Source organism: Sturnira hondurensis, unplaced genomic scaffold (assembly GCF_014824575.4).
Source record: "Sturnira hondurensis isolate 20B ecotype Veracruz unplaced genomic scaffold, ASM1482457v3 Scaffold0000780, whole genome shotgun sequence".
Lineage (NCBI taxonomy): Eukaryota > Metazoa > Chordata > Mammalia > Chiroptera > Phyllostomidae > Sturnira > Sturnira hondurensis.
This window is the reverse complement of record NW_028073411.1, coordinates 4,395,194-4,456,141: the sequence shown is the minus strand read 5'-3', so window position 1 is coordinate 4,456,141 and position 60,948 is coordinate 4,395,194. Positions and strand designations below refer to the sequence as shown.

The window sequence follows — 60,948 nt, the reverse complement described above, 5'->3', positions numbered from 1 at the left end:
TTGGCGGCAAATTATAAACACCTAGTTTTAATAAATACTGGGTGCCATCCTGTATTCTCTTTTAATGCTCTGGGGTACTGCTTGGGCGGTGGGGGGAGGTGGGGGAAAGGATAAAACTGTCTCCAGATGTTACTGAGCAACCCGGACTGAGAACACCAGTTCAGAAACTGCAGGAGCCGTCAGCTGATTAGGTCCTAAAGTTTGCGTTCCTTTTCGTCTCCCTTCGTCCTTAAGGCCTCAACCAGTGAGTGTCCATTCACCGAGAACAAGGAATTGCCTCAAAAAAAAAAAAAAAAGGCCTAAACCTACGGGCGCACACAGGCGTATATAGCCCTTACCCATAAACGGGCAACGCGCCCCAGCCCTGGTGCCCCGCATCCAGGTCCAGCCCCCACCGCGCGTCCCCGGGGCTCCCATTGCCGGTGCGCCCCGCCCGCCGCGCTCCGGGTCCGCGGCTTGCGGAGCACCCGGCGCGGCCCCCGCGCCGGGTCCCGCGCCCACGCCGCCCTCTTCCTCTCGCGAGGACGTCCGGGCGCCGGAAGTGCCCTGAGCGCGCGGTGGCGGGGCCGAGCAGAGGCCCGGGCGCGCACCGGAGGGGAGCTGCAGAGGCCACCCGGGCCGCCTGGGCCACCGAGGGCTCCCGGCAGGTACCGCCACGCGCCGGGCTCTCCGGCGTGGGCCGGAGGAGGGGGCGGCGCGGGCGCGGGGTCTCCTGCGTGCCTCCGACCGAGCTGTCGTGGCAGAGTCGCCCCCATGTTGCGTTTTCCGACCTGTTTCCCATCCTTCCGGGTGGTGGGAGAGAAGCAGCTGCCGCAGGAGATCATTTTCTTCGTCTGGTCGCCCAAGCGGGATCTCATTGCTTTGGCCAACACCGCGGGCGAGGTGAGTGAGCGAATCGACGGCGAGTTACAGACTGCCCGGCCTCAGTTTCCCCTTCTCCGGACTGGGCGGGCCACCGGTCTACCCTGCCCCTCCCTCCCTGGCGGTCTCTGAACTTCACGAGAAAGTATAAAGGACCACGTATAGGAAAGATAATTATATGCCCATTTTACGTATTTTCTGGCGAAAACAAGTTTTCACACAACCACAAATCCTGCATCCCCGTCTCTTTTAGTCATTTATTTGTTAAATGGGCTTTTTAGAAGTTCATCATGTGTCAGTCCTGAGCTAGATGTCGTAGTAGGTCCTCAGGCTCTGCCCGAAGTTTGCTTGCAGTTTAGTAGCAGGTGAAAGATGAGTTATTGTCCAACTTCAGCTGCAAATATTCATGCGTGTACCTGCCACAGGGGATGTGTTCAAGCATCTATATCATGTTGTCCAAGTTTCGTATTTTGTGTTGGATGCCACCACCCATGATAAATGCCTTTAAAACTAAGGATTGATGTTTCGCTGGATTCCTGATGGGATGTGCCTGAGTGTTGACAGTGAGCATTTTTAGTTTGCAGTGTATTAGGAGCTTCATCCTGATTGTAGCAAACTTTTTGCGGGAGCAAACTATTGCCTGGCAGCCATTTTGTAAGGAGACCTTCATCTGTGCACGTGCCCTCCTTTGGCCTGTTTGCAGGCTTCCTGATCGCCACCTGGCCAGCTTGGACACTGGGTGGTAAGGCTGTTTTGTGGTGTTGCCTGGGCTGCCCTCATTGCCAGGGTACTGATGTCTGCTTTCTCAAGGACCTCCATGAAAGCTAGTCTCCCTCCTCTCCCAGGATGCTTTGGAACTTTGTCCTTGCTCTAGAGAGGAGTGCAGATAGTACAGCCTCAGAAGTAGGGGGGAAGGTAGATTTTAGGGGTGCAGGTGCTATCAGATGGGTAGATGTAATAGTGGGCACTTGTTTCGCCCATTGTCTCGATGAGAAGGAAGGGCACTGTCGGGAGTGAGGGTGGAGAAGAAAACATTGGATGTCTGAGCAGTATGGAAAAGCTGGCAAGGCAAGTAGACTAGGGGAACCTAATGGGATCGCTGGTCATTGTTGAAAGCTGCACGAGATTAATGGTCTCGCAGTTTGAGGGAAAGCAGTGAGCATGGTTGCATGTCTCTGCTGTTCTTTTTGACTAGGTGGGTGCAGACATGGTTGGATTTAACCAGGATTGTTTTGCAAGTCTGACAAGAGAGATGCAAGGGAGTCGAAGTATATGCAAGAGGAGTGATTGTAGTGATGAACCTTGGGTTCTAATGAGTAAGTAGGGAAGGGAGGGCATGTGTGGGGTGAGGGACAACGAATAGATGATAGAATCAATGGGTTGTATGTGTTGGTGAGGCTGAAGAATCAAAGTTGTGTCGAAGTAGAGATAAGCTGGAACGATAGAGGCCATGATGGAAAGTGTCAGGTTTGAAACTGAAATTGTGGCAACATTTGTAGTTGTTGGAAATGACAAGGTCAAGGGGGTGGCCCTGGGAGTGACTGAGGTGAGGGAGAGGGTATGATCATGGGACCACAGGTTGTGGAGAACTGTGAAGCTCTTGGAGTTACTAAGAATGACGGTGAGCAGTGTTGGAAAGCACGCGTGAGCCAGGCAGGAGTCTGCACTTTCCAGGAAAGAGGGGAATGGCCTTAGGGTCTTTAGAGGACTACAGTTAGAGGAGGGACAGCGTATGACGTGGTCTGATTGCATAAGGTTCAGAGTCAGAGGATTTTAGAGGGGACAAGAAGAATCGTCCAGAAATGGCATCAAACATTGAGGACAAAACCTGCCTCATCCCGTAGCCCAGTAATAGTCCAGGGGATGTGAGGTGCCAAACGGCTGCCGCCTGAGCATCCTGCAGGGAAGCAGTGTCCTCGGGTGAGAAGTACATTTCAGAGAAGAGAAGGCAGATGTAGGGGATCATTATGTACCTGACCGTGAATTCTAGAGGGCGCAGAGGAAGGGGTTCAGACGTAAGGAGTGGCAAAGATGGGCTCAGAAAAGAGCATGGAGTCTGGGGGAGTTCTTGGGAGTCCTGGCTGCCCGTGGGGACCGATGTAACTAAGGCCGAAGGGCGCCGTTGGCTAAGGCAGGGAGTGGTGAGGCTGCGAGTGTGGGGTGCCGAGGAGGTGTGGCGGGGGTCTGGGAACAGTTCCACCTTTTCTTCCTCATTTTCAGTGGGTGTTTGTTGGCATAGAGAATGGAACAGGGACAGTCTTTACTTTTGAAGTATAAGAAACTTTAGGACATCATCTTGACCCCCTAAGGTAGGAATTTCCTTGTGTGGAAATAGAAATTTAGCATGGCTCAGTGACTTGTCCAAGATCCAAGGCCAGGGGCTGAAGTTAGATCCACATGGTCTGATTCCAAGTTTGCTGTCACTTGGTCTGTCACCCTCCCTGTCCAGTGCTGTTCGTGTTCTTCCTTTGCTTTTTGGCCAGTGTGTTTGGACAGCCTTATTTCTTTTTGAAATGTAAGTTTTCTGTTGACAGAAAAAATAGGAAAACGTATAGAGTACAGGGTTAGAGTAGACCTGTTTCACTTATTTTGAAAATACTAAAGTTTACCCTTTGAAAATACCTTAAGTTCATTCAGACACTGTTGTCTTCTCATTTCTTCTGATAGCTAAATATTATAACGGAGATAGTTTAAAATTTTTTGTAGCGGGGATCTAGGTTTACTTTATTTTTGGAAACTGCCATTATGTCTGTTTTGTCCTAGGTTTTACTTCATCGACTTGCAAGTTTTCATCGAGTCTGGAGTTTTCCACCAAATGAAAATACAGGAAAGGAAGTAACCTGTCTGGCTTGGAGACCAGATGGCAAACGTAATGATTTTTATTATTCACAAAGAGTATTCTTGAAAGAAAGCTTATTTCCAGAATTTATTGTTCTCATTATATACTAGAATTTTAAATACCAGTTTGGGAATTTTGTTTTTTAGAATGCTTTAAAGCGTTTTCACAGAATTTGGATTAACTCTGCCATTATCTCGTTTCTGGGCAGAGGTATCTCCAAAATAAAACCTGACTTCTGGGCCAAGATAACTGTGAAATGAAATCTGGTGGGATTCACAAAATACTTTGGTTTTGCTCCTTTCGCTGTCTTGTCCTGCACAACTTGGCCCAAACTTCACCTGCCACTCCCTAGTTAGTTCAGTACCAGTGTCACTCTTTTATCCCAAAAATGTATCTAGGCATTAAATGTATGAATTAGGGCCCCAGCCAGGGTTGTTCAGTCACTTGGGCGTCACCCTGTGAGCTGAAAGGTCACAGGTTTCATTCCTGGTCAGGGCACATGCCTGGATTGTGGGTTCGGCCCCCAGTCGGGGTGTCTGCAGAAGGCAGCCAGCTGATGTTTCTCTCTCACATCCATGTTTCTCTCCTCCACCTCCCTCCCTTGCCCTCTCTCTCTTAAAAAAAAAATGTATGGCTGATAAATAAGCTCTCTGCGCACATGCTTGCCTCACCTGAAGGACTATCAGCTCTGACCTCATTTCTTCCATTTCTGTATGATTTTTCTGCCGGTGCTCTTTATTTTGTAGCTTGTTATGTTGTAGCAGGTTATGGCCCTTCTGACTGAACTCTCTCTCCTCTTCCGTGTGTTGCTTTTACATTGACAGTGTTATTTGAACTATTGTACACACACAACCAGTACAGTAAAATGCTATAAACTGGAGCTTAAAGTTCATCTCTATCACTGATGCTTTAAGAAACTAAGTCGTTCTTGTAAAATGTTATGTACCCTTCATTGCTTAATTTTTTCCTAGGCAAATATAAGTATGTAAAAATGTCCTGAAAACCTATTACTTACAGATAACTATTTTTATCTGTACTTATTCAGCTCATCTCTTATGTCATCTCTTATATTTTTCTAAAATGTACATGTAAAATTAGAGAACTTTTGTAAGTAACATCTTGTTATCTTGCAGTATTCATCCAAAAATATCAGTGCCTCAAAAATAAATCGTGAAAGTTAGTATGTTAAAATGTATTTAAGTAGATGATATTTTTATCATTAAAAATGTCTTGTGTTTGAGACACTAAAAAGGATTTTGTTAGATATTGGGTTTTTTTTCAAGACTGCTTTAAATTGTTCTGAAGAGGAGGAAGACTGGACTACCTCACATCTCGAGAAGCTGTGTCTATTTATAATTAGTACACAATGAAATGTGTAGCCCACTATTTAGAAATTCTTACATCTGATCTGCTGGGGAGATGTTCACGACTGAGACAGAGAAATTGTACTTGACACTGATTCACAGTGGCGGCCTTCTTTTCCATTAGGGGTTAGAAAGAAAAGAGAGGAATAGAAAACTTCCTAAGAACCGAGCAGATGGAATTGCTTCTTGCCTTTTAAGCATGTTTATGGGACCAATATGTCTGGGTGACTCAGTTATTATTGTTAGTCTGTGGAGACCTGGCTTTGTTTTCTGCCTGGCACCTGGGTTCCAGTCTAGAGGCTCTGATGTGTGAGATGTTAAGTATAGTGCGCTGGAGGGTAGCGGATTACTCATGAAAGTTTGGGCGTTTTAAAGGAAGCTTAGATAACAGCATGGGTATGTGCAGAGATATCTTTTAGGTTTTAAAATGCTATTTAACGGAAGGATTTTTAGGTTTCATGATTTCTGTGATCACAGTGTATTTAAACTAGTAAAACTGAACAAGAAGTGAAATGCCCATTGATTTTTCTCGAATGTACACTAATTTATTCCGATGGTATGTTCTTGTTTTAGTTTTGGCCTTTGCTCTTGCTGACACCAAGAAGATTGTTTTGTGCGATGTGGAGAAGCCCGAAAGCTTGCACTCCTTCTGCGTGGAGGCCCCGGTGTCCTGCATGCATTGGATGGAGGTGACTGCGGAGAGCAGGTAGAGCAATACACAGGCCCCGCCGGTCACAAAGGGCCACGCTCCCGAAACCCTCATTTTGTAAAATGGGCACTTCGGTATCTCTACGTTGAATATGTGTGCATTGCATTTAACTCTTGTTCTTAAGCTTATCAAGATAAAGATTTTTTATCTTTGTTTAGAGTATTTTTTCTTCTGAAAAAAAAAAATCTGTCTCTTTAATGGAACAGTGATATGTGAGTGGCCAGGGTTTTTCTTTGTAGTTACTTTGTAGTTTATGTCATTGGTTTATGCTTTCAGGGAATTAATCAAAGTTATTGGTTCGCAAATTGAGGTTCTATTTTTCTTTTCACCGTGTATTTTGTCAAAAGCTTTGATTTTTTTTTGGCGCCTTAGTAAATATGCTTAGCATACGAAAAGTGCTAAATGGAGCATTCTCTTTTGATGCTACAAAGGTTATTTTTTGTGTCCGTGGTCTCGGTAGTTTCCTATTTTATGAAAATAATTTTGCCTCAGTCTTTGTAGTTAAGTAATGTACCAGGTTTGCAGTAAAGATGGCCTGAAGGATCCATGGACTAGGTAATACTGAAAGTAAAAGTGTCTTTTTTGAGTAAATGTGATCATTTCCTTTCCACTAGCTTTTCCTTTCTAATTAAGTTTTAAATGAATGTCAGATGAATTTGTCAAATCTGAATATTAATTGACAGCTCTCCTGGGGGGCAGTGCTGCATAGGATTGGATAACAAGGATCTAGCCTGGGGTTCGAAATTCACTGTACATGGAACAGTGATTAACCAGTCCATCATCAATTAATCAAGAGTTGCAGATGGTCGTGTGGGTTTGTAGAAGGTTAAAGGAGCAGAGTGTATTATGTGATTTCTGTCCCTGTCGAGTTTGCTGCTAAGTGTATTTCTAACACACTTTTTACATGTAGTTTGGGAACGTTTTGTGGAGATTCCAGGGTCTCTTGGGACACCTAGTTTGTGTTAAAGTAGGGAAAAAATGCTTCCCAGGTCATCACTTTTTTGCCTTCTCTCTCATTTATTTCCAACCTTATTTGGAGGTAGAATTCAGAGGAAATGGGGGGTAAATAAGACTATTTCAAAATGCATTGTCTCATCTTATATACCTGCTGGGTTGGCAGATCTCCAAATGTGTGTAGGCCACAGAACTCATAATTCAATGATAAAATAATTGCATTGTTCTTTAAAATTACTCTCGTGCTCAGGTTTAGTGACAAGTCTTTGATGAGAGTTAAGAAATCAAATTCTCAGTATCTAATACTGAATATGTGCAAGTATATTTCATATGCTGAGATCATTGTTTTCTGCTATTTGTTTCACTAAATGTAAAGTGGGCAGGCCGGGTTTTTACAGAAATAAACTCTTATAAATGAAAAATTTCCTATAAATTTTCTACTCTTCTCTTTCTTGATTGTGGGTGTTACAACTATTACGTGGTAAAATACGTGTGGCACCTGTTTACTTGGCAAGATCCAATGTATAAAACCCGGCATTTTAAAAGTAGCATTTTATTTAAATGGAAAGAGAGGGTTTTATAATGCTCATATTTTTTTTCTTTTTAGTGTTCTGACATCCTTTTATAATGCTGAAGATGAATCAAATCTTCTCTTACCTAAACTACCTACATTACCAAAAAAGTAAGTGTCAGCGTTTAATTTCATTGGAATTAATCTTGCAGATTTCTGTTTACTTTTAACACTGTGGCAATTTTCTCATTTGTTTTAAAAAATATGTTTCTGTTGAGTACATTTTACCCCAATTTCTGTTTTTTCTAGTTATAGCAACACCTCAAAAATATTTAGGTAAGATGTGCCTTTTTTGTCTTCCAGTAAGATAATCTTTTATTATCTGAAGTGTATAGTTGAAAAATAACCCAATTTGCTTTTATATTTTAGTGAAGAAAATTCAGATGAAATTATTAAGCTTCTGGGAGATGTCAGGTAAATTTTGCACACATCTTAAATAACAAGTCTAATTTATGAAAGTTAATATTTGGTATTTGAGGCAGTTTTCAGAGTTTCAAGGGCAGTTCCTTTATTTGTCATATTATTTTATTGCTAACAAATACCTCTGAACAATATACAGACATTAATGTCTGGTATTTACTTACTTTTGTTATATGGTATTTGATTGTATCAAGCTTAGTATTATAATGTACCTTTGTTTATTTTGATAAGAAGTAAAGGGGAATGGAAGTACTAAAAGTTTCTAAAATTTAAATTGAAATATTCAAGGTCTCTAAGCTCATTTAATACACTTAGCATCAGAGTCATGATAAAGCTGATGGTGCTTTGTATTAGTTGGGAAAGGGATTGTTTGTCATTGAGAGTATATAAATGCAGTCGTTAAAATAATGTATCCTCACTTTACTGTAAGCTGATGTTTCTTAGGCCAGAGAAAATCGATGTTGTTCTTTTGAGAAGATGGAATAAGGCTGATGTGATTGAGTGCAGAGGGTTCGTGGGCTGTTTGGTGCCTCCTCGCTGCAGGGGAGCTTCCGGGGGCAGGTTGTGGGAGAGCGGGGTGGGGCGGTCCGTATCTCGGTTAAAGAGCACCGTCTCCACTGGTGTCCTCAGCTTGTTGCATTGTTTTTAATTAGGCTTAATATTCTCGTCCTCGGAGGCAGCTCTGGTTTTATTGAACTTTATGCTTATGGAATGTTCAAAATTGCTCGAGTCACAGGGGTAAGTTTTCCTTTAATACTTTCTACATTGTTTATCTTAGAATATAGCAACTGACTTGTAAAAGAAGACTAAAATACTTTTCCCCCCTCAGTTTCAGTTATTAGAATTACTTGTTCTGAAATGTTAAGAAGATCATTTTCTTGCTAATATAAAAGAGGGTTAGGATGTGTGTGAAGATCTGGAACTATTCATAGACTTAGCTGAGTTTTTCTTTTTAACAAAAAGGTTGATAGGATACACTTGATTATGGTTTAGTTCTCGCTTTGTGGCCGGGAGGGCTGCAGTTCGTGGTAGGAGTGTGAGGAGAGTCATGCCCAGTACTGGGTCTCCCATGCCCAGTACTGGGTCTCCCATGGGAGGATATCGGAGCTATCCTCTGCCCAGTACTGGGTCTCCCATGGGAGGATATCGGAGCTATCCTCTGCCCAGTACTGGGTCTCCCATGGTTGCCGTGGTTGCCCGGTCTCTGTCTTCTCTGTGGCTTTTTTCCCCTTCATAGCTTAGTCATCTTATTTTTCCCTAGACGGTAGAAAATACTATAGACACTGTGGAATATGTTTGTTCTCCCACACGTGACTCAGGACCCTTGATATGGGTCTGTGTGTGCCTGTGCGTCCGCGAGTCCATGCGCTTCCTTGTCCTTGCAGCTAGGAGAAGGCATACCTTATTGGCTGGCTGCAGGTGTGTGGCAGGACCCAGGTGACGAGTGTCTGCTTTTTAGCCCTCTGTGAACCTTTGCGTCCTGCATTGTAAGTAGATGCAGTGTAGCAGTAATACTAAATACGCTGGGGGGGTGGCTGTCTTACAGATTGTTGGTACTTGTCTCGCATTGTGTTTATCAAGTGATTTGAAATCGTTATCCGTGGTCACAGAAGTGTCTGCCTCTGGTGCTGCCGAAGTTTCATACTTTCAGGTGAGTATTGAAACCTGATAGTAAAGAGTAAATATATTTTTAAAGGCTTTTTTCAATCTATATCATCCTAGTGGTTATTACAGCAAGAAGCAAGACATTGGCTTGGGGCTTTTAAATCTTAACCTGTGGAATCTTATTAGTGAATGCTTTATTCTTATTCCCAGGGCCCAGTATAGTTTTCACAAAAACAGGGTTTTGATGGTCAGTTAAGGGCCTTACTAACTGGTTGCTGTGCCAGTTCATCTTTGTACCATGTCTTCTTAGGGCTCTGCCCCTAATAATACAGTGAAAGCTAATATTTGCCAGGTACTGAGGGGTTCACTGTAATTCATTCGAATCCTCATGGCAACCTAATAGGTAGGTACTGCTATCATCCCCGTTTTATAGGTGAGTGAGTGGGCGCGCAGAGAGACTGGGCCATCTGCATGGTGTTGCAGAATTGGAAGGGGTGCTGGGCAGTCTGGCTCTGGAGTCGCTGCTCGCTGACCGACATGTTGCCTCTCATGGTGTGCACTGTGGAAGCCAACTAGGGCTGGAGGAGGATTTTGATTATAGCCTTGCTTTCAAGAAAATCTCGCCCAGATTTTCATCTCAGATAGCCCAGCCACTTAGCTTACGTACACATTACCCCTCAAACAGAAGTAGGACGAGAGAGGCTGTGTGTGGTGGGTGTGAGCCTCTCAGCACGCCTTGTATTCAGAGCATCAGAAAACTCCCGGCAACGGTTGTTAAAATTTGCTCTTCCCTTTAAGGTTCTGTGAAAGTAGGGTTTGCATTTGGTGCTCTACCAAAATGATTCACTATTTCTTTGAAGTTTGTAGTAAAAATTTTTAATAACAGCTTTATTGAGATATAATTTACGTAAGATTCAGTTTGTATTTATCAATAGCCTCTAATTTCTTTAAAATTTTGTAGGTATATTTATGATGATTTTTTAAGTTCCTCATAGTAGTGTTACAGAACAGATTATTACAGTTATTCCAGCTACATAGAAGGGGTTGCTAACTTAAGGAGGGTGAACACAGAGGATTAGAAAATCCTGAAGTTTCATTCTGTTAGTCTCAGAAGGAGAGATGTGGTGTTTCCGATGACGCAGAGTTAGACCTCGGCTCTTTTTGAACTGGTAGGGACGGCTCTGTTCATTTTCAAAAAGCTTTTCAGTCGAGGTGTAATTGGCCTGTAACTTTAGTTTCAGGAGCACATCGTAATTATGCGACGTCCGTGCACACTGCAGAATGATCACACTGTCACCGACTGTGCTCACTGTGCTGTGCACAAGCCCCCGTGCTTTTTTAATTTTATAACTGCACATTTGCACCAGGGAGGGACTGATTAAAAGAACTAATTGTAAAAAAGGTAGAGGGACTAAGAAGTGCAAATCAGCCATTAAAAAATAGTTACGAGGCTGTACAGTGCAGTGTAGTGAGTGTGTGTGATGTCAGTGGTACTCAGCTTATTGGGGTGGGCACTTCTGCATTACATAAATGATGTCTAATTATGCTGTACACCTGAAACTGATGTGATACTGAATGTCAGCTGAAATTAGAAATTTTTTAAAAATTGAAGTGTGTCTGATTGTGACTCACTTTATTGATTTTACAGCTTGAAACCAACCTGTTGTACTCTTTCTTACCTGAAGTAACTCGGATGGCCAGGAAGTTTACTCACATTTCAGCTCTTTTACAGGTATTTATTTATAGCTTGTTTTATGTGAATATATACTAGGTTTCTAATGTTCTAGAAATAAAAAACCTGACAGTTTTATTTTGTAAAGCTAACTCTCTGTGGCAAAGGTGTATAATCTGATAGATGATCATATAATGCCCATTAAAGCAAGAAAAAGAAATGTAATTGATAACCTCCCACTCATCTCTGTTTCTCTGCCCCAAAAAAGAAAAGAAAAATTAATTTAAATCTTTTAAAATATTCCCACAAATAATATCTTGGAATTTTAGAAGTTTTGTAAGAACGTATTATGGAAAACAGCCATCTTATCAGTTAGCTTTTGTCCTTAATAAACCCATCTCCAATTAGCTCCCGATTCTGTAGGTTGGTGTCTCAGTGGACTGTTTGGGCCAGGCTCAGAGGGAAGGTTCTGTCAATCAGAACCAGGTTCAGCTCATCTCAGCGGGCTTGGTCGTGCATAAGGAGTCAGCTGACTGATCTGATGTCCCTTTGCTGTGATGCTCTGTCCAGGCCCCACATCCTCGTCTCCCTGTGGGCTAACCCAGGCTTGTTCATGAAGGGGAGGCGGAGGCAGGGGTGTCCAGGGTGCGTGTGGAGGCTCACAAAGCCATTCAGGGCCTTGCACTCACTGTCTCCCATCTGCTTTGTGCTGGTCGCACAAGGCACAAGTCAAGCCCAGATTAAGGACTAATCCTCTCTGTGTCTGGTCAGAAGAGCTACCTGGAATGGTGGCCTTTCCCCCATCTACCACAGTTACTAATTTACTTGATGGCAAAGCCTCTGGAGACCAGAATCTCTTTAATGGTCCTGATTGAAAATTGAGTGACTGACCAAACCAGCATTTTGACAGTTTGTGTACGTAAAACATATCTGTAAAAAGCTGGAGGATAAAGTATTTACTGGATAAAAACTTAATTTAGGGATGTTTGATAGTTAAGTAATTATCAGGTGTTAGCCATGGTTTTTTTTCCCTTGGGTGTAACTAAGTTAAAAGTGGTTGAAAGTAAATTCTGGATTTCTTTGAGACGATTCACAGGAGGAAGCACATAATTTTTTTTTAGTTAGTGTATTGCTTTAAAGATTTTTTACCATATTAATATTTTCTTCTTGTTAATAGTATATAAATTTGTCACTAACATGTATGTGCGAAGCCTGGGAAGAAATACTGATGCAGATGGATTCTCGGCTCACCAAGTTTGTGCAGGTAATATCCCTGAAGACTTCACTGCACATTAAAGAACTTACTTTATGAGAAAAATCTGTCTGATTGGGAAAGGCTAAGATCGGGATTTCTTTTAAATGCTTGGGTTTGACCTCAGGCTATTTTCTCTGAGAAAGAGGTCTCTGTTCCCCTTGGTCCAGCATGGGTGGGGCCAGGAGGTGAGGTGAGCAGTGGGCTGGGGCGGGGTAGGGCAGGTGTTGGAAGAGCTGCCAGGCTGTTTCCTAGTAACTGATTTAAATGTGGATCTGAGGGGAGCTTAAGGAAAAGAAAGGGGGTCATGCTTCTGCAATTTTGGATAAATATGCTTATAATATAAATCATACACATAATTTTCTCCATTGTGTTTAGGAGAAGAACACGACCACATCGGTGCAAGACGAGTTCATGCACTTGCTGCTGTGGGGGAAAGCGAGGTAACCCGCCTGCGCCGGGAGCTTTAATTTGTATTTCAAAAGTTACTCATTGTAAAAAAAAATCGTAAATCCTGGTACACAAGGACAAAAAAAACCCATATATATCTTTCTAGGCATTTCTGTGCACATGTTTGTTTATGTAATTGTGATAATTTTTGTGTATGTAATATATATGTTTTAAATGTATAAAAATTAAAAAATTTTCATATAGCCAGATTAATCATTTTCTTTTATAGTACCTGCCTTAGCATTATTCTTAGTGTTATTCTTTAAAAGACCTTTCCTATCTTAAGATAGTCAAAGATCGATCTGTATTATCTTCTGATGTGTGTGTTTTATTGGTTTATTTTTATTCCATTTACATGCTCAGATGTGACTTATGCGGTTATACGCTGTGGAAGACTTAGCTTTCCCCCTAAAAGTTTAGGTCACTGCCCAGTACACTTCCCGAGCGTCACGCTTGCCCCTCACTGCTGCAAAAGGCCGTTCCAGCCTGCAGTGCGTCCCGTGTGCACTCCGGTCTGTCTGGGCTTTGTTCCCTGTGTGAGCTCCACAGACTCTTAATTTCTGTCGGGCTATTGCTTTTTCTTTGTTTTGTTTAAAAATCTTGTTTGAATTTGACATTTAAAAGTTTTAAGTGATTTGTTCAGATTTTGACTAGAGAAGACTAAAAATGCTCTCTTTGTCATTGTAGTGCTGAACTGCAGACCCTCTTAATGAACCAGTTAACAGTAAAGGTGTGTGTGGTTAACGAGTCGGTTTCAATAGCCGCGAACACAGTCTTAATGTTTTTCGAATAGCATAGACTATCCTGACTTGCGTATTGAGTATGTTTTCTTCTCTTGATAAGGGCTTAAAGAAGCTTGGCCAGTCGATAGAGTCATCATATTCCAGCATACAGAAACTGGTTATAAGTCACTTACAGAGGTATGAAGGTGACGTGCAGTTTTTGCTATTGCATCTACGCGTGCTGGGCGCTGGTCTTCTCTCTGCAGCCTTCTCTCCACTATCTGCCGTTCTCTTTCTGGGCCTTTTCTCACTACAATTACTGCACTGGTATTTGAGGAGAATCTTGGAGGACCCAAGATAAAAGGAATCGATCTTATAATTCCACTTTATGAACTTGTTTTCTCACCCACCCATGAAGTATATTTTGAATGGGGCATGTGCCCTTTTTTGAGCAGTGAATTTAAGTGTATTTGTGTACCATTTGTAAGTTTACAACGGGTGTTTTGTACTTCTGCATTTAATGCCTTGGAAAGGTGTTCGTTATGATGACCCTCATTTTACGTAAGAAGGACCTGAAGCTCCGAACGGTCATGTGACTGGCCCAGAGTTAGAGTGTCAGAGCCAGGACCTTCTCCCCCATCTTCAAGTCTCCTGCTGTTTCCCTCCCAGCTGTCCCAGTGAAGCGGTTGGCCCGTGAACACACTCAGTGTTTGACTTAAATTTTTGACAAAGCCATTTATGCTAAGCCCCCGAGTCCTTTATCACCTTTTCCTTGGATTCATGCAGCACCCTTTGGACCAGTCTCCCCCCATCCACCCTGTAGCCCTCAGATGCATTCTCCATGGCGGCTCTGATCACGTTCCTTTTGCTTAAAAACTTCCAGTGCCTTCTCATCCCCAAGGCCTTCCCGGGGCCTTTAGCACACCTGCCTCTCTGCTTCACTTACACTGGTGGCCTTCTCAGACTTGATGTTTTTTTCTACCTAATGCCTCTGTGCATCCCACCCACCCTCTGGAGCCCTCCAGCCCTGCTCTTCACTTGCGCTCCTCAGCTCTCAGCTCAAATATCACTTGTTCAGAGAGACCTTCCCTAATCCCCAGAGTAGGTTAGGTTCCTCTGTTATACCTGCATGCTGTGCCTTCCCTTGAAGGCACTTGTAGTGGTTGGGGTTGGAATGGCTCAGTGTCTCTGTGTTATGACAGTCTTCCCTGTTTGACTGTCAGTGCCGCGAGGACCCTTCCAGTTTGTTCGCTGCTGTGCACCCAACATCCAGCACCTCAGTGCCTGACCTAGAGTCAGAGCTCACAGATGTTTGTTGAACGTCACATACGTAGCTCTTGGGAGAGCAAGATGAGCATGCGACGGTCTTAGAAGTGCCAGGACCAACTCTGGAACGTCATTTGATTCTTACAAAATTTAACCATGTGGTCATGTACTCCTCTCAGTAGTTGATGACCAAGTGATTCTGCTAGAGTTTTTAGAGATAATCTTGAAATAATTATTTCTCATAGGGAAAAATTAAAGTTGCTTTCCGTTATTATTGCTGAAAATTGAGGAACGTTCAGGCAAGGTAGTAGCTGCCTGCCAGCTTGCTGATGGTGACGGTGCTAATTCGTTTCTGCTCCGTTTCGACAGCGGCTCCGAGTCTTTGTTGTACCACTTGAGTGAACTGAAAGGGATGGCTTCGTGGAAGCAAAAATACGAACCTCTGGGACTGGATGCTGCGGGGATTGAAGGTAACAATCCCATTTCTTCAGCCGAGTACACTCGCACACTTTCCTTACTTGACAGTTGACGTTCATTGATTTATTTTTAGATGCTATCACTGCTGTGGGCTCGTTCATCCTCAAGGCAAACGAACTTCTTCAGTGAGTATTTGGGACACATGGAATCACTGACCTGAGAACATGTCCCTTTTCACTTACAAATAAGAGCCTGGTAATTGTCTGTCATGATTTTCCTAAAACAAATTTTAAAGTTTGCATCAAAGCCATACCTTTACATGATGAAAACCAGCTAATAGCACAGTGGTTTCGTAACAAAAACCAGCCTTTTCCTGTCCCTATCCTCACCCCAAGTACTGCCTCTTAACATTTTAACTCTTGTAACTGTTTCTATTTTTAGTGCTGTAATATTCCCAAATTGTATGACTAATACACTTTTACTCACCAATTTTTAGAAATTCTTCTTTTCTCTGTTTTTGTTCATTTTTCCTAGACTCTGTTTGCTTTTTTTTTTTTTTTACACTGTCTGTCTTTATCACATTCCTAGGTTCTTTCCCTGTCTTAAGGGCAGTGTCATCTCCCTGGGACCCCTCTATCCCTGATGCCTCCTCCTTCAGCTGCCCGGCCCCGGCCCCGGCCCCAGCCTGGACGCTGCGTTCCAGCCCCCCTGCCAGCCACCCCATGGGCATTTTCTTTGTTGCTTTCGGGTTAGATCCGAGCTTCCAGGGTTTGCTGTGTTTCTTGGTTCATTTAATCCTTCTTGCTGGACAGCATCCTCCATTACTCACTCAGAAAGTGCATACGTGAGGGTAAACCTTCCGTGTCCCTTTGTGTCTGTTCTGCTGCCTTCACAGATGACTGACGGGCTCCGCTGAGTACAGGGTTTTGAAGGGGAAGTCATTTTTTCATAAAACCTTGAAAGCATTGCTCCACTGTATTCCAGGCTTTTTGTCACTAATGAAGGTCTGGCACTTCTGACTGTCATTCCTTTGTAGGGCATTTTTCTCCTCATCTCTAAATTCTTGAAATTTCACAATAGCACTTTTAGATGTGGATCTTTTCATTCATTGTGCTGATAGAAAAAAATCCATTAAAATCCATTTTAACCTGGATTCTATTTTAATATTTTGATAATCTCCTCTCTTTTTTCTTTTGCTAGATGTTTGTTCTAGAAATCTAATTAGTCAGATATAGACTTCATGGATTCATCTTCTATGGAAAAACAAGTAAACATTTCTTCTCTTGTATTTTTCATGTGTTTGTCTTTTCTGTTTTTTGAGAAATTTTCTTGACAGTTATAAAACACAATCATTTATCAGTAAACATTTGCTGAGCACTTAACTATGTTACAAATACTGTGCTAGATGCTGAGGATATAGCAGTGAGCAAACTGATGAAAATTCTTGCCTTCATAAATCTTAAGTTCTAGTATGATGAGACAGACAGTAAAGAAATGAATAATTAAAATACCTAGTGTGGGGGATAGCATTGGGTAGTGGTAAGAAAAACCGAGCAGGGAAAAGACCTCGGGCGTGCTAGGGATTGGGTGCTGCTTTACACAGGTGGTCAGAGGAGGCCTCACTGGAAAGGTGACGTTGGGAGAGATGGGGGGGTGGAGGGGTTGAGCCTTGCTGATATTTGGGGGCTAAAGAGACAGCGAATGTGGAGGCCCTGAGACAGAGTGTGCCTGGAGTGTTCGAGAGCCATTGGGAGACACCGCAGTTAATGCGAACTGAATGACAGCATGTGGGCTGGGCGAGGTCTCGGAGGACGAGCCAGGCTGTGCAGAGCCGTGGGCAGCTGTGAGGGCTCTGGCTTTCCCTCTGGGCGTAATGAGAGGCCCTTAGGGAGTTGCCAGCAGTGGAGTGACAGGATGAGTTACATTTTGAAAAGGTCCCTCTTGCTTTTTACTTAGTGTTGTGAATAGATTCTAGGAGGGAGAATGGGGGTCGGAACTCAAAGTGGCCAGAACTGGGTGTATTTTAAAAGCAGAAAGAACAAGATTCGAGGTATGATGAAGGAGGAGTGGCCATTGTGTGTGGAGTCGTGGGAAACCACGAGTTTAGGCCCCGAACACTGAGCGGAGTGGAGTCGACATCTGCTGAAGTGGGGAAGGCTTGGGGAGGATATGTAAACATGTATGTGTATTTTGTATTCCTTGGTGTGGGTTATCTGATGCTTTTTTCATGATTATATTCAGGTTATACATCCCCGGCCAGAGTGCTACATAGTTGGTGGGGTCTCCCCCTCGAGTGACAGATCCAGAGACAAACGGTACCTGTCTGCCACTCCTTAGTGGTGTCAGTTTTGATCGCCCAGTCAGTGTGTTGAGTACATTAAACTGAAAGTGTCTGTTAGCTGCGCCAGTAGAGCTATCGAGTGTGTGGTGACGGTAGGAGACTGGCATTCAAGGGAGGGGTCTGGGCTGGAAACCTAAGTTTGCAAGCCGGCAGCACATTGGTGTTATTTCAGCCGTGAGCCTGGATGAAGTAGGGAGTGTGCTTAGAGGAAAGGGGAGAGCTGAAGCTGGGTGGTGGGCATCCCAGCATACGGAGATGGGGTGAACGGGGAGCTGGCAAAGGAAACGGGAGGTGGAAAGACCAGGCTAGCGATGTCCTCCTCAGATCTCTTCGAGGGCATTGATGAAGATTTTGCCGCTCCCTGAGTTATCTTCATTCATTTCCTGGGTCACTTAGTTTGTCTTGGTCTCTTATTGCAAGCTTCCTTCCAGTGCCTGATGCCCAGTGGTTTACTCATATTTATTCACAAGGCAATTGGAAGTTGCGTGGAGTCTCTGGGTTCTGGGCGGCCCAACACCAGCATGAGAGCCCAAGTGTGCAGGGCTCTGCTGAGTGCAGGCAGCACCCACATGGGTCTGCCTCGGCTCCTGGTTCTGCTTCTTCGGAGAACCCTGTGTTTGTTCTCTGTCTGCAAGGTAAACCCCTAGGCTTTGGGGGAAAGAACATACTGCCCACTCTGTTTTACCTTGTCCTGCTGTGTCCTTCCCCACATGTCATTCTGATGACTTCTGTTGAACCTGATATTCCTGAGGACCCGAGCGGCGGGGGCTTCTGCAGGGCACATGGCTCCTTGCTCCCCTGTCTGTATTGTCTGGCACGTGGCTGCCTCTGTTGAGCTTCAGCTGTTACCAGTCCCCCGTCAGCTTTAGACATTTCTGAAACGTAATTATTTCTGGCCGCCCTCTTTTTCCATGAGTTCGTAACACATACGTTCCTTCCCTCACCAGCTCACCACCATTTGAATGGGATTTGAGAAGGTAGAGGTTGTGGACGTGAGTGCTCAGACACGTGAAGGGAAAAGCGACACGGCTTTAAGCTTTCTGTGGTTAAGCTTTTCGTATGAATGAAAGGTGGTTTAACTTCTTTCCTCTTTGCAATAATTATAAGCATTATTTTGCGTTATAAATGGAGAAACTGAGGCAGTGAGAATTTCAATGTTAGCCAGAGGTTACCTGGGATTAGAGTGAGAGTGTTGATTGGGAAAGATACAAAGGAACTTTTTTTCCCTTTTTGCTGCAAGAGAGTCTTGATCATATTGCTTAGTGACATAAGAGATGTGAGTCTTAAGGATTTTAATGGGTACAGAGAGGTTAATGACAATGAACCCGCCTCTCTAATAGTGTAATGAGATCTAATGTTTGGAAGGGGCTTCGAGGTTTAGTAATGAAAAGTGTAGGTGTAATTTAGGCTGAAAGATTTTTTTAAAAATGATATTCAGAAACAGTTTCATCAACATGAACAAGACTTCCAGTTTTAATAGTTAATTTTGGGGCTACATTTGTTTTAAGCGCAGGAAATTTAATTCTTGTGATCCATTATTGTAAAGGCAAAAAGTTAACTTCCAAAAGTAATGTTCAGTGATACCAGAGGTGTTGCCATGATACAAATGTACAGTTCTGATTTTCTGTTGGGGCTGATGTTTTCTGACTGACCAGTGAATATTTTTTTAAGCAGAGACTAATGATGAAAACTGTTTTTTTCTAGTTTCTTTTACTTGCAAAGTTAGAAAAGGATTTCATACTTTTACTGAATGTTAGGAAAGACTAGTATAGTTTGTGGCAAGGCTGTTACAACCAGTCAAAATTTGAGTTACTTGCGTTATTTTTTAAAAGAATCAGGATTTGCTCTTTTGAAAGTTTATTTTTAGATGTGTGTTTGATTTGTAACATCTATTCTAAAGGCTTCGATGTCATCCAGATAGGATATAGCAGAACAGTGAAAATTACTGTATTCCACAATTGAAAAGTGTTACATTGAACCCTATGTAATAATTTTATTTTTGATTTATTTTTGTCTTTCTAGAGTTATAGACAGTAGTATGAAAAACTTCAAAGCATTTTTTCGGTGGCTATATGTGGGTAAGTTAAACAAAGCATTCTTGTTATTGTAACATTTTTTAAAAAATTGTAGCAGTATCAATTTAGAATATTTCACTTACTCTAGTAAATTTCAATACCCATAAAAGCAGCGAGAATAGTATAAATGAACCTCCTTCTACCCTTCATCGTCACCTGTTTTCAGAACACGGCAAGCCGTATTTCTCCTGTACCCTCGTCCCCCCGTCCCCGCAGATGTAACCCGCAGCAGTGGCTGTCTCTGTCACTCACCGATGTACCCTCGTCCCCCCGTCCCCGCAGATGTAACCCGCAGCAGTGGCTGTCTCTGTCACTCACCGATGATGAACCTCCTTACCTTGTACCATCTCCTTAGGCTGCAGTGACAGCTTGGAATCCCCACTCTCTATTAGGCATCATTAGGGTTAGAATTAATAGAGAGAGAAGACAAAACAAGACACAGCCCTGCCCCCGAGCCACTCAGCTCCTGTTTTTACACTTGAGTCTTCTGTCCCTAGATTTGTGCAGGCTGTTTGGACAGCCTTGGGCCACAAGGGGCTACTTAAATTAATTGAAATGATACACAGTTAGATACCCAGTTCCTTCGTCACACTGGCCCTGATTGAAGTGCTCGGTCGAACGCGTGTGGTCACCTTGGACAGCCCGGAACTAGAGCGTTTCCATCACCACTTCTGTTGGGCAGCGATGCTGTGGTGAAGTGGAGTGCAGACTACCTGTGCCTTTTTGGTATTACCACAGGATCTTTGCATTTGTAGGTAATTAACAGATGTTTGTTAACTTGATATTAAATATTTAAAAAATATTTTACTTGTATTTAGAGAGAGGGAAAGGGAGGGAAAGAGAGGGAGAGAAGCATCAGTGTGAGAGAGACATTGATCAGCTGCCTCTTGCACACGCCCCGCCCGGGGACCAAACCTGCAAATGCAGGCATGTGCCCTGACCAGGTGTCGAACTGACAGCCTTTTGCTTTGTGGGATGATGCCCAGCCAAGTGAGCCACACCAGTCAGGGATCGATATGAAATATTTTGACACTCACTTTACAGTATATGCGTATTTTATTTAGGCACATTTGTACTGTTATTTTTGTGACCTCTCTTAAAATCTTTGAAATAATTCAGCATACATTTCCCTCCAGCGTATGCATAATTTAGTTGTAAATGGAATTTATCCCATATTTGTTAAAATGCTAAGGAGTAAAATAGAAACTAAATTACCTGTAATGTGCTAGCATCCTTTAAACAAATGTCCAGATTTTCTGTTCTGGTATTTTAAAAACAATTCATACTTGTCAGCCTAATATAATCACTTTTAGTAAAATAATGAATCCCATTTCATAATTAGATTTTTCTCAAAACCATACCAACACCAGCCAGAGTGGGGAGCCAGAGAGTTTCTGAGGCCAGCCTGTTTAATTGATCAGAGATGCTAATTAGAATGAATTACAGAACACTAGAAATAATTTTCTTTTACAGAAGTAGTGGTTTGGTTTTACTTGTAGTTAGTGGGGTAATGTAGGCAGTCTACATTCTTACTGCACGTCCTGACCAATAGGAAGCGGGTTAGCAGAGCGGTGAGTGACTGCCCGGTCCTCATCACTAGAGTGGGCGTGGCAGGAAGCACTCCGGCCGGGCACCAGAGATCCGGGTCCTACTCTGGCTCTGCCGCTCGTTAGCTCTCCCCCCTCGGTTTGCTCTTCCGTGAGATGTCGTCCTGATGAAGGCAGGGACTTCTGTACTGCTGCGTCCCTCGCACCCTGCTATGCTCAGTAATTTCTAGATGGATAAATGAATGAGTGGAAATAGAGTATGGCTGGTTTTACTGATAATTTAGAAGTTAAAGCCAATCTGAATTTACAGAAGCACGTCCAACATGCCTTTTCTTGACCAAACACAGGGAGCACATTGCAACACTGTGCAAAGGCACACACAGCGCCCTTCATGACTTACATGGATGTAACACAGAAACACGGTATTGGTGAGCACAGCCCTGTGGGAGGACCAAGAGTCAGCCACAGATGCTGGATCGGGGTCCCCAACCCCTGGGCCATGCCTGATAGGAACCAGGCCACAACCAGGCAGGAGGGGAGCTTGAACGTAATGTGCTGGAATCATCTAGAAACCATCCCCCACCACCCTTTCCATGGAAGGATTGTCTTCCACGAAACCAGTCCCTGGTGCCAAAAAGGTTGGGGACCGCTGTGCTAGATTAAAGACTATATAAATATATGTAAGTGCATGTATACCCACATAAATTTTAGCGTAAATATCTCCATGTAGCAAAAAAGCCCAGGGGAAGGAAACACAGCTGTTTGGTATTCTAAGGCTTTTGCAGGGAAGAACTACTTGCAGATTTTAAGAAACATCACCGGGTTGGAGAGTAGAATCCCAGCAAATGTTGTCCTAGCACAAGGCAGCAGTTACATCTGTTTGTCCGGGGTAGTGTTGGGTTGGAGAAAATGAAAAATAGTTTAAATTTGTGACCCTTTGGATTTAAAAAAAACTTTATTAAACTTACTGCAGTGGCATTGACTAATGAGACCATGTGAGTTTCAAACATACCGTTCTGTAACACATAATCTGTATATTGTGCGTTTGCTGCCCAAAGCCAAGTCTCCTTCCGTAACCATATCTGACCCCTTCACTCTCCCTTCAGTTTTTAGAAGAAAGTAAGTTTTCCTTGATGAAAAGAAGCTGTTGAAAATTGAAAATTTGGTCCAATGAAACACATTTAGTCTTGGAAAAGCATTTATAATTAACATAACGTTTGCAGTGTCCCTTTAAAAGCAGTTTTCAAATTTATATTTTCAGCAATGTTGAGAATGACAGAAGACCACGTACTTCCTGAGCTGAATAAGGTAGTATATATATAATAGTGTGTTTTCCTAACGTGCCAACTGTGGCCTGACGGGGCTCAGCTTTGCCGAGCGTCTTGGTGCTCTTGTTAACCGTTATTATCAGTTAGTAGGTTGTCAGGCTACACAGGACACAGGTCTTAGTAAGCCGTCTGTTTTTTATGGCCCAGAGCACCTTTATTATGGCCCCTAATTTTATAAGACTTAACTTTCTTAAATCTTAAGCGCATTTTTATTTTCCCTAGAGATCTAGTACTTGGACATTCCCACCTACGTTGATATCTGTGAGCCCCGTTTCTCGCTGACTGTAAGGATTATCGCAGATGGCCACGCAGTCTGTTTCCAGCAGAGCTCACAGAACAGGGCAGAGTTCCCACTTGGTTCCCGGGTGCACTCGTCTGCCCCGCCCACACTGACTCAGGCAGTTTAGGTAATTGTGAGCCTGCAAAAACGGAGAGCAGCAAAATTGGCCTTGGTGGAGTAGATGAGCAAGGGACTGCGTCTCAGCACAGAGTAGGTTTGTGTGCTGTGGGCGACGGGGCTTGGAAACCAGGCAGGTGCACCTTAGCGGTTCTTTGACATCACTCCTGCCGTTATTTGGGGAGATGAAAGATGTTAATCCTTGGGTGGGACCTAAATGTGTACTTCTCTAAGGGCTGAAGAACTAAGGTGAGGGGAAGGGACGGTCATTGCCAGAAGCAGAGGCCAGTGCTGAAGCAAGCAAAGCTGCAGAGAGCAGCCCTTCACTCAGGTTGAGGTTACTTCTCTGGGCTGACAGTCCCCACCCCCGGGGGAGGGGCTCTGCAAGCGTCTTAGCACAGGTGTGGCATAATGAGCCCCTCTGCCGTGAGCAGCGCTGTGGCCGTTGGACTCCCAGAGTGGGAAGTGGGCTCGGATCTTGAGTCACATGCTTCCAGAACCCCAGCATTTCACGTGTTCAGAGCCACACCTTCTGGGCTCCTGTTGATACGTCCGTGAAGGAACTTTGCTTAATTGGCCTGAGGCTTTTGGCAAGGAATATGAGAGTCACATTTATTATTACATCATATTGCTATTTTGGGAAGCTCCCTTTTACCTTGATTTGTTTCCTTTTTGTTCCTTTTTTGTTTTTAATAGATGACTCAAAAAGATATCACATTTGTTGCTGAATTTCTTACTGAACATTTCAATGAGGTAGGAAATGGGTATTTCTGTAATGCTGTTTCTTCTTAATAATTGCCATATACCTGAGTAATGGTAGAAGTAGTCAGATTTAATGCTGTGTCAGTGGAGTCCTTACAGTTACGCTTTCTAAACTGTTGAACTAATTGAACTAACTGACGGCAGTGCTTGTTCATGACACAAAGCCCCAAAGTCGGACTTTTGTTTGTGTGTGTGTCTTACAGTCCACAACAGAAAAGAGTAACTGCCACTAACAGCTCTCTTAATAATACATTTTTGGTTTCAGCATAAGGTTTGTGTGTGTGTGTGTGAGCTGACTTATGAATTGAACTGTATTTACCCTTTCTAGGCTCCAGACCTTTATAATCGGAAAGGAAAATACTTCAATGTTGAAAGAGTTGGTCAGGTATGGGCTTTGGATTGAACTCAGTTAATTTTTTTAATTAAAAAATAATAATTGTAAAACATAGCAGTGTTCGTCTTTATCACCCCAGAGTTCATGGACAGTAACGTAAGGCCAGTTATACTCGTCTAGGAGCCCCGCCCTTTTAGTGAATTAGCTAAATGTAGCAGGTCTCTGAACTCTTTTACATTCTTAAAATTATTGAGGACCCTAAAGAGCTTTAATGTGGGTTGTAGCTATAATGGTAAATAGTATTATGTATTAGACATTAAACAGGTTAGAATATTTCTGAAGTAACTTAAAATAGTACTATTTTAAGTAGCTATTGTTTTAAAAAATAACAGTTCTAGTACATGCTAATATGAATAATTTCAATGAAAGATAATTCTGTTTCAGAAAATAAAAGTTAGTGGAGAGTGGTGTTATTTTATAATTTTGAAAGTCTTATGTCTGGCTCAACTGAAGACAGCTAGATTCTCATATCTTCTGCATTTAATCTGTCATGATACGTTGTTTTGGTTAAGGTATGTAAAGAAAGTCTGGCCTCATCCAGGTGTGTGGTTGGCGAGGGAGAAGTGTTTTAGTAGTGTTGTAGATAACCATGGGTGTCCCCGACACCGTGCTGAGTCCTGACAGGTGGTAGCATCTTAAAGGCTAGTTTCAGTGCAGACTCTAAATTGCATCAGTGGGCTTTTCATACTCTGACGTGTTGACGTCCACTCACCGACCTGGCACCTGGAAGGGCCCGTTACCCGGGCCTGGCCCTGTAATGCCACGGACTGGCCACTGGAAAATGCGGGCTCACTGAGTGCTGCAGACCTTGCGTGTGCTGCTGACACCTTCCTCCGGAAGGGTCCAGAAGTCAGAGTCCACTCCTGCCGTTGCCAGTCCCATCAGCCCTTTGGTACCGCAGAGCTGTCAAGCACTCGTGGCAGATACAGGTTTTCCAGAATTTTAATTTGTGTATACATGTTTAAATCTTATCATTGGCAACCAATGCTGGCGGTTGTTTTGCTTAAAGTGGCAGACTTACCTTTTTTGTTTTCAAGAAGTTACCTGCCAATACCCAATAACGAATAATCACGGTTTTTCTGCCAGTCACTCTTTCATGTAAAAATGGGATTCCGTGATCCGCAACACTGCCTGGCTTGAGTCACAACTGCGTTTTCATAGATGCTTCCCCCCGTGACAGCCATGCACTTTGGTGTGCTGAGTGCTTATGTGTACTGCCGGTCTCATCGCACAGAGTGTTAAGGATACTTGGACTCAGCGGCTAAGCTCCAGTAAAACGGGTCATTTCAGCAGCATCACCAGAGAGCAGTGAGACTGGGAGTGTGGCAGGAGGAGGACAGCAGCTGCTAGTGAGTTTTGGTGCCACTACTGTGACCCGCATCACGGTGCCAGACATTTTCCCACCCGTGCCTTTGACCATCAGTGCAGGTGTCATCACGGTGCAGAGGGCAGTTACTGAGAAAGTAGTGTTGGCCTCAGGAACCCCGAAACCGTTGGGGGACCCCCAGGGGCCCATGGACTACGTGTCGAGAATTGCTGCCATGGAGGGGATGGGCAGTTGGTTCTGTTCAGACTAATTTATGGATGTACATGCACAAGCTTAAACACGCTTCCTGAAAATGATACTCAAAATTCAAATTCCACTTATGGTCTCTGTATTTACAGCATTCTAATCTTTTAGTGGTTAGCAGTTTCTTCAGTTGCTTGGCACTTAGCAAATTTTGGTCACCTCACTTAGAGTAACAGCAATGTGCTTTCCGAGAGGGATTGGCAATAAAACTAACTTATTCGATAGAATAATGATAAATATAAACAGTTTTTGAAGCCTGACGTCTTTTGTATCCTGCATTTACATTTTCGATCCTGTATTTCTAGTACTTGAAAGATGAAGATGACGACCTTGTGTCACCCCCTAACACAGAAGGAAACCAGTGGTATGACTTCCTTCAGAACAGCAGTCACCTTAAAGGTATTTCCCAGACCAAGTGGATTTTGGCCAGTACTCTTATCTGTCTGAGACCCATACAGAATCTAACAGTTTTGCTAAACGCTTGCTGAATACTTTTCCAAGTGCTTTAGATTTATCTTCTGTGTCCATTTCATTTGATTAAAGAAACAGCAAAATAGCGAGTAGTATGTCATGTTACTGGGATCAAAAACACTGTGATATTAACTGCAGTATGGAAAGATTGCTTACTCTTAAGTATTACATTGTTTGTTTTTCACCTTATTAAAAAAATAGGATATTGCGAAGAAAACTGAAGAGGCTACCACTCAGAAAAGCTTGTTTGCCAGTTCCAATTTGTTAACTCCTAAAAGCATAGTGATGGTTTTAGGAGTTAACCGTCTCTGTATAACCATAGTGATGCATCGGTGTATTCTCCTAAGGTGGTAGCTCTTTTGTTTGCCCATCATGCCTTTCATTTTCTAGGATCGTAAAATGTTGAAGTGGTACAACTCTAACTGTCCAGCATTGTCAGAGATGCAACACAAAATCGCAATCATTGAGTGTGTCAGAACTTCGCCGCTTTGGATGAGAGTATTGTCAAAGTATTTGTTTGCTTTCTTAAAGAGTTATCTGGCCATAGTTTAGCTATTTCTTAGGATCCTTAGGGTAAGAGCCACGCATGTGTATTATCTCCTTCAGTCCTCACAAGAACCTGTGGGAAGGTACTTCCCATCCTTGTTTTAGTAATGAGGAAACCAAAGGCTAGAGAGGACGCAGCTCACACAGTTCACAGCGAGAGATGCAGCCAGGGTTCTGCTGAGCATGGAGACTCAGCTTCCTTTTCCACTGGGCTCTCTGGTAGTGTCTGCCACCGTGACCTGGGGTTGGTTATCCACACGCCACCATGACCTGGTGGCGGTTATCCACACGCCACTGTGATCTGGGGTTGGTTATCCACACACCACTGCGATGTGGGGTTGGTTATCCACATGCCCGAGGGTGGGAGGGAAGGGAAGGAATTTTTAGGCCCAGAACTTTGCTTATTGCTCTTTCATTTTAACCCTGCAAGTCCACATTGATTTTTAGGGCAGCATGTACAGGGTGGGACAAAAGTAGTTCACAGTTGTTCACAGGGAAAATAACACAATAATTAATAAATAATACAAAAATAAAGTCTGTTTCGCATGCTCATAACTGTAAACCTACTTTTCCCCCACCCTGTATTCTGTATTGTTTGAGAGTCTTAAGATCAGCAGAGAGGTGTGTTACGTGAGTTACCTGTTGAGTGGAGGGAGAATAAAAGCTGCCTCAGCGCAGGTTCTGTACTTACTCGGGATGCTCATGGAGTAAGGAAGGTGCCTGAGGAAGGCGATGGCTGTCTGCTAGGAGTGGCGGCCGGGGACTGTGTCACTATAGTGTCTAATAGCTATCCTGGGAACTTTGTTGGGCTAAAAAGAGAAAGAGATCCTGTACCCCTGCTCCCCCACGTCTTCTGTGGCTGAATAGAAACGCCTAATCTTAGCCACAGGCCTCAAGTTGGTCAAAGATGCACTTCAGATCTCTTACATGCTTAAGGTTTTGCTAGCATGTGAGTTCAGACAAGCTCACTAATCTCCCAGCTTCTTAAGTCTAGGATGAAGTAATACCAACTGTCATAATGGAAACTAGTAAGAAAACTTTAGCCCTGGCTGGTGTGGCTCAGTGGGTTGAGCACCGTCTTGCAAACCAAATGGTCACTGGTTCCATTCCCAGTCGGGGCACATTGCTGGGTTGCAAGTTAGGTCCCCAGTGTGGGGGGCGTGTGAGAGGCAATCACACATTGATGCTTCTCTCCCTCTCTTCCTCCCCTCTCCCAAAATAAACAAACAAACAAACAAATAAATAAATAAAACCTTTAAAAAAAAGAACTTCAAACTTCTAACACTTTGTAAAAGTCAGGGGCTAAATACTTCACGTGTGCACTTTGTTAGGATACATAGGAGAGTCCGTATTGTGTGAGGGGTCCAAGTCGGCGCTCTGGAAGCCCACTCTGCTGCTTTGTGGGAGTGGCTGAGAGCCTCACCCCTCCGGGCCCCAGTTTTCTCATCTGAAAAGGAGGATGGTAATAGCGCCCCCCTCGAACAGCTGTTGTAAAGACTGAATAATCTGGTTAAAGTACTTAGAATAGTGCCTGGCACATGGCATGTAAGCAGTCATTGTACTGCCAGTTCTGACACCAAGTCGGTGTCCTGAGAATTAGTTTAATTCTCACACTAACTACTTGAGTTAGCACCAGCTCCACAGGCCTAACGGCTCAGTCGCACAAGACTGCACCCTCTTCAGACCGTACTTGCAAGTGTACTTGCCCAGGTTACCCCCATTTCTGCCCCACAACTCCCCCACTTCAGCTTTCATAATTTGCTCAAATGGCTCGCAAAATTCAAACATACCCTTAGGGTTACTGGTTTATTATAAAGGATACCACTAAGGAACAGCCCAGTGGAGATGATGCATAGGGCCCAGCATGGGGGAGGGGTGTGGGCCCCTCCCCACTGCACCCCCTCTGAGAGCCTCAGGGTGCTCACCTGGACCAGGCCCTCTGCGCCCTGCTGTTCAGGGAATGCTGTGGGGTTTTCATTATGTAGGCGTGATCGAGTGAGCCATTGACCATTGGTGATTGAACTTAACTCCAGCTCCTCACCTTCCCCGATGCTGGGGGATGGGGCTGAAAGTTCCAAGCTTCTAATCCGGGCTTGGACTTTATGGGGCCCAGCCCCATACTGACACTAGCTAGAGGATGGCAGGTGGGCCCCCTCGGAACAACAGATGCTCCTGTCACCCCTGCCACTCAGGAAATCCCGGGGTTTTAGGAGCTCTGTGTGGATGGAGAAGGCAGAGGCCCCAGGCATTGTGGTTGTTGGTGAGACGATGTGAGGGTCCGATGTGAGGGTCCCGTGAAGTGGCCAGGGAGAGTTCCACTGTCAATCAGATAAGCTGGCTGGGCGGGAGGCCTCTTGTAAGGAGAACGTTTTCTTCTAATCAGCTGGTTGACAGCAGCTTGTTTGTCCTGTTTTTTGTTTGAACCAGAAAGTCCTTTGCTGTTTCCTTATTATCCCCGAAAGTCATTGCATTTCGTGAAAAGGCGGATGGAGAGCATCATTGACCAGTGTTTACAGAAGCCCGCGGTGAGTTCGAATGCGTCCCTCTGTGCGGGAGCAGCAGCCTCTGCGGTGCGCGGCCCCTTCACGCGCCCGGTCCCAGTCATTCAGATGAACCGTGTGAACATGCTGGCATCCGACCATTTTCGACCAGCACAACTGACAGTTTTATACGGTTCACCCTCATATGTCCTCTTACTACATAAACTAAAAAATAAAAAGATTATTGAAAGTTTTGGCATCTTTAGTATTTGTTCCAAGAACAAACTTACTGAAATGTTCTTAGTCACAGAGCTAGCGTATCTCTTACTTGCTACTAAGGAAGGATGACGGGTGCTCTGAGACCAGAGGAGGTGGTTCTTACCATGCCGTGTGCTTGTCTCCAAGGTCCTTCTCAGCTTAGAGCTGTCTTCTCTCTTTTCCTTGCTGTTAGAGCTGTCATTCAAGGTTCTTGTGTGAGCCCTGGCCAGTGTGGCTCATTTGGTTGGAACATTGTCCTGTAACCGAAAGGTTGTGGGTTCGATTCCTGGTTAGACACGTATCTAGGTTGCAGGTTCCATCCCTGGTCTGGGTGCATGAATCCCCAACATGAGCGCGTATAGGCAGCCAGTGGATGCCTCTCTCTCGCGTCAGGGTTTCTCTTTCTTTCTTCCCTTCTCTCTAAAAACAACGGAAAAACATCCTCAGGTGAGGGTTAAAAACAAAAAACAAGCTTCTGTGTGAACGGTTTGATGATCTAGATGATTTTTTACTAGACTTAACCAGGAATGGTGACTTACTTTCTGTAGAATATTCATCTGTGTATATGTAAGCGCTGTAATAATATTTTTAATCTTACTTTATTTAATAGGATGTAATTGGAAAATCAATGAATCAAGCAATCTGTATTCCATTATATAAAGATTCGAGAAGGTAATTCTGTTTGCCTTTTGGGTGGTATAATTCAGCCTCCAATTTGAAGTTTTCTCAAATTTTTCTATTTTGTTTCAGTGAGGACTCTGCGCGTAGACTGTATAAGTTCCCTTTCCTGTAAGTGGGTTCCTTCCCTAGCGTGTGTAACAGTACAGCTTGGTTCTCTTTGTTCTGTGCGTCGACAGCTGCGCGTCATGTTTGACTTTAATTTTTTTTCCTTAGGTGGAATAATAAGACTTCAAATCTACATTATCTTCTTTTTACTATTTTAGAAGATTCACTTTACAAAATGTGCATCTTGAGGAGACATACTGATATTTCCCAGTAAGTGTTAGTCCGAAATGTGAGTCAGAAGGGATAAGATTTACTTTTAATAATACGACATACAGCTTCTCTTCCCTACTTCTCAGGTTTTGGTTAAACTACCTTATGACTTTAAGCTTGTCACTGAACTGTTCTTGGTCTTAGTTTTCATGTTGTTAAGATAATGGTGCCAAATTAGGAAGCCATATGATATCTTCTGATTCGAAGACTGTCTAATGTACTGGTATATAGCAGTCACACGCAGGATTTTTTTAGGCGTAGGAAAAATCAAGAGTGGGAACTCAGGATTGCATGTCATGAGTTTGTGGAAGTTCAAAACCGCATTTTGGGTTCCTTGTAGAAAGAACTTTCACTGCAGGTTAAGTGTGTCTGTCTTTAACAAGGGGCCTCACCTGTGTAAACTTCGTTTGGGGGATCCAAAGTAAAAGTTCTGAAAGAAAAGTCATACTCAGAATGCCATCAGTATCTTAAATGGTTTTAAATCTGAATTTCAAGGACATTTTCAAAGCCAAGATACAGCCAAAGCAAAATAATTTGGTTGTTCCAGCCGCCCTTAATTTATAAGGTGTCTGGTTACTTCAATGACTGTAAGACTTTGAACTGAGTTGTAATTTCAGCGTTAGGCTTATCTGTCCAGGTGTTTAATCAGTGACCGGTGTCCGGGGTGAGCGTCACGGTGTTCTGGGCTGGGAGTGGCTGGTGCGTAGACGTCCTAGCACTGGTGGTCGTGTTTTCGAGCATCCGGATCATTGGCCACCGGGCTGGTCCACAGAGTGTCTCTTTTCTCTTTCTTCAAGATCTGTGAGTAATGGGCTGGTTGCTGTTAAATTTGGGAGCTTCACATATGCCACAACTGAGAAAGTGAGGAGAAGGTAATCCTTGAGTTTTGTTTGGAGTGTATGTATATGTGTGTGTGTATGTGTACGTATATGTGTGTGCATGACAATACAAATTATGGGAACACGGCTGGACTCAGTGCTAGGTACCCATAAGGCCTTCCACTTGCAACATAGCGGGCGGGAGTGGTCACACACTGTGCACTTACAAAATGAGTTGAACAGAACCTTACCACCCAGCAGCAGGAGTTTATGTAGCGAGGTTTCCCAGAATGGCCTCTGAGTTCTCAGCGTGTTAAGAAAGTGAGTGGTCCCAGGGGCGGAGGGCTGAGGGTCTTGTGAGCAACAGCCCTGGGAGGCGGTGGCGCTGCTGGTGTGGTGGGGTTTTCTCAGGGTGCGAAAGGGCAGTGGCACCCACGTTGTCCCTGAGCCTTTGCGGAGGACAGAAGTGACACCACCGTGGGCTGCTCTTTTTCTCCTTTACATAAAAGTATTTTGTAGTAACGTCTTCGAAGTTGTTGTGTCTTTGTATGTAAATCTTACTGTTACTCTCAGTTTTGTTAACTCAAAATTACACACATACGGTGTCATTCATGGAATTTCCGTGGGCTTAAGGCCTGACACTGACACTGTGAGCCAGCCTTACAGATGTTTTTTTTTCTCATGTTTGCCTATTTTTAGGGCCTAGTTATATTTGGGAATAATCAGAACATTAGGTCACTGATTTTAATAACTATAGGAATGATCCCTGAAAATACAGTTTTTCAGGTACCTGATTTTAGTGCAGACTAACGATATTTTTTAAATGTTATTGCATAGAATGTCACTTGATTTTCTTTGTCAGTTTTTTTCTGCTTGGTACAAGTCTGTTACGCGTACAGTCTCATCTCCGCAATTACGCCCGTCCTTCACGTAACAAAGCCTGTTCCGATTGCAGCACCTACAGTTGCCTGGACGCACAGTTCTACGATGACGAAACGGTGACGGTGGTCCTTCGGGACACTGTGGGGCGTGAAGGGAGGGATCGGCTCCTGGTGCAGTTGCCGCTGTCCTCAGTGTACGACCGGGAGGACTGTGAAGAGTACCAGTTCGCGGGGACATACTCTGCAAGGTGACCAGCTTGCCAGTTCATCTTTCTGGTGTATTAGCTAAAATGTTTTTTAACATATGCTATACACTCTAGTTCTTTAGGTATGCTAACTAATAGTTAGGGATAATTGCAAAGTCACTTGAGCAGAAATACTATTTTTTATTCCCAAAACTACTGGCTTCAACAGCTCTTTTGGTCCTTTGCGTTACAGGTAAATCAGTATTTGCTGGAACAGGGCTGGGAATTACTTGGAGTGGAGCATGGGACTCCATTAGCTCTTTTTCCATGAGTAGAGTTAAGCCCAGTTTGTAGCAGGGTTAGCTGTTTTAGGTCGCCATTAGTGTTGCCCTCCATAACTAGGGCCTCATTAGCCGAGAGGAGGGCGTGTGGCCGTCGCTGAGAGAGGGGAGGGCTTCAGTTGACTGAGGTTTAGTGAGCAGGTCCCTTCTCTGATTTAAAAATGTGTCTGCTCTCTTTGAAAGGGAGTTAGAAAACCTTACTAAGATGATATTCTGCCTATTTATGATTGTAGTATTTTCATGGAATATGGTACAACAGCTTTTTTATATAGTGGCTGGTAGAATTATAGTGGAAGTGGGAATATTGCTAAAAATTGAACCCGTGGTTGACTGGTACCACCCCTAGTAAACCAGGGAGGAAAATCCCCCTTTCATTCCTGGACCGGCTTTCCCTCCTCTCCAGGCTGGATGAGCAGCGTGCCGCCATCCCCACGCGAACCATGCATTTGGAGAAGCACTGGAGATTACTGGAAAGTATGAAAGCCCAGTACGTGGCTGGGAATGGCTTTCGCAAAGTGTCCTGTGTGGTAAGCATCCCCTCGCTGTTTGCTGAGAGTCGCAGGGGAAGTGGCTGTGTCTCTGTAAGGTCTTTGCAGTGTGAACGTTTTGTGATGAGTTGCTTTTATTGATTATGAGCTTGTCCATCACCTTAGCTGTTTAGTTCTCTTGTTCTGAGAAAGCTTCCTAAGTAGTTAACAACAGTTTTAGACTTTGATGATGAAATTTGTATTTCTCCAGCGTTGTGTGTGGAGATCCTTTCTGCAAAGAGAAGGCTTCAGTTTAGTGATTTTGTTGTGAATTCATGGGAAAATAGTTTTCCTATAAAACCATTCTTTGTTTGAACTTCTGATTTCTAATTACTTACATGTACTGTATTAGCTAAATCATTAAAGTGAAAAATTCCGTATCTGCCCTTTTTCTCCTTTAGTTAAGCTCAAACCTCCGTCACGTGCGAGTGTTTGAGATGGACATAGATGACGAGTGGGAGCTGGACGAGTCCTCCGACGAGGACGAGGGGGCGGCTGCCGAGCCTGTGAAGGTAAAGGGGGAGGTCCTCTCCGAGTCGGAGGCCGAGACCCCACACGCTGGCGCCGCCGACCTGGCCCCGGGGATGGTCGTCAAAGTGGAGAAGCTGGACCCCGAGCTGGACTCCTAGTCTGGGTGTCACTGTGTTGTGTGTCCTCATTTTGTTGGAGAGGACACAGGTGATAGCTGAAACCATTTTTAAATGTCCTGAACCATTTTTAATTCCTTCTTTGTAACAAAGAAATAAAGAGTAAATTTTGTTCTCATTCTGCTTTATCTTCCCCTTACTAGAATAGTCACTGTGATAGACTTTCTTTTTGCTGAAATTCCTTTGTACGTATTACTGTGTGCAGCACTCGTGTTTAAAGTTGTGAAGAAAAAGGTAGGTGTGAGGAATCCTTTCTATGTCAGGAAAAAATTATGTTTAAATAGTCATTCTCATTGCCCTGGCTGGTGTAGCTCAGTGGATTGAGCGCAGGCCTGCGAACCACACAATCATGGTTCGATTCCCAGTCAGGGCACATGCCTCGGTTGCAGGCCAGTTACCAGCAGGGGACGCACGAGAGGTAACTATACACTGATGTTTCTCTCCCTCTCTCCCCACTTCCCCTCTAAAGATAAATAAATAAAATCTTTAAAAAATTAAATAGTCATTCACTGGACATTCTGATGAACCTGGTGGTTTCGAAACGTAGACAGCATTTGTTCCTGTTTTCCATCTTCCTCTTTTAGTTTACTTCAGGTCTCAGAACGCTTTCAAGATGTTGTTTCCAAAATACACTGATTTACTGTGATGCCAGATAAGCCAAAGATGGACACTGCCTCTCCGATCTGAACAGTGGCAACACTGCTCGGCAGCTGCAGGAGCATCACGTTGCACTGTATCAGCGCTCCGAATTCTTGGAATCAGCAGGTGTCTGCATGTCGTTTTCCTCTGTTCAGAATCGGTCAAGGACGCTCGGGAAGGTGGGCGGCGTGGGTCACAGAAACGTAGCTCGGCATTCAGTGCAGAACAGCTGCTCTTAGTTTCCTGGTGCTGGTTCCAGAAGCGGAGTGTTCTCGCGTGACTTCCGAAGAGTTTCTGTTTTCCATGTGAATCCTAGCACCACTTCACTGGTGAACGAGGGACTTCCTTTGGGAGCTCGGGGTGTCTCTGGGCAGGAAGGTCTGCTGTGACCAGGCCCACGGGTAGCCATGGGACTGCCGCCTTGTCTGTCTGTCCCATCAGTTGGCAGCCGCTGCACGGGGACTGTAGGCATGCCACTGCGCACGCTCCAGGCGCCTCAGCTGGTCTGATCTTCATTGGTTTTGAAGGTAAAGGTGGTGAGAAGCCACTGTTCTGTGCGTGAACTTGGAGTTTAGACCTGTGACCTGCAGGAGACTGACTATGCTGAACTGCAGCCTTGCCTATGACAGGCCTTACACACAACTAACGTGATTTTCGGAACTGTTTTTGGGTCAGTGTTTATGGCATAGTGCAGAATGTCTTAAATTAGCTTTTGGGAGTGAGGAAGGTGAACTGTCAGATGACGTCACGGAGAAATTGCAGGTTGTAGGTACGCGGAGGATTGTAGAGTGCGTTGTAAAAGTTTACAACGTAAATAACTTCGATGGATCTGGGGGACAGGTAACTATAGCTTCTTATAATGAGTTCCAATTTCACAATAATTAACTAGTTCCTTATTAGATAGCAATCTACCCGTGTGACTTCAGCATTAAATGCATAGAAGTTTCCTGGTATGTGCACGTTTGCAGTACGCAGTTCCAGCTTGGGGGTGATTAAGAAACGAGCCCCCCAGGTTCTGCCGTTGTCCTGGGCTGGGGGTCGGAAACAGTGCTGCCTATGTACCCAGCTGATGCCCAGCTTCCTTCCAACATTGAGGTTGAAATTAATAATGTGAGGGAACCGTTCCTAATTATAGGAGGATAGTTTTCTCACTAATGATTTTAATGTATGTGATACATCAACTACTTAGGAACTGGGTTTGTAGTATAGCAAGGTGCTAAAGTGTAAATTGATATCAGAATCTCTAAGTTTTAATAAATACAGGGGACATAATTTTATCATTGTATTATTATATATACAAGATAATTTCTCCAGCACTAGAAATGTTGCTTTTAATGTTTGGAGCCAATTCAATTGTCAGAGAACATATTTAGTGTGTTTAGCAGCAGGTGCCCGATTTGCATTTTGAATTTAACAAACAGAAAGTGAGGAGCAAGGGTGTTGAGGCCCCGGGCAGGGGCGCCACCCCATTACCGACCGCATGCAAGCCTCCGCCCTGACCGGCATGCAGTGGTGGTGATTCCATGCCTGTCTCCGGGTGGAGGACCCCGGGGGGAATGTGCACAGAGCATGTGGTTGGTGCGTGTGACACACCTGACAAAGGTTAGCCCGTGGGACAGTGTTCTGTGCGGCCCTTTTCCAGGATAAATTGTGTTGGTTTTTCAGAAATGTACATAACATTTTATTTTTGTGCCAGACTTAATAAGATTGTGACAGTAATAGTCTTTCTAATTCTCTGGCTTCCTTGGGGTTTTTTGTTTTGTTTTGTTCTTGATTTTATTCCAAAATAAAAATTTTACACTCAGCAAAATGCTAAAAATTCTGTCTTGTTTATTAGTCAGACCACTTGAATATAAATGGGAAGAAACTATTATGGTGTAGCTTCGAGTCTATGTCGCCACTCTGGGTGTCTGCACGTTTCAGTACATCGCAGTTCATCTAAATACAGTCCCGTCTTGCGGCAGCTCAGCAAGCAGACTTGCTGAGTACGTACTTTGGGAGAATGCTATAACTGAAATCTTGGTTGGCATGATGTCACCAGGGGCAAGTCCCTTCCTTTGGTATTGTGAAATCATGACAGGTACCTGTGGATTGCATGTATCAGAGTTGCATCTGACCATTTGGCATGTCAGTTTTAGCTCTCACTGAGCACAGGGTGATGATACGTAGGGTTCTACCAAGCCCAGGGCCCAGAAGTGTGAGAGGGGGCAGTGTGTTGCACGAGACTGTGTGGGTGCTACCCCAGCCCCTGAATCAGAGTGAGGGCAGGGCCGGGCCTGCATTTTTCATCAGTGCACCAACCTCATCCCCACTGAGGTTGAGAACCCTTGTTTTTTATGGGTATTATTTTTTAGAAATTAGGTATTTATTGTTTGTAGTTGTGAGTTAAAAGCTGCTCCTTCAGATGTGTTGAAAATTGGTGTATTTTTTTCTTTAAGAAGAACCCTGACTGGTGGGCTGATTTCACATGCAAGGGTCTGCACTTCTGTAACTGTCGGCGGCAGTGGGCAGACTGTGCCCCAGTCCCCAGCACCGTGGCATGTAGAAATGAGTCCCTCAGGGCCACACGGCAGCCTTGAGGTTGTGTTTGGCTGAGTGGTAGGTGCTGAGGTGGGTCAGCGTGGGCCGTGCAGGTCAGGAACAGGCCATTGCAGCGCGTAAAGGCCCCTTTCCGCAGGTGCGTGCAGTGGGGCTGACCTCACGGCTCACCCAGGTGTGGAATGCGCCGTGTCCCACAGCGCGACTCAGTGACACTGGAGCTGGTTTGACAGATGTTTTCAGTGTCAGAACAGGCTTGTAGTTGGAGCCACCCGCTGTCCAGCTTCCAGTGTCCTCGTGCGCCCTAACAGACTAGAGACTGTAGGGGCTTTTTTACTCATTTCCGTGTTCTGATTACTGATGCAGCATGAACGTCATTGCTGTGTTTTTCCACTGTTGGTAGTCGAGCTGGGTATAGGAGCCGCCCAGCTGGATGGCTGCTGTAAACTACATTCGTGAGTGCCCACGTTTAAGTGACACTTGTAAAGCTTCCTGACACGGATAACGTGTCCCCTTCTTTCTCTGGTCCACCCCTACCTTTTTCCTGCCTGGCTGTTGCAGGAGAAGGGATGAAGGGTTATGTATATGGATGATACCATATGTATGTATTTGCTTCTCTGGAGAAGTGAAGTCAAGGTCTCCCAGAGTGTGGATGTTAAGGGGGCTGAGATCCTTGTGGGCCCTTCAGGGTGTGTAGGGCCCTCTTCTCCCTGCGGGGGTGGGGGGGCAGCCGAGGAGAAGTGCAAAGAGCAGCCTGGGTGGCCAGAGGAGACCCAGGTGCGTGCTTCAGTGGGAACCCGTCAGGGGCACGCTCCGCCATGTCAGGTGCTCTCCTTTCAGGACAGAGGGAGTGATGGGGCACTGGGGGGGTCAGCTCGCGACCCCGACAGGCGGCAGCGATTGCCTCGCCATGTCCTCCAAGGCGCTGCCGTCTGCCTCCCCCCCCCCAGCTCTTCCCCAGTGTCATCTCAGCAATCTTCCCCCCCGCGCTCACAGTGGGTTTTCATTTCTTAAAGGAACTGGTTTCTGTTTCACGGCAGAGCTCTGAGACATTGGCTTTGCCAGAAAATGACCTTTTTTAACCTTTCATGAGGTTAATTCTCACCCCTCACTTCTCAGCTAAAGGCCTCTCCTCAGAAAAACCTACTGTCATCGTGGGGGTCTCCTACTGGGAGAGGCTAGGACCTTTCCCTTTGTATCAATTGTCAGAGTTTTTAGAAATGTGTTAATTTAGTGCTTATTGTCTTAATTAGATTACAAGTGCCATAATGTCGCAGGCCCTGTCCAGCAGAGTCCACCTGTTGTGGTTGACGGCCAGAATCAATGCACAGGCGACAACAACCCTGTGTGGGAAAAGGGGACAGGCACGGCTACTCTCTCAAGGGGAGAGTGCCTATGGGTGCCTTGGCCACTCCCTCAAGAGGGGAGCGCCCGACCCTTGTCTAGACAGGCTTTTATTGTTTTCCTGGGGTCTTACATCATAGAAAGATTTATTATCTATCACATAGAATATTATTGTCTACATTCTAGGTACAATCAAGGAAATAAAAATAATATGCAAAGGGGAATGGCGATGAGCTCATTAGCTCGGTCCTTGGGAAAACTCATACAGGCTTTGGACATTACCTTGAAGATAGACAATACACATTTGTTGTTTTAGACCAGGGTGATTGAGTTTTAGCAAGAGCAAGCCATAACAATCTGTATGCATTTTCTGATTCTCACGGGAAAACTCGGTTTGAAGATCTGGCCCCTGCCCACCACTTCGCATCTGTAGGTTTTCCATACAGAGCTGAGTCACATTTGCTAGGCCAAAATAAACTGGTCCCTTATACTGTAACATCAGAGATCATGTTCATTTTGGCTACCTCCCTATACACAGGTACCTAGCATAGTGCCTGGCACATAGTAGGTACTCAACAAATGTTTGATGATTGGATTGCCAAATCTACAGCAAAGTGGGCACTGGCTTGAAATACAAGTGATGAATTACCCTGACATTTTAACATCATAAAAATGTATTGCATTTGTTCATCAACAGGTTGTATTCCAAATTTTTAAAAGTGGTTATTTGATGCTCAGGTTACATTTCTCTACAGAAACACTGTCATTCCTGGTCCAGACCTGTGCCCGCCAGACACAACAATTACAGGCCACCTGCAAGCCCAGCTCCAGCCAAATAGAGGCAGCCTTATACCTCGACTTTAAAGCCAGGATTCCCACGTTTTCAGCCTGCACGTAATTTTTTTCCCACTGTGCAACCTGCTTCAGTGCACGCAGCAAAGCCACAGCTTGCCCTGGTGCGGAGCACCATGGGAGGGACATGGGGGGCAGGCCTGCCCGGAACCCAAACCCGTGCACAGCCTCCATGTAACTTGTAAGGTCTTTTTTGTGAACTTTGGATAGAAATGCTGTATTGAAAGGAAGCCAGTCCATGGTGACACCGGCAGCATCTTCCTGAGGAGCCTTGCAGCAGGAGCCCCGTCGGAGTGTGTGTGGAGTAGATGTGAGAGGGAGTGGGGACCCCAAATGCAGGCAACGCTCCAAGAGTTTTGCTGCAAGACTGGTGGGCGGGGGAAGGACGTGGGCGTTGGAAGACTTTAAAAGGTTGGTGATACGAGGTGTGTGTCTACACCCACGGGAGTTGCCCACTGTGCAGTTGGGGGTGGCCGTTCTAGAGAGAAGGGGGAACAGACACTGGAGTGAAATCATAGGTTTAGATCTCGTGACCAAAGGAAGGGTCAGCCCCAGGTAGGAGCAGGACGGTTCTTCCATCTTAACAGGAGCATGTGGGGACGTGGAGGCGGGGAAACGGGCGATGGGGCTGCCCACCCCCCAGGGGTTAGGTGCCCCAGGCTCAGAGAGCCAGGGGAGGCCACGGTGGGAAGCTGGAGACCCCTGGTGTGAACTCAGGGTGGGCACGGTTCACGGCACCCTTTTCTCTGGCTGTTCAGGCGTGGGGGTGGGTCAGGGTTTAATCAGGGCTGGGGGCTTGTCAAACCCTTAGGACAAGGTGGAGAAGCCAAGGTGGTTGGAGAAGGCGGTAAAACACTGGCAGGGTCCAAGGACCGGCAGGCGGGGAACTGAGGAATTTTAGAATCCCGGATGGCTGGACAGGGAAAGGCAACGATCTGGCCCCAGGTCACAGTAGCTGCCGGTACCTAGTAAGAGCTGGGTACCATTGCCAGCATAGCCCATGGCTATCATTTCAGTAAGCCTCACCACAGTCCTGCAAGGTAGGACTGTTGTTACCCTTACCCCCATCTCACAGATGAAGAAACTGAGGCACGGGGAAAGTTCCTAACTTGTATGTGGGCAGTAAGGGTGGCATGGAGATGAGAACCAGGCAGTCTGGTGCGGGACCCTTGCTTTTAACCACGGCATGTGCTGCCTTTGGGCGGGGGCCTGTCACCCCCTACCCTGCCGTCCCTCCTTGCCTGTGGCCATGCTCCCTGAACAGTCCTCCTGCACGACCTGACTGCCACATGTCTGTGTGGCTGGCAGTGATGACAAGTTCCTTCATTCCCAGTGTCCCTCAGCTCTGAGGGAGGCTGTGAGGGGCCGTGATGGCTTTTTCCTGAAGCCTTGGGTGTGGCTTGCAGTGGGGCTGGGACCAGAACCCTGAAACCTGACCCCCGAGATTTTCATGGTTGTGCCCAAGATAGCACTGCCAGCAGGTGGTGGCACACGCCATGGCCTCCTGGGAGGTTCTCGTGTGTGGGAAGGTGTCATAGAGACAGAAACTGCTCTCTCCTCCGAAAGGTCCCAGAGGGAAGCTGCCCCTGCATTGCCGCTGTGGACGTTCTCCGTCCCAATCCATCAGGAGTTGCTTACTGGTCTGAGACTTCCAGTGGGTAGAAAAGCTCCTGCTGAAATTGGAGAGCAGGTGAGCTTGGGCAGAGGCTGAGAAAACGCTCTTCAGAATGAGCACACGGGCTAAGCCGAGGGCAGGTGTGCAGGTTGCAGTAGGGAAACTAATTCAAAACACAGCATGTTCAGCTGTGAGCCCTGCGAGAAAGATGGTGTGACTCCCTGGAACCCAGACTGGGAAAGCACACATGGCCCATAAACTGGGCGAGGGACTGTGAACATCGGGCCGAGAAAATAAGCACATCTTGTGTCTTCATACAAAATAGCTCAGGGCGTCACATGCCAATGATCCTGTTTGCTTCCCCAACATGTCAGAGGGACCCGAGGGGTGGCAGCCTTGGGGTGGAGCACGACGTGTAACAACGTAGTTTCCATCTGAGATGGAAGTCGAAGGAACAAATCTGCAAATGAGTTCAGCAATTCCGTTCAAACACGAGCCTGAGGTTTCTTAGATTCCTAAACCAGTACTTTCCCCTCTCCTGAATTCCAAAGTTAGTTAGTGCAATGGCCCGTTTGTTTCATTAAATGTTGCGCTAATTTACAGCTCGTCTCGCTCTGGGCGGTAGGCATGCGGCACACGCCACCTGGTTTGGCCCATTTCCGGAAGCTGCAGGGGCGGATGGCGGTTTGCTGCCAGAAGTCAGTTGAGAAGATGACAGACACTACACCGCGTCCCTGGAAGAGAGAGCAGAGTCGGCATGTCTTAGAGGCTGCAGCCAGGAGAAGTGGTGCCTCTCTGGGGGAAGAAGTCTAAGAAATGTGCCCGTGTAATTCGATGACCAAAGGGTTTCGTCCATTGCCTTTCCTGCGTCTGCCCAGAGTCCAACTCGAGTGCCTTTTCAAAGCTCCCCACCACTCCTCCCAGCCCCAGCCCGCGGGGCCCGGGCTGGCTGTCATCTCTGCCCTCAGCAGAGTCCTCACCGTGTAACCACTCTGCTTACTGAGCACTGTGGGCATCCACTTGTTCAAACAACAAGTCACCCACGAGACTCCTCACGACCCACGAGAAAGGAGGCATTATTAATCTCTCTGTACCAAGAAGAATGGAGACGCCCAGACAGGGTAGGTAAGCTGCCTAAGGTCACACAGCTAGTGGGGGGTGGGGCCCAAGTGCACTGTCATACACTGCACATCTCTGACATGAACCACCTGCTCCCGTTACGTTGGGCTGTGTTCATCGCCCTTCTGATGCGTCAACTCAGAGAGCAGGCAGCCCCAGGTGCCAGGTTGTAAAGCCTCACTCAGGATCTGTGGCCCAGAAACGGATGGAGTCTGGGTGCCTGGTTGGAAGCCATCGCGCCCCCTGGTGGCTAAGATGTCTAACTTGCCTCAAGCTGGCCATTGCAGAAGGCTCCTAGGCCTGGAGGCCAGGTGAGCAGAGAGAAGCCCCTCAAGGTAAGAGGGAGCTGCTCGTGGCTGGGGCCCTGTGGCTCTCTGAGGGTGCCCTGTGGGGATGGCTCAATCCAGGAAGCCCCTGCACACCATGGGCTTTCTGGCTGACACTGAGTCACTAGGCAGTACTTCCCCAGGCCCAACGACCCAGGAAGGACACCCCAGGGAGGGAGACGTGGGAGGGGGTCCCCACCCCGAGACGGGGTACCTGAGGCCAACCTGGCTTGCCAGCTGAAGGACGTTTGGAACCCCCTGCAGAGGGCAGCAATTCGCTTGTTTGTGCACCTGCGACAGGAACTAAGGTGTGGGCAGGGCTGAGGGGAGGAGGGCCTTTGTAAGGCCTTTGGGTTTCATTCTAAACGAAATGGGACACACCTGGAGGATTTGAAACAGAGAAAGAACACTAGGGTAATTTAAAAAAATAAAAATAAAGCTGCTTTTCCGCCTTTCCTTTCTTTAACGTCTCTGCCTCTGGCCACATTTTCAAACCCAACCCTTGTCTAGCTAGAGCACGATACAAGCCGAAACGAACACCTTCATTTGGGTGGCTTATTGGCTAAAGCTGGGCTTCTGTGGCACCTTTTCTAACTAACCCTGCCGCGGACGTTCATTCCCGCATCACTCTTCTCCTGCGCGTTGCCAGCCTCTCTCCCGCTGCCGTGGCTCCGCTGCCAACGAGGAAGTTTATGCCCTGAGCGCTTGGGCCCTTTGGCTGCAAACCCTGAGGTCTGGGCCATGCCAAGAACTGAATGGGGGGGCTCCTTCCCAGCCGGCCCCTCTGCCGCCTGCCTTCACGGAGCTGTCATCTTCAGAAGTTGTAACACTGCCCCGATGCTGCTAGTGGAAATCCCAAGGCTCTGCCAGCTGAAAGTTGCATGTTGCTTATTTCAGTAACGCACTTAGCGTCAAAGTGTGACCTGGATTGGTGGCAAAACCTCATCTGAATTGAGGTTATTAATAGTTCTTTAATTTGCCTGTTGAGCGTGAAGATCAGTCTGTTTTGCTGCAGGAATACGAATGTATTTTATCGTGTCGTGCTGTGGTCGTACGTTCCATGGCTGTGTGCTGTCCCAGGTCCTCTGGGGGTGTCACAGACCACGCCGTACCCCACTGCATGGGCACCTTAAATTGGAGACTTCTGGATTTTGACCAACAGCTGGCTCAGGGTTTGGACTAAGGGAACGGGTCTGGGTGTGTCCTGCAACAGGAGATGGTGGGAAGTAACGCCCCCGGAGTCAGATGGCCTGGCTTCAGCTAACAGCTACTGGCCGTGGGGTCTTGGCCAGCCTGTCACCCCTGGGACCCTCCGTCTCTTCACCTGTGAAACAGCAGCTGTGACGCACCCCACAGCACTGTGACTCGGCCTGGTCCCAGCGTCTCCTTGCAGCTGCCTCTCCTGGCAGCCCCCCTCCTTGGATCCTTTCCCCCCGAGATATCTCCGTGCCTGCCTCCTTCTCTGTTCAGGGGTCCGCTCTGCTCAGAATCCCCTCCCGGGAGAGGCCTATCAACCCTCTGGAAGAGGCGTTGGTCCCCCAGCTCCTGGCCCTCACCGCCCCTTCCCCGTTCTCACACTTTGTGTTTCTGCCTGGAATGTGCCTCCGCCTGCAATTATGCGAGGTGACCATTTGTTTCCCGGTAAATTGCCTGGCTCCCCGACTAGGAGGTAAGTGCTGGGAAGCGGGGGTGGGGGGGGTGTTGTTTGCTGGTGGGCACCCTCCTGGCCAGTTTGCAGAGCAGCTGCCTGGTGCTCAGTGCAGTGCTAGGCAGGGGGTAGCGCCCTGCGCAGAGGCACCCTCATGGTGCTCAGTGATGAAGGGTGGCAAGACCAGGACGGACTCAGCCACCTTCCATCATTCCCAGAGTTCTGTTTTTTCCTTCCTGAATGCCGCACGGAGTTCTCATTCAATTTCTAGATGGGGTGGGAAGAGGCAGAGAAAAGCTGTATGCGTGTGGGGGTGAGGGGTTCTGACAGAGGGAAATGAAAGATGATTTTGGTTTTTCTTGTCAGGCCCCACAGCCAACCCAAGCAGGTATTTCCTTACATGCTTTTGTTGTGTGGAAGTTACTTGGAGTGGCCTTACTCTCTGCCCCTTGCTGCGACATTCCGGAAACCCTGCAGTGGGTGTTTGCTTTTGGTAAAGGCAGCAACAACCCTCAGAAGTTGCCCCCGCCCAGGGCATAGATGAGCTGAGGTCAGGCCTCTGGGTGTGGCAATGCCGAGAAAAGCTTTTGCTTTTCTTCTGGCCTCTGGCCTCAGACTTCCTGCTGCCCGGGGCAGGGAGGAGTTCCGGGAGAGGAGGACAAGTGTTTTCCTTGGTGCTTGAAGCCTCTCCAGCGATTAAGCAGAAATGAGTGGAGCGCTCTCGCCTGAGTACCAGGTGATTCCAAAAGCAAACTGGAGCCCATGCCAGGCTTCACAGGAGGACTCTCTCCCAGATCAAGGGCAGTGGGACAAGGAGTACGAGGGCGTCTTCCGGAGCCCGAAAGGCAGCGTAGGTGGGAGGTGTTCAGGGACACCCAAGGGAGATTAGTTAACTAAGGGGTGATTTGAAATATTGGGCCCGAGAGTCCCAGAATGAAATTCATGATTAGAGACCTGAAAATCGATGCCCAACTCTAGCAAGCAGAATGGCACCACAAGGAACCCAATTCTCCCCTCCTTCTCTCCTTCCTTCCTTCCTTTCCTCTCTCCCTCTGTCTTCCCTCACTGCCCCCCTCCCACCGCAAGTCTTCCTCATTCCTCCTCCCCCAGTTCTCTTCCTCTTCCTCTAAGCATCCTCAGAGCCACACAGGCCCAGGAGAGAGATTGCACAGCGCTGCCCCAGGAGCCCAGAGCATTCAGGCCCCACGTGATCTGTGCCCAACAGGGTTAATACAGGTCATCAGAAGGGACAGTTGTCTGCTGGGCTTGCCTGAGGGGTCAGGCCCAGGGAGGCCTCTGTGCTGCTGACCGGACTGCTGGCTCACCTCTGGTGGGAGGATTACAGAGGGGCAGTCCGGGCAGGCAGCCCAGGCCCTCAGCTGTAAAGGCTGTGCCCCTGACCCTCTGCTGTGTGGTCTCTTGGCCTCTTTGCTCCCCTAGAAGGAAATAACCACTTGACCCTGAATGCCAGCCTCCCCAGCCAAGCCTCTGCCCTGGAGGGGAGGAGGAAGAGACTCGAGAGGAGGTCATGAGTGCATCCCCTCTCCAATCCCCTGCAGAGTGGGGGTCAGGCCAAGGTCCCCAGACAGGACAGGAGGACCCACAGGCCTAATCTGTCAGGACCTTCTTGGATGGGTTGGTGGTTTGGCTCAGTGTGCATCTGGGCAAGGTGGGTCCCCGCACCTGTAAACTTTGATTTCAACTTGTCTGATCAAGTAGGTGACTTGATGTCTTGGTGAGCAATGTTTTAGAAAGATCAAAGCCATGTGGGTTTGCTAAGAAGAAAGGTATTTTCCAAAGAAGCTTTGTCAGATGGAGAGGGAGAAAGGGAGGAGGGGCAAAGGGACACACAGGGCAAGTGGCTCCCTCTAGTGGGCAGCAGCAATAGCAGAGTTAAACCGCAGCCGTTCCTGGGAAGGGGATCAGAGGTGCCGAAATGTACAGGAAGAGCTGCAAAGGGCGGCTGGTTCTCCTCCTGGGAGACCCGTCCACACCCGTCCCCGTGGATTCCCTCCCAGCAGGCCCTGTCCCTAGCTCCTGCGCCCCACAGAGTGTTTTAATAAACACTCATTGACATCAGACCCTAAATACTTCATCAGCAGTAATCCATTTCGTTTTCATAACAACCCTGTGGGCTAGGGGCTCTTTCTCACCGTGTTTTTACAGAAAAAGAAGCAAAGGCCCAGAAAGGTAAATAACTTTCCCCAAGAACACACAGCCAGTAAGTAGAGACCATGATGCGAGATGAGGTGCTCCAGCTGGGGAGTCTGGGCCCCGCCCGATGCTATGCCGCTTGGCCTTTGGTTCCCCCGGGCATCCCACTGTGTCTGGGCACTGATGGTAATAACACCTCCACCAAAGCCCTCTACCATATCATAGTCTCATCTCACCCGGCGCTCTGCAAAGTAGGCAGTGCAGGCTCCATTATCGCCTTCTTTCTGCAGGTGGGGAAACAGGCTCAGAGAGGGACGGTGGCCACCAGTGTCACACAGCCGGGGAGCCAGAAATGAAGGCAGACCCTCCTGCCCCACTTGGCGCCCCCCCCCCCCCACTGCAGGTCCTGTGCTCACCTGACTTTATGAGCGCTCTCTCCAAAGCAGTTTCCTCTGCCCTCTCTTCCTTATCTCCACATCACTCTTGCTCTACGGGCCATGTCCACCATCTGAAATAGTTTTCATTTCAGCCATCACCCTCGTCCTCTGGCTCCCTCCCCGACCCAGGTGTGCGTGCCCCCCACCCACTGTCTGTCATGTTTATGACATGCTGCACAGGCTGTGTTGACATTTCCCTTCTCTGCCTGGCCGACAGGTGTGTTCTCGGGGCCGCAGTGCATCATGGGGAGGGAGATGGGCACCTTCAGAAAATCTGAGCTCATCCTTCCTTAAACTTCTCTGTATATGAGATGTCTGTGAAAAACTTAGATTCCTGGGCCCCTGAAGTTGAGTCCATTGGTTTGGGGCCATTTTGCAGAATTGCCTGAAGTGATTCTGATCCAGGGGGCACCACCCTTTGAATGGAAATGCTCCCCATGTGTGGTTCTGGTTGGGATTTGGGCACATGGGGGAGCCTCCGAGGGAATAAGGGGAAGCCCTGCAAGTCAGAGCCCGGATAGATGCAGCAGAACCCAGAGCTGCGGTGGGAGATGGGAAGGGTGGCCAGAGGAGAGGCTGGAGGTTCCTGGAAGTTCAGAATCGGGAGCCTTCTATGTGCGAGACCCTGGAAATGCTACTATATCAGTGAAATCCAGTCCCTGGCCCCAGGCCTCTAGGGCCAGCAGGGAGATGCCCAAGCAAACAGATATTTATGGTCCTGTGCCCGGGCGCCAGGGTGGGGGCCAGGAAGACTTCCTGGAGGAGGGACCACCCCCTGAACTTAGTTCTCAACAAATACCAGGCTTCCTTTGGCCCCGCACAGCCTGTGTGGCTTCGCAGCTGTCACTTTGGGTTGTCATTATTATGAACACATTTGTCCTTCACAGTTGGGGGTGAGAAGGGTCAGTCCCTTAGGACGAGGTCCGTGCCCTGGTCTTCACTTCCCAGGACCTCACTGAGTTGATGGTGCTCAGTGAATCCCTCAATAAAGGTTCGTTGGATGAGTAACAAAACACCAGTTCCCTGTTATAGGTGACTCGATAAATTAATAGTTCCTTTTCTTAAAGACCCTACTACAATCTATTGGGAAAATGAATGTGTTGGCCTGAATTTTAAAAACCTCATAGAAGAACAAAGGTAACATCCTCTTCAGAGATCATGGTGTTGTTTCTTCCCCGCCCCAGGGCATGAAAAGGAGAGAAGGAGAAACTACAGCAACTTCTCCTGTTGCTCCTGGTTCCTGCTGGCCCTCGGGGTGACAGAGGACCTGGGCAGGCCCTGAGATCTGTTCCCTGCTGACACGTGTGAGTCAGAGATGAGCCAAGGAGGAAGAGCGGCCCCAGACCTTATCATTCAGCAATAGCCACAGTTTGTACTTGGGTTTAGTCTTTCACTTTTTTTAAAAACCAGGACAACATCTTGGTTTCGTTTTGTGTAGAGGGATTTTGGTTGCTGGCATTATAAAAGCAGACAAAGAACAGACGCTGTAGAAAGAGGAGGAAAGGTAGGCGAGAAAGCAGAACGAGAAGATCGCTCACTCTCGCTCACCCGACAAACGCCGGGGGCAACTCTGGGCGAGTTTCCTCTGCGTCTTCTCCACCATCTCCCTCGTGTCCTCTTTGCTATCTCCCGCTCCCCTTTAGTTTCTGATATAAAACTTTAAGCCCCTACCCCACCCCATTTTGAGCCAAATTTGAAAACACAAATAAGCAAATCAATGAACACAAGTAAAAAGAAAGAAAAGTGATCCACAGCTGCCAGGTCTGCCCCTGAGCCCACAGATGGCCGGCTGTCCCCTTCCCCTCCCCCTCCCCCTGCGGTTCCGCTCTCTCCTCACTTTTCTTAAACAGACTCGGGCACCACTGGGTGCATCGGTGGGACAAGCAGACATCCCTGTGTGGTCTTCACACAGCCTCCCATTTACCGGCCGGGTCACAGGGGCTGGGAGAGTGAATGGGGCCAAACTGCGCCTGTCACTCGTGGTGTGAATGGGAATAGATTTCAAAAGGACCCTTTCCTGCCCCTTTAAAAAAATCCTGAGAAGAGGGAATTAATTCACCGACGAAAACAAGCTAAGTTGTCCTGTGGAACTTTGCGATTTCCTTAGGAGTGGAAAGGAGAAGGGGGACTTCTCGTCAGGGTCGTAAGTAGGAACACAGGCAGCAGACCAGGAATTCTTTTAAGGGCCGTCTCACATCTGTCCAGGGAGGAAAGGGACGGGGTCGTGAGGGCGCCAGGACAAATGAATGGAGAGGCTCTCGGGAGGCTGTTGGTGCCCAGCGGCCGGTAGTCTGGGTCAGCACACCCTGGACCCCAGACCCACCTGCCCCACCTCATCTCACCCACCCAGCATTAATTGGGACCCAGCCTGCAGTCTGGAGACGCTGTGCTGGGCCTGGGAGACCTGGAAAAGTGACACATGGTCTCTGTCTCCCAGAACTGAAGACGTGCTTATTACTGTCTTCACTCCCCTCTGCCTCCCACCCCCTTTGTTGGGGGCCAGCTATTTCTTCTCAAAGTTTTCAACTATTTTAATCAAATTAAAAAATCTTTGCAGTAGTATGAATTAGGGCTGCCCCCTCCCTCCCATCATTAACAGGGGGTTTAATCAGGGGAAGGAGGATGTGCGTGGTGGAAGAGCTAAGAAGCCAAACAGGAGGGTGAGGTGACTCAGGGATTAGCTGCCACGGGCAGTTGCTGCTGCCACCGCCCCCCACATCCCGTGAGAACAGATGGACCGAGCTGGTGCATCTGGAGCCCAGGGGCTGGGCAGCGCCAGCGCGGGAGATTCAGGTGGAGGCCACAGTGGATGCTGTCCAGAGAGGACAGAGGCAGAGGGGAGACAGGGCTCCCGTCCCCAGTGCTCCTCTCCCCAGTCTCCTTCCAGCATCTTCTGTTGACTATATCAGAGTTTCTCAGCTTTTAAAAAAAGTGATTGTCCCACCCCAGGAGACCTTTCTGACACGTGTTTTGCTCATAGGCTCTCCCCCGTACCATTTCGGATCACTGGTCCCCTGCATATCCGTGCTGTGTGTAGCTTTATACAGACAAGCATAAGATTCTTCTTCACTCCCTCACCCCCAAGGAAACAAGTGTCTGGACCACACACACGGGCAAAGGATCTGGTGTCACCAGGGGAGCTTTGCAGAGCCTGCGCTTTGGGCTCTGGAAGGGAAGTGTGGCCGGGGCCACAGGCTCAGGCTGGGCCACCTGCTGCAGACTCAGAGGATCTTGGAAAAGGCTTCAGGGGCAAACCAGAGCTCTGCTCCCTGTTTGTAGACTGGGATAGTGCTGGAGTCCACAGGGCTTGTCTGAGGCTGCAGCACTGGTTTGGAAGCCATGGTGGGTCATGAACTCTCAGCCTCTGGTCCCTCCTGCAGCCAAATTCACCTGCTTTTATTAAGACTCTCATTTGTAACCAAGGAGATAACCACAGTGATACCACACCAGCCTCTGTTTACTCAGTTCCTGCCACACACTTAGCATGGTGGGAAATGTATTTTACATACACAGTCTTTATGGGCATTTTGGCCAAACAGACTCAGGGCAGATCAGTGGGCCTCTCTTCTACACATTATGGGCCAATTTTTCAGATACAGCACTCTTTGAATCTGTAATGGAGACGTTGGGTCAAAAATACCCATTCAATATACACTTATCAAGCTTCAACTACATTTCAAGGCCCTGGGGTGTGACCCTGTGTGTACATAGAGAAAAAGCCAGTACCTGCCTTCCCGAAGGTCACAGTGTAGTGAAAATGAATGGCCAGGAGGCAGGTGGTCACCACACAGCAGGTCAGGTGCAGGACAGAGCCACTCACTGGGTGGGGGGTGTATGGGTGAGTAGCAGAGAGACACCTGGCCTGGAAGAGGTGGCCACAAAGAGACGTCCCTCTTGGAAAGACATTCACAGGATGAGGGGGTCGAGGATGGGCAGGTGGCAAAGGGGTGGTGGAGGTGGCAGCCATCGGGACAGTCTGAGAAAAGGAGCTGGCGTGTGAAAATCCCGGTGACCTGCTGCCATTTATGTGCCTAGTCCAGCGACACCCTGTATACTGACCCTTGAGGTAAGTGCCTGTTGGGTGAATGAATGATCAAATACAAACTTGATTTGCTTTGAAGACTGACCCCTCTGCCAAGGTCTTCTGTGTTCATTGAGAGGCGCTGCACTTGTTGTTGCTGGAGGCAGGGAGACCCTGGGGTTGCCTAGCCCAGCTGAAGCTGGGGCAGGCAGGGCTTGGCCAAACTTCTCCCTGCAAACACTAATGTGAATTGACATTTGAATGTTGAAGGAAAAATTCTTGCAAAGCCAGTCCCTGGTGTTTCGTGAAGCCTGGGCGGGGGTGTTGCTGTGGACCCAGGTCAGGCCCAGGAGGGGACGTGAGTGAAGGTCACAAGTGCCTTCTGCCAGCTTGGCCTCCACCTTGACTGGGGACCAGCTTACCTCTTTCCTCTTTGCTTCCCTGCCTGTTCTCATCTCATGTAGTCCTTACACCACCCCTGCAGGAAGTGCAACAGGCAAGGAGCCTTGGACTTGGTCTTGGAGAGGTGCTGACACCACGCAGGGCCACTCAGGTGATGAAGGCACTGCAGGCCTTGGCCTCTTTCTTTCCCGAGCCTGTTCCCTCGGCAGCTCCCGCTTGTCTCTCAGATGCTCCCCACATCTCAAACACTGGCTGACCCCTCAGTTATGCCCTGGGCTAGCATTTCTCATAGTCAGTGATTATTCACTTATTTGTTTGCTTGCTAATTGTCCTTTATGCCTCTGGAGCACCATGCTACTGAGAGCTGAGTCTTCCTGGTTTTGTCCATCGTCATGTCCTGAGGGTAGAAATTGCCCAGATGCAGAACCAGGGTTTGCTGTCGGGTGCTGGGATTCGATTCGAGGCTCCTTATTAGCTTTGTGACCTTGGGTACTTGACTCTACCTCTCTAAGCCTCAGCCTTTTCATCTAAAGAAACAAGAGCGGCAATATCTCTTGGGTTGTGGGACAGGTTAAATGTTAACACGCATGTCCAGCCCCTAACACACTGCAGCACTCAGAATCCACTCGGTACAGTGGTCGCTGGTGTTCAGAGATCGGGAGTCTTGGGGGCGATGCTGGCCGGGAGTATCTTCATAACTGGGCTGTAGAACCTGGAGGCAGCAAGACGATTCTCTGTGGGGCAGGACCAGGGAGCTGGTGGGCACCCAGCTGGCTATCAGCACCCTCAGCATCACTCGGTCACAAATTCATTCATTCATCCTACATATATTTACATGGGGTGCCATTCCTTTTAAATACTGACCCAACACATAACAATTGATTAATTAATTGTTCAACAACCCATTACATTTTATGTCTTGCCCTAACCTGTGTGGCTCAGTTGGTTGGGTGTCATTCCACGAAGTGAAAGGTCACAAGTTCAATTCCCAGTCAGAGCACATGCCTGGGTTGCAGGTTCAGTCCCCTGTTGGGGTGGATGTGAGAGGTAGCTGATCAGTGGTGGTTTTGTTCTTACATCGATGTTTCTCTCTCTCTTTTCCTCTCTCAAAAAAATAAATAAAATCTTTAAAAAATTTCAAGGAGATTATTATCTTGATTTCCATAATAAGCCGTATTGCAGCATAGATAGCTTCAGGTTCGTTAATGTTCACACATGGGGCATTTTGACATTACATAATCAAAAAGTCTGCGAGTAAAAGTCCATGCATCCTGGGGAGCCCAGCTGGGTGTAGGATACCAGTTCCATGCCAGGCACCTGGGCACTTGGACCCCTGCCCTCAAGGAGCTCGGTTTCTAGGGAAGACAGGTGGCAGATCAACCAATAACTCTGCAGATGGGGATGAGCACTGTGAAGAAAAGCTGCATAGTGAGGAGGAGAGAAGTAAAAAGCACAGGGTGACAGGGTGTGCTGCTAGGGAGGTCACCCTCCCTGAGCGCGTGACATTTGAGCGATGACGAGAATCCAGGGGGAGGGAGCCCTGTGGATGCCCAGCCCCTTGGGGTACGTAAGCGGAGTGAGTCAGGTGATGTATGTAACAGCAGGTATTTGGCACGTGCTAGTGCCCTGGAGCTCGGGGGCATTAGTGGAACTGATAGCCTCCAGGAACCCAAAATGTGAGGTCCTTGTATCCAACCAGCGGGGAGAACGATGGGGTGAGATGGTGGGGCCATGTGGACATCAGGGAGAAGCTCCTTCCTGGGCAGAGAAAGCAGCCGGTGCAAACACCCTGAGATGGGAGTGGACCTGACACGGTTGAGGAGTCAAGGAAGGCCGTGTACCCTGACGGCTGGGAGGAAGGGCGAGCGACGTTTAGGCCACGAAAGGGATTTGGGATTTATTCCAAGCAGGATGGAAGCCACTGGAGGGTTTTAGGTTGCCAAAGGCTCATTCCAACCACAGCGTAGAGAGAAGGTGGGGTGCAGGCAGGGAAGCTGGCTAGGCAGTGCTGCTGTGGTCCCCCTGGGACTTAGGATGGTGGCGACCAGGTGGCAGTGGAGCAGGTGAGAGGTGGGAAGTCAGTTCGGGCAAACACCCCAGGTGGGCACAGAGGTAAACAGTTCTGGGTAGGGCTGGGTGGGAATGGTGTCACTTTGTTGGTGATCGGGGTAGACGGGGCTGGCTGTCACGGGTCACTGGGGTTGTACACATAGAAACACCCTCGGCTCCGATGCTTTGCTCCTGTTGTCTGACCACTTGCTCTTCTGTGACTCTGTGACCCTGTTTGGAGGGCACCTGCTTTTTCACTGTCCTCCAAAGAGATGGCTGTATTTGTTTGCTTGGGCTGCTGTGACAAAGCGCCACGGACTGGGGGTCTTAAACAACAGAAGTGCAGTGTCTGGCAGCCCTGGAGGCTGGAAGTCCGAGGCCAAGGTGTCAGCCACATTAGCTCCTTCTGAGGGCCGTGGTTATGAGCCTGCCCGCTTGCATCGTCAGCCCCTCCTCCTCATTCTTTAGCCAGGCGCCCTGGCCACCATGGCGGGGGCACTTTTACTGGCAGGGAGGGCCTTGTGGCTTTGTCCTCAGGCAGTTTCACGAGACGTCAAGCAGATCCCGGGGCAAGGCTAGACTCGTGAGCACAGGAGAAGCCTGGTTTGCTCTGTGGTGTTTCAGTGTTTGATCATCTCAGGACTGATATCATCCCAGGTTCCTTTTGTTGTTGATTTTGGCTTTGCATGAACAAATGTCCTGTTGTAATAGGCAGAGCGTGACATACTTCACACAGTGTCCCATACACAGTGCTATTGTTGTGATGATCTGTCTTCGCCTTGTTTTTTTTTTTTTACCAAGGCCCTGGGGAGGTTCCCATCCTCAGCGGGTACCAATCCCGTAACACCGTTGAGTCCCAACACCCTCGTGCTTGTTGAACAACTACTATATTATACTTATCATCTGCTCTTCCCCCATATGTAACTTTGTGAGATGCACATTTTCATTCCCATTTGACATAAGAAAAAGCTGAGGCTCCAAAAGGCAAATTGACTTGCTCAAGGCCACACAGTTAGGAAGGGGAAGAGGAGAGATTTGAACCCAGGCACTTGAGCTGGAACGCAAAACACTTTCACTCCACCCGTCCCTCCCCTTGTCTGGCCCAATGAACTCCTGTCCGGGGCTCCAACAGTGTAACACCAGCCCAGATTATGGGGCTGCAAGGGAAAAAGGCCCCTTTGGTGACTGAAAAGGAGAGACAATTAAGAAGACTCCCAGCATGACCATTGGCTCTGTAAGCCAGGACCTTTTCCTTTCTTCTGGAAATTACACAAAAGCAAGAAGGCCAATAAACGCCCCTGTTTTCATCTCCGATTCTTCCCACAATCTACATTTTTCAGGAAAACAAAGAGGTAAGAATACTAATAGTTGACTCTAAAACACCTGTTGGGGCTGCCCCAAAATGTATGTGGTAAGAAGCTGCACGGGAGGAAGGGCAGGAGAAGCCCAGCACAGTGAGGTGGCCTGGGGTGGCACCTCACAGGAAGTTCGGGCAAAAGTGCTTCCTGAAGGTGAGGCGCTCACCTGGAAGCGAAAAAGCCACAGGCCATGTCTGCAACCACTCACCAGAAAACTGGGATATGTAGGCTGGAGCAGGAGCTCCCTGAGATCCAGTTACACGCACAAAAGCAGGTGAGGCAGTTGTTGCAGAAATGCACTGTGCAGCCATTTCTGTAGGAAGCTGTCTGTCTCTGGGACAGCAGAAGCCTTCTGAGGCAGAGAGAGCTACTCTGACCCCTCCTGCCCCTCCCCAGTGAATGGCCCAGGAAAACTCCCACTAAATAACTAGTATCAGAGGGAAAAAAAGGACAGCCATAGCATTTATACAAAGATCATATTTTAAAAATCTGAAAAAGAGGAGCATAAATTTACTAATAGGCAGAGAGCACCAACCAGAAAACTGGGATAAATTCCGAAGAGAGCAAAGATTTCATTGAACAAAATAAAACCATAAAAATATAGGAGAAAATATGGAACTGTTTATTTCTAATGAAATAAACAATTTACAGTTATTAATATTGTTAAAAAGATAAATAATGAACTGGGTGAGATTTTTGATAGATGAAGCGCTAATCTCCTAATGGATATATATCCCCCTAGAGAAAGAACAAAGTTTATTAGAAAAAATGGGCAAAAAATTAACAAAATAAATAAAAGAACAGGTAGTTTAGAGCAAAGGAAGTACAGGTTCTCAAGTGGATGGAAAGATGCTCAACCTTACTTATACTAAGAAAAATTAGTGACCGTGACATTGAGCTGTCACTTGCATCTTCGAGTGGCAGGAGCTCACAGACATGGTGCTGCTGAGGCTACAGGGACACAGACACTCCTCTGCATCCCCGTTGGGAAGGTGAACCAGTCCAGGCCTGAGGGGAACATGTGGAAATACAGCGCTGACACCATTTGACTCACTGCTCCGCCTCCGGGAGTGTACGCTGCAGATACCTGTGGACATCCGCTCAGGGTTCTTCACTGTTGGCAGTGCTTAAACTTCCAGACACTGGAAACACAACATTGTCAGAGCCCAGTTCAATAAATAATGGTTCATTCATACAATTGAATGTCGTCTGCCTAAAAATTAAAAAAAGAGGACACTATGTAATGACATAAAAAAAGTTTTTGCATGTATTGCTAAGTGAAAAAAACAAGGTATACAAGAATATCTTTTGGAAAAGGAGAGGTTTGGGGTAAGGAAATGGGAACATATACATTCACACCTTTTTCTTTTATATATGTTAAACACACACACATATACAGAGAGAAAGAGAGAGCACGTGCCGGCGAGCAGGGAGTTGGGTATCAGGTACCTGGGGACAGGAGGCACGGGAGGGAGCCTCCTCACTTTCTGACATGGGCTGTAACTTCTTCACTTCCGGGTGAGCCCCTCACCTTCAGGAAGCACTTTTGCCCGCACTTCCTGTGAGGTGCCACCCCAGGCCACCTCACTGTGCTGGGTTTCTCCTGCCCTTCCTCCTGCGCAGCTTCTTACCACAAACATTTTGGGGCAGCCCCAACAGGTGTTTCGGAGTTGCAGATTATTCTTATCTCTTAGTTTTCCTGAAAACTATGTGTATACCAACTATTAGTATTAGTTTCCTAGGGCTGCTGTGATAAACTATCACAAAGTTGTGCTTTGAAACAACTAGAATTTATTCTCTTACAGTTCTGGAGGCCAGGTGCTGGCAGGCTATGCTCCTTCCGAAGGCTCTAGGAAAAATCTTTCCCTGCCTCTTCCAACTTCCAGCGACTTCTAGCATTCCCTGGCTTATTGATGGCGTCCCTCCAGTCTTCAACTCTCCTTCACATCCTCTTCTCTGGGCTTCTTTGTCCTCACTGTGCACAATGACCTCATCAGTCATTGAATTTAGAGCTCACTGTAAATCAAGAATGATTTCATCTTGAGATCCTTAGCAAATTATAGCTTCAGGACTCTATTTCTTTAAAATATAATATTTTGAGGTTCTGGGTGGATGTCATTTTTTGAGGGGACACTATTTGGTCCACTACACTATTCAAAAATAAATTTTTTAAAGAAAAATAACCTTTCACATACATTGCAAAGAAGCAAACACTAATAATTCTTTTACAACTTAGTATGTCTAGGTTAAGCAAGCATTGAAGCTGGAACACAATGGAAATCCATTCTCTGAACAAATGGGACCATTTAACTGAGCCATCATGGCTCTCAACACCATTTACCAATCTCAGAGATAGAACAGAGCTGGGAGTGAGTGAAAATATTTATGTTAAACACCCACTGAGCATAAAGAGACGGTTGAGTGGGCTCCCATTCTATTAACAAGGAGACCAATGAACTAGATTGATGCCCAGTTTGAGTTGTGTCAATGGCGGTTTCTAAGCACCATTTCTAAGAGGTCTTTGCTGTGAAAGTGATGAGCTCACATCTCAGGACTGGGGACATGGCATTTTAAGAAGATTAGCTGAGGAAAAGCATTTGGGTATTGTCTTAAGTCTGGTCAGGCTGCCACAGAACACCACAGACTAGATAGCTAAACAGCAGGAGTTTATGTCTCACAGTTCTGGAGACCGGGAAGTCCAAGATCAAGGTTCCTGTTGATTCAGTTCCTGGTGAGGAGTCTGTCTTACTTGCAGATAGCTGCCTTCTCATGACACAGGGAAGGAGGGGAGGACCGTGAGAAGGAGGGGGGAAGAGAGGAGGGGAGAGGGGGAGAGAGAGACAGAACATGAGGTCTCTCTTATGAGGTCATAAGGCTCCACCCTTAAGACCCTGATGACCTCATTTGACTTTAGTTACTTCTTTCCCCAAGTACAGACATGCTGTAGTTAGAACTTCAGCATATGAATTTTAGGGGAACGCAGTCAGTCTGTAGCAGGTATTTTAAACCAACTTGAACATTTTTCACATTGGTAACGAGCCACAATAGAAGACTCCAGTATGGATTCTGAATCAAGAAGAATTTAAGATATTTTAGACACAATCATAAGGAACCCCAGTTTATCAGTTAACAAGCCGTGTCCTGTCTTGGGTCCTGGAGATGGACAATAAGATATTAACTCATATGAATAGGAGGTGCTTCCTCTTACAGTTTTTGGGGTGAGGTGGGGGGAGGGGGAGGGACAAAAGCATCCCTTCAAGAAGAATACCTAGAGACTGAAGGGCCCAGAGTCAGACCACCTCAGTTCCAACACTAAGCAAAAGCCTTCCACCTTTGGTTTTTCCATTTTCTCAACTGTAAAATGGATTGTAACAGCCCTCTTCGTGCTGTTACTCGGAATTAGATGGTCTGAGATCTGTGGCTATTATTAGTACCAATAACAGGAGCCCCGAGTACAGGAAGTTGGCGGCTGCCCAGCAAAGCTCCCGCGGGGATTACAGGCGGCCCTCTGTGGGTGAGAAAGGAAAGTGGCGGCCGCCTGAAGGCAGAGCCGCCGGACTCGACTCCGCGGCGGGAGCCCGCTTGCTTTTGCTGAGCATGGAATGAGATTATTCCCTCACCTCACAAACATTTGAAATTTATCCTCTAGGAATAAAAGGACTTAGAGGAACTTATACCCATTTAAACATTAATGAATGATTTTTTGCTGTCACGAGAAAAGCACAGCCTTGATTGGGAACCTACGCCCTGGAGCCCACAGCTTTGCCCGCCTAACACTTGCTGAGCCCCACTTGACCTTGAAGAGGACGTGCGACCTCTGGGTGACTCCAGACCCCTGCAGGAAGTCTTCCGAGGTGGGCCCCTGGAGGAGAGAGCTTTGTGCCTTTTCTCACAAAAAGAACGTGGTGGATGTCTCACTTAATGGACTGATTAAGGAATCATTCTAGAAAAAAACGAGGGGAACTTGAGAAGCAGCTGAAGCATCCGTTTTTTTAAACACGCTTATAGAGCAAGAGAGAGTAGCCTTTATGATATATTTCTTCATGAGGAGGAAAAATATGACTGAGTTTTGGCTTGGAATATCCTTGTGTTGGGGTAAAATAACCCCTGATTTCCTGCTTAATGTTTTTTTGATGTCCCTCCAGCCCCTCCACTTTTTTTTTTTTAACTTAAAACACATGAAGGGCATTAAGCAGGAGCTTAGCAAGAGATGACCCTGCAGAGCCTGGTTGGGACCGAGCTGCAGAAAAACCTTGAAAGCCAGAGTGAGTGTCCCCTTCATTCTGTGCCCAACGGGCAAACGTGGGCTTCTTCGAAGCAGGAGGCAGCATGGACTGCAGGGGAAGGAGCTGGGGGTCTCGGCAGCAGCATGGCCTTCGGCACGACGCCAGCCTTCTTTGTAGAACGGGAATGATAGCTCTTGCACGAGGTGTTTTGGGGAAAGGTGGGAGGTCCCGTGCGCTGGGGCGGTTCATAAATCTCCAGGTTGTTTTTGGTGCTCTCACCCATCTGAGTTCCTGTTGGAAAGATGGGAACCTGCCTTAACCAGGCAAAGGGGCGTAGGCTGAGTTGGAGTGGAGAACCAGAGGCGCTGGGTCAGTCTGCTGGCCGGCCATGGCCGTGAGGAGGCCTCCAGCTGCTGAGGAGGCAGGAAGGGTGGGTCGGAATAACAGTGCAATAGTGGGCAAGTCCATGCGGCAGCACACCACTCGGACTGGGGAGAAGACAGCACAACCACCGCAGGTTTCCAGGTGGAGGAGGGCATTTATAAGCTATAAAGCTAGATGCATGGGACAGAGAGGAGCCGCAGGTCTGGAGGCAGAGGGGGTGTGCTCATTTTGGGCTGTGTGGAGTCAGGGTGTCTTGGGATGCCAGTCAAAACAGACAAAGGGAAAAGCTGGGGGAGTAAGTAGTGTGGGCGGAGGTGGCAGTGCTGGCAAGGGCTGAGGGAGTGGCAGGACCCCCCAGAAAGGAGAGGGGCAGACCCCCACCTGGAGAGCCAGAGTCTAAGGCCAGCAATTGAGCACATGGGCTCGGCGGTCAGACCTCCTGTCTTCAGATTCATTGATCTTGGCCATGTTGCTTGATCTCTCTGTGCCTCAGTTTCCCCCTCTGTAAAAATGAGGATAAAAACAATATTCTTCATTGGGTTGTTAGGGAGAGTAAATGAAGCCACAAGCATGAAACTTAAAGTTGTGCCTGGCCCACAGTAATAAGCACTCAATAAATCACAGTTCTTAAAATTAGAAGGTGAAATATGAGGGTCTATTTTGAGGCTCATCATAGTAGTTTCCCTCCATTCACTTCTCTGGCTTGCTATTACTCCACAAAAAGTTTACAACCAAACACCAAACTTAAGTAGTGTCATGGCAGTTAAATTAACATCTGAATGTACCAGGTTCCTTTATGAAGGACAGCCTTTCATTGACTTAAGATCTCTGGCACTAATTACAGGTTTCAGTACATGAAAGCGTTGCTCCAAGCCAAGCATTCCTTCTTTTAAATGTAAGATATATGAAAATAAAGCCTGCCGATGGAAATGCAAATGCCTCAAACACAGCTTTAATCAAGATCTATTACTGCTCCGCAAAAACACACAAACCGTTGGTTTTCCTGTGGCCGCAAATAAGTCATGATGAATGAGTTTGGTCCCAGCTCTTTGGTTCAAAGGCTACCTCGACAGGAGCTCTGATCTTTCTCAATTATGAATGGATGCATATGCATATTAGCGTATTAGCATTCATAGGACACTGGTGAAGTGACTCAGTTGCTGGTGGCCTGCCATCTTTGCTTATTGCTTTCATAATCGAATGTAACTCAAAGGTCTTTTCATGTCTATTCCATATTTGCAGGGGGTGGCTGTAAGATAATGAAACAGACTTTTTGATTTTAGTAATTGAAAATCCCAGAGACAAACGTTCAAATGAACGAGCCCTTCAAGGAGAGCCAGTGTGACACTTTGGGACATCTTTTGGGGGACTTGCCTTCCCGTTCTTGGCACATTGTTTTAGATATCCTTTATTGGTAAAAGCAAAACAAAGCAGAACAAAAACAAACCAAAAACCCCAAAACTTTTTCTTAAAGGAGACGTACGTTTTTGGAAGGACATGAAAGTCACCCGGGTTTCATTGAGATAATTCTGTTTTTGTCTAAAAACCAGGTGTCGCTCAAATAATGAGGCCCTTTTCCTGGCTGGGATAGTGAACTGGCCTGGATGGCACCCCGTAGACAGGGTCTCTAAAGCACACTCCCCAAGGGGAACGCTCATTTTGCCCAGGAACAGAGTCTTCTTTGCAGCCCCTCCCCACACTGTTCCTGTTGCCTGGGATGTTTCTGGCTTTCAGCACTGCACGTATCCAGAGTCGGATAGACCAGCACGTCAGCCATTCCTTTATGAGACAGACATCGACAAGACTTTGACCCTGTCCCTGTGACACAGCCATCCCAGGGCTCTTCACCCTCGCTTACTTCCCGCTGGGACAGGCTCCGAATGTGATTTCTGAAGGGCACTGCTGACTTCAGTGTGCGTGCTACACTCTGCTCCTTTGCTTGCTGGTTCAGGTTGGGTTTTAAGACAAGCCTTGTGGAGTCATTCTTGTACTTTTACACTTTTCTCCGTTATTTGGGGAAATGTTTGGAATTCCTTTGCTGTTGTCAGCTCCTGTCTCTTGGCAATGTTTTGCTTCAGCCGAGCCAGCCCCTGGGCTCCAAGAGGTGGATTCGGATTTCTAGACCAAGCTCTGCATTTACTAGCCATGAACCCCTTAGCCTATCTGACCC

General features: G+C 46.9%; 1 protein-coding gene across 2 annotated transcripts; it reads left to right on the top strand.

Moving 5' to 3' along the window:
- The first annotated feature begins 617 nt into the window (after positions 1–617).
- Positions 618–33,777, top strand: ANAPC4 (anaphase promoting complex subunit 4). 2 transcript variants are annotated; one of them, XM_037044798.1, is made up of 29 exons: positions 618–636; positions 736–882; positions 3,625–3,730; positions 5,638–5,770; positions 7,335–7,409; positions 7,548–7,574; positions 7,668–7,712; positions 8,372–8,456; positions 9,265–9,369; positions 10,972–11,055; positions 12,173–12,259; positions 12,626–12,690; positions 13,385–13,427; positions 13,541–13,617; positions 15,055–15,155; positions 15,236–15,287; positions 19,466–19,521; positions 22,327–22,373; positions 23,487–23,543; positions 23,881–23,937; positions 25,822–25,915; positions 28,961–29,058; positions 29,882–29,943; positions 30,022–30,060; positions 30,166–30,267; positions 31,065–31,139; positions 32,041–32,214; positions 32,896–33,019; positions 33,421–33,777. In XM_037044798.1, exons 2-29 carry the CDS (start codon positions 754–756, stop codon positions 33,646–33,648), a joined length of 2,427 nt encoding a protein of 808 aa, XP_036900693.1. In that variant the 5' UTR covers positions 618–636; positions 736–753; the 3' UTR covers positions 33,649–33,777. The 2 variants fall into 2 exon arrangements, with proteins under 2 accessions (XP_036900693.1, XP_036900683.1); XM_037044788.1 differs by lacking the exon at positions 618–636 and having other exon boundaries at positions 645–882.
- The last annotated feature ends 27,171 nt before the right edge of the window (positions 33,778–60,948 follow it).

Excerpts from the sequence above, each read along its gene's own strand:
- ANAPC4 (XM_037044798.1), top strand. The coding sequence starts at position 754 with ATGTTGCGTTTTCCGACCTGTTTCCCATCCTTCCGGGTGGTGGGAGAG. Across the intron at positions 8,457-9,264 it reads AAATTGCTCGAGTCACAGGG|ATTGTTGGTACTTGTCTCGC; the intron begins GTAAGTTTTCCT and ends GCTGTCTTACAG. Across the intron at positions 13,618-15,054 it reads GTTATAAGTCACTTACAGAG|CGGCTCCGAGTCTTTGTTGT; the intron begins GTATGAAGGTGA and ends CCGTTTCGACAG.